Raw genomic sequence first — 59,874 nt, 5'->3', positions numbered from 1 at the left:
TGGTAACCTCTAGTGTACTTTCTGCCTCTATGAATTTGACTATTCTAGGTACCTCATATAAGTGGAATCAGAGTATTTGTCCTTTTATGTTTGATTTCTTTCTTTTTTCTTTTTCTTTCTTTTTTTTTGAGACAGAGTCTTGCTCTGTCGCCCAGGCTGGAGTATAGTGGCATAATCTTGGCTCACTGCAATCTCTGCCTCTCAGGTTCAAGCAATTCTCTGCTTCAGCCTCCTGAGTAGCTGGGATTACAGGCGCCTGCACCATGCCCTGCTAATTTCTTGTATTCTTAGTAGAGATGAGGTTTCACCATCTTGGCCAGGCTGGTCTTGAACTCCTGACCTTGTGATCCACCAGCCTCGGCCTCCCAAAGTGCTAGGATTACAGGCGTGAGCCAGCACGCCTGGCCTGGCTTCTTTCACTTAACATAATGTCTTCAAGGTTTATCTATGTTGTAGCATACGTCAGAATTTTATTTTTTTAAAGCTGAGTAATATTCTGTTGCATGTATATACTACATTTTGTTAATCCATTCTTCTATCAATGAACGTTTGGGTTATTTTCACCTTTTTATTTTGAGACAGAGTCTCACTCTGTCACTCAGGCTGGAGTGCAGTGGCACTATCTCGGCTCACTGCAACCTCCACCTCCTGAATTCAAGCGATTCTCCTGCCTCAGCCTCCCACGTAGCTGGGATTACAGGCACACACCACCACAACCTGGCTGATTTTTGTATTTTTTATAGAGATAGGGTTTCACCATGTTGTCCAGGCTGGTCTCAAACTCCTGACCTCAAGTGATCAGCCCGCCGCAGCCTCCCAAAGTCCTGGGATTATAGACCATTTTCACTTTTTGTTTTCTGTGCACAATGCTGCTATAAACACTGCTGTACAAACACCTGAGTTCCTGCTTTCAATTCTTTGGAAATTGAAATATGCCTGGAAGCAGATTGCTGGATCATGTGGTCACACAATGTTTAACTTTTTGAGGAAACTTCCACAGTGGTTGCGCCATTTTATGTTCCCACCACTGATGCACCAGGGTTCCAATTTCTCAGCATCCTTGTGAACACTTGTTATTTTCTATCTTTTAATTTTGTTTTGTTTTTAATTTTAACATAATAGTCATCCTAATGGGTATAAAGTGGTGGGTCTTACTTTTTAACCTAGTCTGACAATATCTGCTTTTTAATTAAGGTGTATGTTAGTTATCTACTACTGTGTAACAAATTACCGCAATACATAATAGCTTAAGAACCAAACATTTTTTCATCTTTCAGGTTTTGAGGGTCCAAAATCTGAAGCAACTTATCTGGGCAGATCTCTCTCCTAAGGTTGCGATCAAGATGGGGCTGCAGACTCTGAGGATTTGACTGGGGCTGAAGAACCCACTTCTGAGCTCATCCAGGAGGCTGTTTGCAGGAAGCTATAGTTTCTTACCATGTGGGCCTCTCCATGGGACTGTTCTCAGCATGGCTTTCCCCATAGCTGATACTGATACTGGGAGAAAGAGGAAGAGATAGAGAGAAAGAGACGAAAAAGGGAGAGAGAGAGAGAGAATGCAATGCTGCTCTGCCCTTAGAGAGAGAGCGAGAGAGAGAGAAAAAGAGAGAAAAAGAGAGAGAGAATGCAATGCTGCCCTGCCCTTTATGGCCTAGTCACCAATTACACATCATCCCACCTGCCTTATCCTTTGCTTAGTAAGTCACAAAGCTCAGTCCATGCTCTATGGAAGAAGCTAATATGGCGGTGGAAATACCAGAAGATGGGCCTCAATGCTGGCCATCTTGGAGGCTGGCAACCACAAGATATTTAGACCATTTACATTTAATATAATTATTGATATGTTTATGTTCAAATCTATTATCTTATTTTTTTATTTCTACCACCTGTTCTTTGTTTCATTTTCCCCCTCTTTACACATTATTTTTAATTCATTGAATATTGTTTATGATTCCTTTGTAACAACTTTGTTAGCCTGGTGGCTATAACTGTTTGTGATGTTATTTTAGAGGTTGCTTTACAGTCTATAGTATATATCTTTAACTTCTACAGCTGTCTTCAAGGGATATTATACTACTTCATGTATCAGAACCTTACAACAATATACTTCTATTTTTTCCCTCTAGGACTTTGTGATATTATTCTCATATATTTTACCTGTATATATGTTAACAACAAACATCAAAATACATTGTTAATATTTTTGCGTCAATCACTTTTACCTTTTAAAAATGTCAATAACAAAAATAATAATATTAGCCTTTATATTTATCCATGTATGTACCATATCTAGTGCTTCTCATTTTTTTGTGTAAATCCAGATTTCCATTTGGTATCGTTTTCCTTCTGCTTGAAGTATTTCCTTTAACGATTCTTATAGTGCAGGTCTGCTGGTGATGAATTATTTCAGCTTTTTTATGTCTGAAAAAGTCTTTATTTTATCCTTGTTTTTAGAAAGATAATTTCACTGCATGTGGAATTCTGTGTTGACAGTTTTTCCTTTCTTTCAATGCTTTAAAGATGTTGCTTCACTGTCTTTAAGCTTACATTGTTTTTAATGAGGAATTTGCTATATTCACGTGTCTTTTTTCTGTTGTATACAATGTGCCCTTCCCCCATCCCTGGCTAATTTCAGGATTTTTCTTTTCATCACTAGTTTTAAACAATTTGATGATACTATGGCTTGGTATAGGTTTTTTTTTTTTTCCATGTTTGTTTTAGCTTCTTAAATCTGTGGGTTTATAATTTTTATCAAATCTGGAAGGTTTTTGTTGTTATTTCTTTAAAAAAAAATATGTATATATACTTTTTCTTTTTGAGACACAATTTCACTCTGTCCCCCAGGCTGGAATGCAGTGGTGCAATCTCAGCTCATTGTAACATCTTCCTCTGGGGTTCAAGCAATTCTCATACCTCAGCCTCCCAAGCAGCTGCGATTACAGGCACAGGCCACCACGCCCAGCTAATTTTTGTGTCATTAGTAGAGACAGGGTTTCACCATGTTGGCCAAGCTGGTCTCGAATCCTGACCTCAGGTGATCTGCACGCTTCAGCTTCCCAAAGTGCTGGGATTACAGGCGTGAGCCACCTCACCTGGCTTCAAATATTTTTCTGTCCCCCACTTTCCCTTTCTTTGGGAACGCTGGTGTCCAAGTCACTCACCATCACATTTCCCTTATCCTGTTCTCTGGAAGTCACTCACTAAGCACAGCTCACATTCGATGAGGGGTTTACATGACGACATGTGTAGCAGGAGCTGTGGATCATTTGCTGGTGAAGTATGTTTTACAGTAGCCCTCACTTATGTTTGATTGCTTGAAGTTGTCCTACACTTCACTAATGCTCTGTTTATTTGTGTTTCAGTCTTTTTTTTTCCTGTGTTTCATTTTGAATACTTTTTATTGATGCATCTTCAAGTTTGCTAATCTTTTTTTTCTGTAATATACAATCCGCCATTATTCCCTTCCAATGTACTTTTCGTATCAGATATAAAAAGTTTTTCTCTTTGGAGATTCTGTTTGGATCTTAGTTATATCTTTTGTCTCTCTACTAAACTTGTTCAATCTTTTGTCTAACTCCTTAGAGATGTAAAATGTGGTTATAACAATTTTTTTTTTTTTTTTTTGAGATGGAGTCTCGCTCTGTCACCCAGGCTGGAGTGCAATGGCATGGTCTCGAGTCACTGCAACCTCTGCCTCCCAGGTTCAAGCAATTCCCCCAACTCAGCCTCCCAAGTAGCTGGGACTATATGTGTGCACACCACCACTCCTGGCTAACTTTGTTGTATTTTTAATAGAGACAGGGCTTAGCCATTTTCCCAGGTTGGTCTCAAACTCTTGAGCTCAAGCAATCTGCTGCCTGCATAGGCCTCTCAAAGCGCTGGGATTACAGGCATGAGCCACCGTGCCTGGCCCTATAATGATTTTAATGTCTTTGTCTACTATTTCTATCATTTGTGCTATTTCTGGGTGAGTTTCCATAAATGAGTTTTCTCTTCAGTATGGGTTTCATTTTCCTTTAAATTGGATCCCAAATATTATGAATTTTATTAGTGTTGGGTGCTGGATATATTTTCATTCCTAATAATATTTCTGTCTTTCTTTTTTTTTTTTTTTTTTTAGAGACAAAGTCTCACTATGTTGCCCAGGCTGGTCTCGAACTCCTGAGCTCAAGTGATCATCCGCTTTGGCTTCTCAAAGTGCTAGGATTACAGGCATGAGCCGCCATGCCCGACCTTTAAAAATATTGTTGAACTTTGTTCTGGGATGAGGTTAAATTACACAGAAACAATGTGCTCCTTTTGGTTCTTGCTTTTAATCTTTATTAGGCTGGAACAAAGCAATGGTTAGTCTAGGGTCAACTTTTCTCCCTGACTGGGGCAAGATCCTCCTTGGTACTCTAGCTAATGCTTTATGAATTTTGAGCTGTTCCAATCTGATGGAGCAGGCATTGGCCCCAGCACAGTTCCCTCTAGTGCTTTCTTTCCCTGACCTTGGGGAGTTTCCTCACCTGTACGCACTGGTAAGTACTCAATTGAATTCTTAAAGGAACTCTCTTCAGATCTTTGAAGTTCCCTTTCTGTGCAGCGCTCTGTACACGGGTATTCAATTCTATGAATGTTGGCTCCCTTGGTTTTTCCAGGACATTTCCCCAGATGTGCCGCTTCATCTCCTCAAACTCAAAGAAGCCCTTGGCTTCTGTCTGGATGTGTTCTCCCTGCCTGTAAGGCTCTATTTGTTTCACTGGTCTTTGTTACCCAATGTCTAATGTCTTCAGAGCTGTTGTTTCTTACATTTGGTCTGGTTCTATATTTGTTTCAGGTGGGAGGGTAAATCTAGTTCCTAGGGTAAATCTTTGCCATGTCCCATGTCTTTTTCTGTCTTAACTCTCATTTTGATGGAGTATTTTCTGCAGCAACTTCCTGAGGAAGAATTTATGGACATAAGCTTTTGAGATCTTTCAAGTCTGAGGTTTTTTTCTCAATTTACATTTGATTGATAATTTGGCTGGGTATAATATTCTACATTTGAAAATTATTTTCCCTCAGAATGTTTAAGAAAGTACATCCATGTGTTTTTAGCTTCTAGTTTTCTGATTGATTCCTTCCCCTTCTGAAAAAAAAAACAAAAACAAAACAAACAAACACAAAAAAACCCCAGAAAAAACCTTTCAGGATATCTTTTTCATACTTACTATTATCAAATTTTATATCAATGTACTTTTTTTTTCAAATGTCCAACATTATGTTGGGCATTTGGAGAACCTTTTCTATTTAAAAATGTCGTCTTTAGGAGACCGAGGTGGGTGGAATGCTTGAGCTCAGGAGTTTGAGACCATTCTGGGCAACATGGTGAAATGCCATCTCTACAAAAAAGTACCAAAAATTAGCCAGGCATGGCGATCCACACCTGTAGTCCCAGCTACTTGGGAGGCTGAGGTGGGAAAATTGCTTGAGCGGAGAGGGTCAAGGGTGCAGTGAGCTGTGATTGCATCACTGCACTTCAGCCTGGGCAACAGAGCAAGACCCTGTCTCTAAAATATATATATATATATATATATATATATATATATATATATATATATATATATATTCTTTAGCTCTGGGAAATTATACATATATTCTTTAGCTCTAGGAAATTATATCTAGCTGGTCCTACTGAAGGAAGTCAGATTCACTTTTCTTCTCTCTTCTCAGTCAGATACCATTCATCTCTCTGTTTTCACATTTTTAGAACTTTTTTGGCATCTCTTACTAGCTGCTGTCTCCTAGTTTGTTTAGCCTACTGAAGAAAGGTTATTCTTCTCTCCACTAAGTCAGTTACTACTAATTCATCTGTTTTGCAGCTTCTAGAATTTTGTAGATATCTCTTGTCCACTGTCATCTCCTCTCTTATTCTCTCTTCCCTCGTAGTTTGTGCCTCTTGCATTCCTTTACGATCACGTTGGTGGGATTCCAGGAGGGAGTAGAGAGAATGTGCGTGTCCATGGGGCATTTATTGGAAAGACAAGGCAGGGGCCCAGGTAATCAAACTGTGCATTGTGGAAACATGTGGTAGTCAAGAAGCCCAGAGTCCACTCCCTGCTGGCCAGAGCTTGCTGACTTCCATTGCCCAGTCAGGACTAGTTCAAAGAAGAGCAAGGAGGAGACCACAAATGTGCCAACAAAGAAGAGTATATGCCCCCTAGACTTAGCTATAGAAATTCATTTAGTTTATTCCAAATGCTTGTATTAGTACCTCCTCTGTGCAAGACCAGAGAACAGCCCAGCGTGCCCAGCTCCGGAGCTGCCATTCTTAACCACTGATTGTATTCCATACCAAGAGAGATCAGAACAGAAACTTCACCTGCTACTTTTTCCTCTTGTGAGATATCTTAGTAGCTTCTCTTCTTGAGTTGCTCAGAGCCTGTGGCCAGAGGCCTTGTGTCCTGCCTGTGTTAACAGCCGTTTGATATTAAAGACTGATGGAGGTGGAACTACTTGCTAATCTAGGTTTTCTGGTGGTGAACTTTAGATGAACAATGCCCCTTTGATCTTCGGAAGCAGGCCACAGGATCCTGCCTGCTTGGGGCTTGCTGGGCACAGGCTGTGGAGATCAGTTGGAGGCCCTAAAGAGTCCAGTTTCCCCAGCTGCAGGTTGGAGTAATTTGCATTTCAAAGGCTCTGGATAAACTGCAAAGGAGCACATTGGGGAAAGATTACTTCTAATTCCTAATGACTCAAAAAGGCTTGGTAATCGTTGGCCACCCAGCTGAAGCCTGCCCAAGAGTGAGTTTTAGACTGAAATAAGAGAAGGTAAATGCAGCCAAGCACTGGGGGAAGCACATGGGGAGGTTGAAATGATTGGAAAAGCAAGCATGGGGAACGAAAATCAGAAGCACCATGTTAATATTTTACCTGCATTTTCATCCGTTTTCTTTCATTTCCAATATAAGCTCAGGAAGGGCCTTTTGTAATTATCTGGCTGACATCAGATGAAACCATGGTGACATGGTTTCACAAATGGAGAAACTTTAAAGGCCAGATATCTTGTTTATGGCCAGATTGGTGAAGCTTGATTCAGGATTGGAAGCCAAGTGTCCAATCTCCTAGTCCTGAGTTCTTCCCCTCTACAGCTTAACTATCTGAGGACACCGCAGATATTAGAGCAGGCTGGCCAGTTTGGGTTTGGAAAGTATCACGATGAGACACAGAGGAAGAAGATTATGTGGAAGAGGTCTAGAAATATATGATTACCCTTTCCATTTCTCTTGCTTTGTGTTTATTTTGGAAGTTTTAGAGTTTTCACAACTATGATAACAATATCTATTAAAAGCTTTAGAACCGTGTATTTTTAACCTAGCAATGCATTTGTAGAAATTTATTTTCCAAAAATAATTGAGACGTGCATAGAATTTTAGCCAAAGTAATGATAATCTCAGTCCTTTTTGTTTTTTGTTTAAGCAAAAAAATTGGAAAGAAACATCTAATAGTAGGGGTGGAATTAAGTAAATGTTGATACATCCATGCAATAGACTACTGTGTAGCTATTAATATTAGAGTGACTTTATAGAATGTATTTAATAAAATAGAAAAAAGTTTTACATATAAATGAAAAAAGTAGATTACAGAAGAGAATGTAACACATAATCCTATTTTTGGATAAATAATATATACATGAATGCAAAAATAACTAGAAGTGTATATCAAAATTTAATAGTAAGTATCTCAGGTAATGGGATTATTGTCTTTTTGTACTTTTCTACATTTTTCACATTTTCTAGGTCTGAATATGTATTACTTTTTTATCAAATAAAAAAAACCTATAGCCTTCTCAGAATGACAATAAATTGCCAGATAATATAACGGGACCATTTTTTTACTCACTGCACTTGAATAAAAGTGTGGTCTTTCTACGGATCAAGTCCTAAACACTCTGTAAGAGTTATTCTTTTATCCCATCCTGCTGGGTCAGCCACTTTTCATGTGCTGGTCCTACACTTAGAATTAAAAAAAAAATTCAACTAAATTGTTTGTTTGTTTGTTTGTTTTAAATCACAGACGAATCCCTATCAGACAATAGACAAAAGAAATATGTAAAGCTTTGAAGCAGAGACAAACAAATCATTAGGGATCTTGCTTTGCAAGTTTTAAAATAAGATACATATAACTGTCCCCACTGAGTGACTTCAAAACAAAGCCTGCAGTATCAATCTTGATAACCTTCAGACGATTTTACCTTGCAGGTTTCAAACCAAACAGTCATAAAGAATTTACGAGAGGCAGTTCTGACTATGAGGTCTGAAGCCAACTGTTGCCGAAACAAAACGTGGTTGGGGAATTTGTAGGGTGAGCATATCAACCAAATGAGCACACTTCTGCAAATTCAAGAGGGTGAAATTGTCATGATACGAGGCAACAGGCAGAAATTGAAACTAAGAAGAACTGGGAATTATAATTGACGTATGAATTTTGCTTCTTTCTAAAGGCAGTTCTGTTTGAGAGGCTATGTGGTATGAAAGAGTGATGGAATGTGGGGATTGGATGTGCCCTTGGAAGCCGACCACCAATGCAGCCACCTCATTGCCCGATGGGGAAGCTGAGGTGCAGACTGGGGAGGGCCTAAGCTGAGGCCGCACTAAATTTGTGCCAGAGGCAGCTCCTAACTAATGATCCAAGGCTAAATGCCTTTCAATGATTGTTTTCTGCAAAAGAAACAAAATCCTTTCACCAAAGGCCATGCAGAGGCCACTAAGGCATTCAGACAAGAAGCAGCATGCAGAAGCAGAGAGAGACCTGTCAGAAAGCCTTGGCTTGCATCCCAGCTTTGATTCTGGCTTTTTGACTTGGGAGCAGTCACTTAACCACTCTGAACATCAGTTTCTTCATCTGTAAAGTTGGCAGATGAATTATTATTCAGATTATACATTGACTTTGCTTTTGCATCGTGGTAATACACAGATAACGTAAGATTTATCATTTTCTCTATTTCTAGGTGTACAGTTGAGTGACATTAAGTGCATTCACATCGTTATGCAACCATCACCACCATCCATCTCCAGAACTTTTTTATTTTCTCAAACAGAAACTCCATACCCATTTAAAAAACAACTTCCCATTCTCCCCTCTCCCAAGCCACTGGCAACCAACATTTTTGACTTTCTGTCTCTATGAATTTGCCTCCTCTAGGTACATCATATTAGTGGAATCATATAGTATTTGCCTTTGTGTGTGTGTGTGTGTAGCTTCTTTTACTTGTCATAATGTCTTCAAGGTTCATTCATGTTATAGCATGTGTCAGCATGTAATTAGCATGTAATTCCTTTTGAAAGGCTGAACAATATTCTATTGCATGTACGTACCATATTTTGTTTATCTATTCATCTGTTAATGGACATTTGAGTTACTTACAGCTTTTGGCTACTGTGAATAATGCTGCTATGCACATAGGTGTGTAAATATTTGTTTCAGTCCCTACTTTCCATTCTGTTGTGTGTATACACAAGAAGTAGAATTGCTAGACCATATTGTTGTGCATTGACTATTAAGAGATGCTTGCAGATAGGACCTTGGGCAGGTTATGAAAACTTTTTGAGTGTCCTTGGAATAATAACTCTGTTAGACCCTACCATAAACACCATTTACTATAAGTGATGATAAATAAGATACAGGTTTTTTTTTTTTATTTTTTATTTTTAATTTATGTTTTATTTTTTGAGACAAAGTCTGACTTTGTTGCCCAGGCTGGAGTGCAGTGACACAATCTTGGCTCACTGCAACCTCTGCCTCCTGGGTTCAAGCAATTCTTGTGCCTCAGCCTCCCCAGTAGCTGGGGTTACAGATGCACACCACCACGCCTGGCTAGCTTTTTGTATTTTTAGTAGAGACGGGGTTTTGCCTTGTTGCCCCAGGTGGTCGTGAACTCCTGAGCTCAAGCGATCCACCTGCCTCAGACTCCCCAAGTGCTAGGATTACAGGCATGAGCCACTGTGCCCGACAGCCAGATACAGATTTTTAAAAATGAGCTGGTGCTGCAGGGTTGTAAACAGGCTGGGGTAACCAAAAGCATTTGTCCTTTTGAGTAGGTCTCAGTAGGTCTCCTCTGCTTGTGCAGAATCCACTGTTCCAGAGATTTCACTTCCCTGCCCAAAGTGCCCCTCACTTCCCTCCGGCAGATTGTGCTTCTGGAAAGTTGTGTTTAGTAATATCTTAAACACTCATTATTCAAGGAACCCTGCGGTGGTTCCTTCTGTAAAAGCAAGGCTCTGTTGGTGAAGGAAATAACAAGCTCTAAATGACTCGTAATAAATTAGAGCTTTGATATAAAAAGCTCTGACCTACATGTAGGACTTCACAGTTGACAGAATTCTCTCACCTCTGCTTGTCTGTGTCATCTGGTATTTATCGGGGTGAAGCCGTGAAGGGATCCTTCTCTACAGAAGAGAACGGGTTGAGCATTGCAGTGGAAAATATCACTCTGGAGACCCACGGTCCTGCCTTCAAATTCCTTCCTTTCTACCAACTATGCAATCTTGGCTAAGTTACATCTCCTGTCTGGGCCTCGGCTTTCTTAGCAGGAGAATGGAGACAGTAGCTACCTCATGGGGCTGCTGGGAGGGGTGCCAAGAAGGCTGTTCTGCAAAATCAGGAGCAAGATGTTAATATGAAATCTCAGAAATCATATTCTACAAGTAACTGTTTTTGTGAGAGTGTCAGACCAGCAAAAATAAAGTTATTTTTCCTGCAGAAATGTTAGTAATAAAGGTCTTTTCATTACCATACATTTCTAGCTTTCAAACTACATCCCTAAAGATTACATTGAGCTCCCACTTGCAAGCTAGGGCCTGTTCTTAATAACAAGAAAGTAGAAAATTCTACAAGGAGCAAGATTTTTCAAAAGTGGAAATTGTGATCAGTATAATGTAAATTGTTCCCTAAGCAATGGCTGCCTATATAATCTACAAGATAAAAACTGGAAGTGGTTTTCTCTAGCGAGGGTGGCGGGGGGCTGTCCCTGCCCCACAGGAATCAGGATAACTGCCCTGCCATGTGTTCAGCACTTTAGAATTTTCACATTCTTCAGAATCCCCTAGCACGGTAGGTAGGCAGTGCTGGGACCATTGTCCGCATTTACAGCCTGCAAAACTGAGTTCCAAACGGGTAAAGCCACTTGGCTTAGGAGGCCCAGATGATAGGAGGATAAGAGGTGTCTTCTCTCTCCACCCCAGGCCTGCGGGTCCCAGGGCTAGGGGCGTCCCTTGGCATTCCTATCTCTCTGTCCAGGGCCACCCTGCAGGTCTCCAGTGGGGAACGCTTGCACCCTGCCCAGCTTCAGGCAATGACAGACTGAGGGCAGAGCGGGCCCTTTGGGGGGCTAAGACTGAGAGCTGGGGATGGGTGGTTCTTTCAGGGGGAGACCTAGTTTGTGAAACCATAAAGATCCTGAGTTCATAAATACATAATAACTGTCATTCTAGATGTTTCAGAGCCGATTGTGCAAGAACTGAGGAGGCAGCCACCTGCCTGCAGGCCAGAATGGAATTCCCCAGTGCAGGAAGCAGCCTGGAGAACAAAGCAACCTTATCTCTGGCGAGGCAACTGACGCTTCTTGGGCTCCTGCCCCCTCCTCTGCACATGGCCTGCTCCAGCCTCTGCGGTCCACCATCTGGGAGCTGCAGCCTGGATGGGGGTGGGGCTCCTCAATTAGCTGGTCCCCTAAACTGGAACATACTTGGAAACACCTAAACATTTGTTGAACGAAGGACAGATTCACCCTTTAAGTCTTGATGATTGCCTCTGTAAAATGGGTATAATAATAGGGCTTCATTTGGTTCAGCTGTGAGAGTTGAGTGAGAAAAATCAGCAAAGCAGCCTGGGAATGTGGAAAACATGCTGCCTGTCGGTGGCGATTCTCACTGTGACTGTCATTACAGTGGGAGCAGAGGGAACAGCTTTATCTTCCGGGTCTGCCCAAGAAGGCCTCCTGCCTTGGTGAGCCCGAGACTGGGTGTGGAAGGAAGCAAAGTACTGGATCTTCTGGAAGAGGAAACAACAGCATGGTAGACGGAGAGGACCGTGGGGGCAAAAGCAAGGAGCGGGAGCAGGATGGCGGGGGTCGGGCCAGGATGGCAGGGTAGGGGCAGAGTTGGCAGCACACTGGCTGCCAGGCCCCTTCCTTGGTCTTTATTCAGAGCCAGAGAGAACACCCCTTCATTGTGGCTTCTCCTGAGGCTCAGTTCACAACTCAGGAGAGAAAGTGTACACGCTGCACACGTCAGCTTCAAACTTCTTGCAGCCAAGAGGCCAGCTCGGATTGGAGTAGGCTTCTAATGCTTAATGTGCATATAAACCGCCTAGGCTCTTGTAAAAATGCAGATGCGGATAGCCTGGGGTGGGCCCGAGGCTCTAACAGGCTCTCAGGGACGCTCATGCTGCTGGTCCTGGTTCAGGGACCACCCTTTGAGTATTGGGGCTGCAGACTAGCAACACTCCTGGTGCCGTGGCTCCCGGGATCCACAGTTGATAGAAAACGAGTTATTGCTACATTGTTTGGCCAGGATGGCCTTCCTTCCCTATGTCTCTCTCTCTCTCTCTTGTGTGTGTGTACGTGTGTGTGTACGCATGCACGCTTTCTCTCCGTCTCCATATGCCGCTCTGCTCCTCTCTGGTTGATCTCTTTTTCTGTGATCCCGCCTCCATCCCTGTCTCTCTGGGTGTTTGTCTCTCTGGCTCACCTCCACGGCTGTCTCGCCATGGGTGTCCCCCTGACTGCAGGGTGCTCAGGCACTGAGTGCCATCTGCCTATCAGTCTGCCTGTCGGAAAACTCCTCTGGGGTCTAGCTGACGATGAGTGCTGTCACGTGGCAGGGAGGGAAGCAGAGTACTAACAACTGGTTGACAGCTGGTCACAGCTGGTGACAGCTTGGGCAGGCCTGGGCGTGGGAAAACACAATTCAGGCAGCAACAGCTGGGACGGGGACCACACTCTGAAGATGAGCCGACAGACTGCCACACAGTATGCGAGGGGCAGCACCCAAGCCCCACTCCTACCAGCCCGGCCACCATCCCTTGGAGTGAAGCAGATGCCAGGGATGGCTCTGAGGCTATCACACTCCTGACATCCATAGCCCCTGCAGGGAAAGGGCCATGGGCAGCTGCTCCCTAGCTCCTGCTCCCACAGAACGTGGATTGTATTTGGGGGGGTTCAGAAAGGGTAAGAAGGAGCGTCTGTGTGCATCCATGAGAACACTCCTGGGAAGCTGCGTGTGTGTGTATATGTGTGTGTGTGTGTGTGCCTGCAGATAGGGCGCTAAAGGAGAGGGGCATTCCATCAGAGAGCTGCCCCAGCTGGAGAGCTCGGGGGCCTGTGGCAGGGATGTCATAGATGAATACAGTGCCTGCAAACAGCACGCACCAAGAAATACAAACACGGGTTGTTATCATCATCTTTATTATTGCTGCTTTAAACACCAACATTTTCTCTTATCCATTTTGAATAGAAACAATTATAAAACGTGCTACAGATGTCCTACTTTCTTAATCCAGGGACACTGAGTATAAGTAACCCGAGAGCATGAACCGCTCCTGGAGAGGCAGGTACAGCCCTGTGTGGGGAACCCTCAGGCGTCTCACTGCAGAGAACCAGGGTTGCCAGAGCTTGGCACAAAGTAAGAGCAGGCAAGCTCTCAGTGAGGGGCCAGGGGCTTTTTAAGCGAGAAAGGATATGGCACTCGGAGGCCACAGCTTTGTTCAGAGGCTCCTTTTCTCTTGTTTAGCTACTTTTGGCTGTGTGTGTGTGTGTGTGTGTGTGTGTGTGTGTGTGTGTGTGTGTGTGATTGAGAGGGAGAAAGAGAGAGAGAATGTGCCACAGACTGGCCACTCCCCAGTAACTCAGATCCAATGCTGCCTGTCCTGGCAACCCAGCCTACCCTGTGCGTCTGTTTCACAGGTGAGGGCTGCCTTCTATGTGTCCTCTGTAGAGACCAAACTCAGCATTTCCTCATTCCCACCAAGGACCTGTGGGAACACAAATGTTGACAGGGGGCCCCGTCACCACTCTGCTTGGGCACAGCCAGTGCTGGAAAGTGAGACCAAGGAGCTATTTGGCAACTCACAAAGTGAAACAAATGTGCTGGAAAGCCTCCTATGGCTCCCCACTGCCTTTAGAGGAAAATTCAAGCAATTCTCCGAGGCCTACCAGGCCACAGCCCACCCCTCTCACATCTCTGGCTTCCAGCCTGCCTTGGCCTACCAGGCTCCCACACTTGCCTTTTTTCTTTTTTTTTTTTTTTTTTTGAGACAGAGTCTCACTCTGTCATCCAGCCTGGAGTGCAGTGGCGTATTCTGGGCTCACTGCAACTTCCACCTCCCAGGTTCAAGCGATTCTCCTGCCTCAGCCTCCTGAGTAGCTGGGATTACAGGTGCCCACCACCATGCCCAGCAAATTTTTTGTATTTTTTAAATAGAAACAGGGTTTCACCACGTTAGCCTGGCTGGTCTCAAACTCCTGACCTCAGGTGATCCACCCACCTCGGCCTCCCAAAATGCTGGGATTACGGGCGTGTTCCATTTCGCCCGGCCCACACTTGCCTTCTTTCATTTTCCCCAAACATCCCAAGTTCCTTCTGCTCACAGCCTTTGCGGTCATTGTCCCATCCACCTGGAGTGTTCTTCACGCCTGTCCCCACCCTGCCTGAGGCTCGCTCATCGTTCTGAGTCAGTGTCGCTCTCTCGAAGAGGCCTTTGCCAGCCACTCTACCCAAATAGGGCCCCTGTGCTCCTCCTGTAACAGTAAGCATCACAATTTGGATTCATTTTGTAATCTCCCCCCCACACCTCCACCTAGACTGTAAGCCCCCGGGGGCAGTCACCCCGTCTGGCTTGTTCTTATCTCGGTCCTAGCATTTTGCCCCCAATATTCAATAAATATTTGTTGACAGAATCAATGAATTACAAACATTGCGCATCTCAGAAGTCCAGGCCTCCCAGAGCATAGAGGCACTCTAACATGACAGAAAGGGAGGTGGATGTCCTTAAGGAAGGACTGGTCACGACCCAGACCCTGAGGGCTCCTGGGCTCAGCTTGCTAAGGAGGAAAAAAATAGTCTCTCTCCTCAAGAAGTCTGTGGCTCAGTGGGGGAGTGTTCCAGTTTCTATGACTGCATCAAATATTACCCCAAAACTTAGTGAGTATGTAAAGCAACCATTTGTGTGCTGATTTTGTGGACTGGAAATTCAGGCAGGTGACAGAGGTAAGAGACTCTGTTATCTGCATCCTCCTTAGCAAGCTGAGCAGAGAAGGGCTCTGCTCCATGATGTCTTAACTAGGAGGAAACTCAAGTACATGGCCTGGGATCATCTAAAGTTTGTTCTCTTACATGTCTGGTGGTTGATGCTGGCTGTTGGCTGGGGATCTCGGTTCCTCCCTATGGGATTCTGCGTGTGAGCTAGTTTGGGCTCCCTCACAGCATGGTGGCTGATTTCAAAGATAAGCATCCTAACACATCCTAGTGGACACTATATTGTCTTTTATGAACTAGCTTCAGAAATCATGAACCTAACATCCACCACACTCTATTCCACAGGCTGTCACAATGTCCCACCCATGTTCAAGGGGAGGGAAAATACATTCTCTCTTTTTTTTTTGAGGTGGAATTTTATTCTTATCGCCCAGGCTGGAGTGCAATGTCGCCATCTCAGCTCCCTGCAACCTCCACCTCCTGGGTTCAAGCAATTCTCCTGCCTCAGCCTCCCAAGTAGCTGGGATTACAGGCATGCGCTACCACGCCCGGCTCATTTTTGTATTTTTAGTACAGATGGGGTTTTACCACGTTGGCCAGGCTGGTCTCGAACTCCTGACCTCAGGCGATCCACCCTTCTCGGCCTCCCAAAGTGCTGCAATTACAGGCATGAGCCACCACGCCCGGCCAGATTCTAACTTTTGATAGGGGGTAGCAAGTTTCTGGACAACCATGTGAGACTGAAAATATTGCTTTGGCCATTTTTGCAAAATACAGTTGGCCACAAAGATGTAATAAATAATAACATAGGATGAAAAGGGACACTAATACCCTCTAAGATTTCCCATCATGGGGTGGGCTTGGTAAAAGTAATCATCACAGTAGGTATAATGCAGACAGCAAGTGAAAGCTATTTTAGGTTGACCACCTACTTACATAACAGGTGGATATTTTACATCTATTATCTCACTTAATGAGATAACATTAGTTGAGACTTTCACAGCTTACAGAGCTTTTTTGACACATCATATTTTTAATCCTCATCACAAACCTCCCAGCTCTGAAGTCTCTCCACTTTACACATGAGAAAACTGAGATTCAGAGCACTGCAAGGAAGCCTCGCCCCGGCCCCCAGAGCTGAGAAATGGTGGTGCTCTAGGCACGTAACATTCTGTGTTCTGGCCCCTAGCCCCACAGCAGATCTGACGACAGACAGATTGGGATAGGATTTCACATTCTTTAGACCAGGGGAAAGATGCTGACAATTTAATATCATTTTGCACTTTGCAGCTGGTATGAAAACAGACGCTTCGCTCTGAGAGGTTTCTGTGATTTCTTCCCCCAGACACCCTGCTGTCTCCCAAGTGGTTTCTGTGCCTGTTGATACTGCAGCCATTTTAGGTCAATCCTCAAGTCAAATCCTGATGAAGTTTCCTCCAGAGAGCCAGCCTCACTTTCTCAACAGGCGTGGTCTCCAGCACGTGCTCACTGATGATGGAGGCTTCTAGATTAGGCCAACTCTGTCCCCACCACTCTCAAAGATAAGCATCCTAAAATATCCTAGTGGACACTATATTGTCTCTGGTCAAGCAAGAGGAGTGAGGACAAGTCGTTTCACCTATTTGAGCTTCAGTTTTGCACTGCTGAACGGGAACAATAATAGGTGCCCCGCCTGCCTCCCATGTTAGCTGGAGAGTTAATAAGCAGGTGGAAGAAAAGGTTGATCTTGAATCACCACATCCTGGGCACATCATCTGATTTTGGTTGATAAAGGAACTCACCAGAAAAAGCTCACTCTCTTCTTTTAGGGTCAAGGTTATGAATATGTCTATTAAAAGCTATGTGTGTACTACATTGGGTAAAGCCAACTACTATTGATTGGGTCATAATTTGGTTATTAACAAATAAACCAAAAAAGTATAGTGGCTCAAATAAAGTGTGATTTTTCTTTTAGAGACAGGGTCTTGCTCTGTCACCCAGGCTAGAGCTCCTAAGATCAAACTATCTTCCTGCCTCAGCCTCCAGGGCGACTAGGACTATAGGTGTGCACAACCACACCCAGCTAATTTTTTTATATTTTGTAGAGACAGGGTCTTGCTATGTTGCCCAAGGTGGTCTCGAACTCCTGGCCTCAAGCAATCCTCCTGCCTCAGCCGCCCAAAGCACTGGGATTACAGGTGTGAACCATTGTGCCTGGCTTGATTTTTTGTCTCTTTCTCATTCATGCAAAGTCCAAAATGGATATGCCCATGTAAAGCACAAAATGGATATTCCTCATGACTCCCCTCCAAGCTCTAATTCAAGATGCAGGCTCTTTCTGTCTTGTGGCTCTGCATCTTTAATCATGTCCCTTCATCTACACATGGGCATCAAGCCAGTGGAAAGAGAATGAGAGTAAGATGGGGCACCTGCCTCTTAACTCCATTGGCCCAGGAATGACCCATATCATTTCCACTCATGTCCAACTGTGACAGAGATTGGATGACACACAAAGTCTACCATATCTAGTCTTTTACAGGCAAAGTTTGCCAAGCCCTGATGTATGCATATGGACATACTGCCTTTATTGGCACACTACACACTGTTCTACTCTGTGATTGCTGGTGATAGCATCATACTAGAACTTACAGACCCACATTTTCAGTGCATAATTGTAGTCAACCTATGTGCATTACATAATTTATTTATTATTATTATCATCATTTTTGAGACAGAGTCTCGCTCTGTCACCCAGGCTGGAATGCAGTGGCACGATCTTAGCTCACTGCAACCTCTGCCTTCCAGATTCAAGTCATTCTCTTCTCCTGCCTTAGCCTCCCCAGTAGCTGGGACTACAGGCACATACCACCATGTCCAGCTATTTTTTTTTTTTTTTTTGTATTTTTGGTAAAGACAGGGTTTTGCTACGTTGGCCAGGCTGGTCTCAAAATCCTGACCTCATGTGATCTGCCTGCCTCGGCCTCCCAAAGTCCTGGAATTACAGGAATAAGCCACCACACCTGGTCACGTAATTTATTCAAGCTGTCCTCTCTTCCTGAAGATAAGGTCATTTTTAGTCTTTTGTCATTAATTATACCATAAATGAAGATCCCGGTACTTATATCTTTGTCCTGTAGGATGAATTTCTAAAAATTGGATTGTTCAAAGGGTATAGGCACTTACTTTAATAGCTGTATTACAAATGAAGAGGTGGTATCAATTTATACTTCTACCATCAAGGCTGGATTCTTTCCCTGAAGCAGCTTCAACAAATATAGTATATACTGAGACTTTTAACTTTTGCTATTTTTTTTTAGGTGAAGACCACTATCTTTTTATAAACCAAATGTGTATATCTCATCTTATGAATGGAATTGAACATCTTTTCCGTGGTATTCATTGGTATTTCTTTCATATGCAACTCTTAGTTTTTTGCCCTTTGCTCTTTTTTTTTCAAACAGGATCTCACTCTGTTACCCAGGCTGCGACCACACCTCACTGCAGCCTCGACCTCTTAGGCTCAAGCAATTCTCCCACCTCAGCCTCCTGAGTAGCTGGGACTACAGGTACGTACCACCACATCTGGCTAATTTTTAAATTTTTTGTAGAGATGGGGTTTTGCCGTGTTGCTCAGCCTGGTCTCTAATTCCTGGGCTGAAGCTCTCATCCTGTCAGCCTCACAAAGGGCTGAAATTACAGATGTGAGCCACTGTGCCTGGCCTGACCCAGTTTTAACACTGAAAGTCTCGTGCTGAGAACCTCTTCAGTCTCAGGTAAACCAGGATGGTTGGCCACTGTAGCTGGGTTATTGCTCTTTTTTAAGTCAATTTGAAGAAATCCCAAAAACATTGTAGATATGAGCTTTTTGTATTTTTCCCAATGTATTTAGTTTTCTTTTTGTGTCAAATGTTTTCCATGTAGAATTTATTTTATCAATACATATTTCCATATTCCTCTCTAGAAGAAAATAACTCTTTAAAAAATAAAACAAAAAACCCCACAATATCATTATCATATCATAAATTTAACAGTAATCCCTTAGATTATAAAATATCTAATCAATTTTCAATTTTCATTGGCCCATAAAGATTTCTTTTTTAAAAAATTATAATTTGTTTAAATGAATCAAGACCCAAATAAGAACCATCATTGCAATTGTTTGACATATCTTTTCAGTCTTTTAATCTATCAAATCCCCTTCCTTTTCTTCTTTTAATTTTTAAAAAAATTTCTTCTTTTTTGTTGAAGACACCAGCGTATGTCTCCTGTGGAGCTTTCCAAACCAAATCATGCTGATTGCATCCATATAATGTCCTCTAATCTGTTTGTCCATCTCTACTTTCTGGACAATGATTGTTAAGTCTAGAGACTTGGTCAGATTCAGGTTAATTCCAACTTTCCATCCATCCACCCACCCATCCATCCATCCATCCATCCATCCATCTATTTATCCATCCATCATCTACCTATTATCTACTTACCTATCACAAGCATACTTCATACTTAGGAATGTATACTTCCATTTGGATGTACATAATACCTGATTTTCTCTCCTTTTTGCAATTTTTGATAGTCGTTACCTAGATCTTTTATTTCATCAAGGGTCGCAAAATGGTTATGTTCTATTAGTCCTTCTTTATTTATTAACCGGAATATTTCTATAGAGAGAAACATCTCATCATCAGCTACTTGGTTACCCCAGGATGCATGGGAAAGGCAGGTTAAATGTTGTCTTTTAACTCTGCATCTGCCAGTGTTCAAAACAGTGTGTATGTTAATTCGATTCCTCCAAAGTAATCCATTATTTTTGTTTCTGTGCTTTTTAATTTATTTAGAATCATTGTGAACTTGTGGATTTAAGTGCATTTGGTGTGTTTTCATTAAATCTGGTTTTATTGTTCTTTTGATGTTCAAGCTATCCCATCCTTGGCCACGGAACCTCTTCAGGTTATTTCCTAAGTACTTCAAAAATGATCTCATTAATAGCTTCCTTAATTTGGGGTATGTTTCAAATAATACATTTTCTATATGATTTCTCCCTTGTGCACTTTCTGTCCTCAAAGTGGACAGAATTTTTTTTTTTTTTTTTTGAAGAAATGGGCTCCTTTGAGAACCTTAGTTTCTTTTAGAGATAAATGATGTTTCATGACCGTAATCTAGACCACAAGGATACCCACTGCTATTGAGCTTGGGCTCAAGCAATTCTCCCACCTATTGTTTCATAGTTTCTTTTTTTTTTTTAATTTTATTATTATTATACTTTAAGTTTTAGGGTACATGTGCACAATGTGCAGGGTTGTTACATATGTATACATGTGCCATGTTGGTGTGCTGCACCCATTAACTCGTCATTTAGCATTAGGTATATCTCCTAATGCTATCCCTCCCCCCTCCCCCAACCCCACAACAGTCCCCAGAGTGTGATGTTCCCCTTCCTGTGTCCATGTGTTTATTGTTTCATAGTTTCTAAGCCTTTTTGGTAGACAGAACTAGGATATATGGGTTTCTCCTTCTTTTTCTTCTTCATCTCATTCTTCTTCTTCCTCTTCCTTCTCCTCCTCTTGTTCTAAAACACATCATGAGTTCAAACTGATAGTTCTGCTTTAAATGTAAGACTATAGGGCCTTCTATTTAATTTCATTGATCTTACACTTACGTATCTTTTTTCACTGATGCCAAAAACCTTGACTTCTATTAACTTCACTCAAATTATTTATTTGCAGTCTCCAAAAACAATGCCAACAATTACCACAAATGTACAATTACTGAAAAGAAGCTAAGATTGCTTGCAGTTTCCTTTTGTTCTCAAGGGATCTCCCACTGGGGATATGCAATCAAATTACTGTGGTTTGAAATCCCTGGAAAGAATTCCTCTCTGTGGGGTTTTGCCACCAGCAATTAGATCCACTTGTTTCATTTTTATTCCAATTTTGAGATTGCTTTAAAAAATTTTAAGCTACGTTTAATTTAGTTTAATTTATTTATGTAAAATAATTACAGGGTTCCAAAATAGAATATACTAAACATGGTATATATTCAGAGATGTCTGCTTTCTGTGTCTTCTCCATGCTTTCTCCTTCCCCTATAGGTTAAACTTTTCATTAGTTTTTTGTTATTTCTTTTTTTTTTTTGAGACGGAGTCTTACTCTGTTGCCAAGGCTGGAGCACAGTGGCACGATCTTGGCCCAGGAGTCTCCCAGGTTCAACAGATTCTCCTGTCTCAGGATCCCTCCCCCCACCTCCCTCCACCCTCCCCGCCACCCCCCACCACCAAGTAGCCAGGACTACAGGTGCGAGCCACCAGGCCCGGCTGATTTTTTGTATTTTTAGTAGAGACGGAGTTTCACCATGTTGGCCAGGCTGGTCTTGAACTCTTGACCTCAGGTGATCCGTCGGCCTCGGCTTCCCAAATTGCTGGGATTTCAGGCATGAGCCACCGTGCTCAGCCATTTTTTGTTATTTCTTTCATTTAGAAAACTACATATAAGCAAATTGGTATATATAGTCAATCTACCCTATTCTTCAATAAATAATAGTGTCACATGATTCCCTCCATTTTGCTTTTTCACTTAATAATATATTTCAGAGATGTGTCTATTTTAAGTTATAGAGATAGTTCTTATTTTGCAGCTGTGTAATACTCTGCTATGTGGATATACCACAGTTTATTCAACTGGCTCCCTATTGATGGATATAGGGATTGTTTCGAGCATTTTGGTATTAAAAATAGTGATCTGTTTCAATTTTGACACATGACTCCTCTTCCAGGGTGTGAACACTTTCTCTGCCCTCTGAGTTCAGTCAACTAAAACCTGGGGAAAGAGACCTTGCTCTTATCCTAGGACAGGTAGGACCTGCCCATTACCTTACCCAGCCGCCATTTGCAAGTGGAGAGGGATGGAATGGAAATGCTTTCCCAAACCCTCGTCCCCCAAATGTAACAAATCCCTTTGAAAGACTGTGGAGCTTGGAGCTTGGAGCCTGGGCTCTGGCCACATAATTTTATTTCATGTGGCTGCACTATAAGTTTTTGAACCATCTCTGTAGGTTGATTCTGTTTGTTGTTATGGTTGTAATTTTAAACGGCAAGCTATGTTGTGAATATAGCTTTAAACTGTATCCTCTGTTAATTTCATGAGGTCTTGAGGTGAAGAGGATTTAAACACATGTGCTTACTCTGAGTCTTAGTCCAGAACTTTGCAGGTTTCTTTATATAACTTCAACACACCTATAACCTAGCTTCAACAACATATTTTGCCAGTCTTCTCTCATCTTGTCCAGACTTTTATTTTTTTAACTTGCTGGAGTGTTCTAGAATTTTACATGCATTTTTATTTATTTTTTTTTTTTGAGATAGAGTTTTGCCCTGGTTGCCCAATCTGGAGTACAATGGTGCGATCTTGGCTCACCGCAACCTCTGCCTCCTGGGTTCAAGTGATTCTCCTGCCTCAGTCTCCTGAGTAGCTGGGATTATAGGCATGTGCCACCATGCCTAGCTAATTTTGTATTTTTAGTAGAGGTGAGGTTTCTCCATGTTGGTCAGGCTGGTCTCGAACTCCCAGCCTTAGGTGATCCACCTGCCTCGGCCTCCCAAAGTGCTGGGATTACAGGCGTGAGCCAACGCACCCGACCTTACATGAATTATTTAACACAATTTTTAAGTTTAGAATTAGGTACTTAGTTTACATGACCAAAAGTGCAAGTTTTTACCTACCTAGTTCCCTTCCCAGAGGCAACTGATGTTCTTCTCTGGTTCTTGCATGTTCCACCCAAGATATTTTATGTATATAAGCATACATTTTTTTCCTACTTTCTTTACGCAAATGGTAGTATATTATAAATACTGTTCAGAAGCTTTCTTTTTTCTACTAAATAATATATCAGATTTTTCCATATTTGTTCATAAGAGCTCCTTCATTCTTTTTTATAAGTACGCACGCCTTCATTTTAGGAACACAGTATAATTTATTTAACCACTCCCTGACTGATGAATTTTTACGTTATTTCTTTTCTTTTGCTATAACAAATAATGCTGCAGTATATAGCACTGTTCATTTCACAGCTGTGTCACTATTTTTAAAGTCCTTTTGTGCCCATCCGCTTATCCTATCTCCTTTCTTCCCACCTCAGAGTTTTCTACTACCCTGCATTTTGCTTTAATTTTTCCCTTGCTTTTATTTAGAATTTTACCACATGCATTTGTGTCCTTAAACAATACCTTGATTGGATTTCCACGAATTTGAACTTCAGGTAAATAGAATCACACTTCATGTATTTCTCTGTGATTTCATTCATTTCTTCAATGTAAAGTTTTTGAGACTTATCCAAGAACAGATGTAAGTCATTCCATTTTACTTTTTTTTTTTTTTTTTTTTGAGACAGAGTTTCGCTCATCACCCAGGCTGGAGTGCAATGGCTCGATCTCGGCTCACTGCCACCTCAGCCCCCAGGATTCAAGCTATTCTCCTGCCTCAGCCTCCCAAGTAGCTGGGATTACAGGCCATGCCTGGCTAATTTCTGTGTTTTTAGTAGAGACGGGGTTTCACTATGTTGGCCAGGCTAGTCTCGAACTCCTGACCTCAGGTGATCCTCCCATCTTGGCCTCCCAAAGTGCTGGGATTATAGGCCCACCCCCAGCCCATTTTTACTTCTACATGCTGTTCTGTTAGACCAGTATACCATACATTTTATTATCTATCGTTAGTGGACTTTTGGTTGTTTCCAGTTTTGCTATTACAAACAGTGCTGGCTGGAACACCCTTAGCTATCTCCTCATGCACAGTTAAGAGTTTTTCTAGGGTGTTCACTAAGGAGCAGGTGTGTTGGAATCCATGTCGATATTTATTAGATGATGCCAAATTATTTTCCAAAGTACTTATACCAATTCTTATTCCTATGTGTAAATATTCTGGCTGCTCCAAACTCTCCAACATTTGATGTTTTCAGACTTTTTAATTTTTGCCACCCTGGTCAGTATTGGCAATACCATTTTATTGGTATCTTTTTGTTTTATTTTAATTATAATTAAAATAAATTGTTTTATAATTGTTTTATTATAATTTTTAAAAATTATAATTTTTAAAAATTTATCTTAAGACAAACTCATTATAATTTTAAATTGCATTTTCCTAATTAGTAAGAAAATTGAACAGCTTTTTATGCATTTATTGATCATAAAAGGTGCTCTTTTGTTTGTTTGTTTGTTTTGTTTTTATTGTACTTTAAGTTCTAGGGTACATGTGCACAACGTGCAGGTTTTTTACATAGGTATACATGTGCCATGTTGGTTTGCTTCAACCATCAACTCATCATTTACATTAGGTATTTCTCCTAAAGCTATCCCTCCCCCAGCTCCCCACCCACCGACAGACCCCTGTGTGGTATTCCCCACCCTGTGTCCAAGAGTTCTCATTGTTCAAGTCCCATCTGTGAGTGAGAACATGTGGTATTTGGTTTTCTGTCCTTGCGATAGTTTGCTGAGAATGATGGTTTCCACCTTCATCCATGTCCCTATAAAGGACATGAACTCATCCTTTTTTATGGCTGCATAGTATTCCATGGTGTATATGTGCCACATTTTCTTAATCCAGTCTATCATTGATGGACCTTTGGGTTGGTTCCAAGTCTTTGCTATTGTGAGTAGTGCCGCAATAAACATACATGTGCCTGTGTCTTTACAGTAGCATGATTTGTAATCCTTTGGGTATATACCCAGTAATGGGATCGCTGGTTCAAATGGTATTTCTAGTTCTAGATCCTTGAGGAATCGCCACACTGTCTTCCACAATGGTTGAACTAATTTACAGTCCCACCAACAGTGTAAAAGTGTTCCTATTTCTCCACATCCTCTCCAGCATCTGTTGTTTCCTGACTTTTTAATGATCACCATTCTAACTGGTGTGAGATGGTATCTCATTGTGGTTTTGATTTGCATTTCTCTGATGACCAGTGATGATGAGCATTTTTTTCATGTGTGTGTTGGCTACATAAAAGTCTTCTTTTGAGAAATGTCTGTTCATATCCTTTGCCCACTTTTTGATGGGATTGTTTGTTTTTTTCTTGTAAATTTGTTTAAGTTCTTTGTCAATTCTAAATATTAGCCCTTTGTCAGATGGGTAGATTGTAAAAATTTTCTCCCATTCTGTAGGTTGCCTGTTTTTTTTGTCATGGAAGATCCTTGTTAGGTGAAGTGGCTCTTGAAGTCTTACTGAATTACTTATGGAGTTGATTTTATTATGTGGATAATAATCAATGCTTTCTCTTTATAGTATCCATCAAACAGGAGTTTTCCATTTTAAGGTAGTCAAATGTATTTAACTTTTCTTTATGACTTGTATGTTTGGTAATTTGTACATTATGAGACTTATTCAAGAAAGCTGCCTTTCTTAAGATAAAAAATATATTCTCCTATACTTCATTCTAAATCTTATAGTTTTGTCACTTTATAGCTTTAATTCATTTGGAATTAATTTTTGTGTATGGTGTGAGGTAGGGGGTCCAATGCCATATTTGCCATATAAATAACCAATTGTGTGAACACCACTTATGGAAAATTGCTTCCTTTCCCCTCTGATTTGCAATGCCTGCTCTGTCACAAATCCAGCTCCATATATGTGTGTGAGTCTGCTCCTGGCCTCCCTAGTCTGATCTTACTTGTCTTCTTGATAGTCAATCTGAGTTTCCCTGCACAAGTGCTAGATTGGCTTCATTATCATGGCTTTATGACAATGCTTGCTATTTGATAAGATCTGACAAGTCCAGTGCTTTGTTCATCATCTTCAGTATTGTCTGGGATATTGGCCTTTTGCTCTTCCATATACATTTTAGAATCAAATACTATTCTAAAATAGGGTAATTTCTATTTCCCAGGATGTTGTGAGGATTTAATCAAATGATGTATGGAAAGTGTCTACCATAATTCATAGGTACTTGGTAAAAGGCTGGGGAAATAAGCTGGTGGTGTCACCTTGGGGAAGGTATTCCACTCTCTGGGCCTGCTCTGCATCTGTGGCATGGTCTGACACTGGCTCCTTTCATATACCACAGAGTTGATGTGGGAGTATAGGTGAGAGAAGAGATGTGAGAATAGTTTTCAGACTGTAAGTTGAACTTTGTATTGGTCCCATGGGGATTATCAAGCTGTTATCAATATGATTACAAAGTCCTTGGATGAATGAGAATTGACACTGGGGCCTCACCAAATACTGTGCAAACTTGGGCAATTTTCATGGTCACATTCTTTTTAAGAAATGTTTCTAGGCCATGTGCAGTGGCTCAGGCCTGTAATCTTAGCACTTTGGGAGGCCAAGGGGGGAGGATGGCTTGAGCTCAGGAGTTCAAGGCCAGCCTAGGCAACATAGCCAGACCCCTGCCTCTACAAAAAAATCAAAATAGCTGGGTATGATGGCATACACGTGTGGTCCCACCTACTCAGGAGGCTGAGATGGGAGGATCACTTGAGCCTGGGAAGTCAATGCTGCAATGAGCTGTGATCACATCACTGCACTGCAGCCTAGGCTATAGAGTGAGACCCTGTCTCAAAAAAAAAAAATTTTTTTTTTTAGTTTTATGAGTACTGTGAAGGCCTTTACCTGCTAGAGTGCAGCGCCATCATCTTGACTCATGGCAACCTCTGCCTCCTGGGTTCAAGCGATTCTTTTGCCTCAGCCTCCTGAGTAGCTAGGCTTACAGGTGCCTACCACCATACCCAGCAAATTTTTGTATTTTTAGTAGAAACGGGGTTTCACCATGTTGGCCAGGCTGACCTCAAGTGATTTGCCCACCTCAGTCTCCCAAAGTGCTGGGATTACAGGCCTGAGCCACTGTGCTCAGCCTACCTGCACATGTTTCTTATTCCAGTGACACACATGTGCTTAGCTCACTGAGATGGTTGCCAGTAGTTGCTTCCTGGTTCCTGAACTATAAGGATAGGAATTTTGATACAAAAATCAAATATTGTGGTACAGTTGACTTTGCTCCCCAACTTCCAGCTGCCCTTGAGATGCTTCCAAGCTCACCCAGCAGCCTATGGTCCCAACACTTATCACTGAGCACCTCTCCCTCGCCTGGACTGCCTGTTCCTCTGGGCAGCTGGTGGACCTTTGCTCCTGGTCCGCAGAGCTCTTGGAAGACATCACTGTGCTCACTTCTCTCACAGGACCCCACCCAGTCCTGAGACAACCCTGGGATGCAACTGGGGGCTGGAGAGGCAGAACAATGTTTTGTTAGTTAGAAGGACTTGGATTCCAGACCCGGCTCTTGCTCTTCTGGGCTCTGTGACTAGGGGCATATGATTTCTACTGTCTGTAATTTCCCTCATGAAAAATGGGGATGGTACTACTTAATCTTCTGCAAGAATGCCTGTCAGGCACCTGGCGTGGGGCCTAGTGTGCACTAGGTCATCATTTTGGCCAAACACACTCAGTAAATGGTGACTGAGTAACTGAGACAGGGCAAAGTGTGAGGCATGTTTGGGTGGTGAAGCTAAGTAATGGTTCATTTTGGGGGTGGTGTGGATATGTGGATATGTGTACCTGGGGCATTCATAGTTGGAAGTGATGCTGGGAGTGACTATTAAGGTCAAATTTTGGGAACTTTGAATGTTAGACTTACGAAGCTGGACTTTATTCTGGCTGTGTTTGATTCAGCTTAACTCTCTTTACTAAAACATTTTCACTTGCTTCCCAGCCCAGACTGTGGGCACTTTGATAACGATGCCTGTGGCCAGGTTCAATGACCTGGGGAATGACCTTCAATTCTATCTCCCACTCCTGGCACTCCAGGTTCCCCTTGGGATTTTACGCCTGTTGCTTTATGCCTGAATTATTCTTCACATGGACTCCTCATTGCTTACTCTGCCTGGGTTTTTATTTTCGTCACCGTTGAATGGTTCTTTTAGTTTTTATCCACAAAAGCCTATGGGCATACTGTGCTCTTTGCAAATTCACTGTCTCCCTGGACCTGCCCTTCCAGCACTGGCGTCTCCTTGCTGCCTGGGAGGAGAGGTGGAGAGTTGTCATCAGGGAGCCAGTGAAGAATTCTCCAGCAGGTAAATGATTCAGTCAGACCAGGCGATCACCTTGGGTGAATCAGAGAAGTGAATTGTCTCTCCAGGCTCCTAGGAAGAAATGAAGCAGCTGTAGTGACTGGTATGGGGAAGTGGGAGGTGGCTATGTGGAAGGTTCATTGTGTTAAACATGCAGTGTGTGTAGGGAGAAATACCCTAGCCATCAAGCACGGTTTGACCTGCCTGATCCTCCTGGTGGCTAGAATCTTACCTGCTCTTGTCTAGGGGTCTACCTGACCCATATCATAACATCTGGAGATAGAGATAGATCCACTTTTGTGGTGTCTGAAGCTTATGCAGTTTGGGAGATCCTCTTTAAAAAAAGAATATAGAATTACAAATTTAATAAATGCGTACAAAAGTGAGCATTTATCCTGAATGAGAAAAGAAATCACGTCAAATTATAAATCTTTAAAAAATCTGAAAAGCACAACAAACACTTCAAAATCCAGAAAAATAATATACTTTTATTAATTAATTATCCTACAACTGTTATAATACCCTTTTCTTATATTCTTTTGCTGCATCCCATGTGATTTTGTAGTATTTTCTATGGGAAAATAGACAATTGTTTTCTTTTTCTTTTTCTTTTTTAGACAGAGTCTTACTCTGTTGCCCAGGCTGGAATACAATGGCACGATCTCAGCTCACTGCAACCTCAGCCTCCCAGGTTCAAGTGATTCTCCTGCTTCAGCCTCCCAAATAACTGAGACTGCAGGTGCACGCCACCACGCCCAGCTAATTTTTCGTATAGAGACAGGGTTTTGCCATGTTGGCCAGGATGGTCTCGAACTCCTGGCCTCAAGTGATCTATCTGCCTTGGCCTTCCAAAGTGCTGGGATTACAGGTGTGAGCCACCGCACCTGGCCGGATAATTGTTTTCTATAACATAATTGATCAAACTTTGGGCTTTATTTTTCTAGGTTTAGAATACTTTTTTTTTTTTTTTTTTTGAGACAGAGTTTCACTTTTGTTGCCCAGGCTGGAGTGCAGTGGCATGATCTAGGCTCACTGCAACCTCCGCCTCCGGGGTTCAAGCGATTCTCCTGCCTCACCCTCCCGAGTAGCTGGATTACAGGCACCCACCACCACTCCCAGCTAATTTTTTGTGTTTTTAGTAGAGACGGAGTTTCACCACGTTGGCCAGGCTGGTCTCAAACTCCTGACTTCGGGTTGTCCCCCTGCCTCGGCCTCCCAAAGTGCCGGGATTACAGGCATGAGCCACCGTGCCCAGCCAAAAAGTTTCTTTAAGCTTTAGAACTCAATTAGGAAAGTTATGTAAATCTTTAGGATTGTGGTCAAACCTGAGAAAATTTCTAATTTCTTTTCTCTACTATTATAGATATATTGATTATTGGTGTTACTACCCCAGATTTGTGTCCTATAAACAGGGGAATTCTGACGAATTTTATTTCATGCAACTTCTATCAAAAATGAAAAAAGGATATGGTGTGTTTGTAATTGTATATGCTGTATTATTTAGAATATTCTATTTTTTTTGTTGTTGTTGTTTTGTTTTTGTTTTTTTCCTGCGACAAAGTCTCACTCTATCGCCCAGGCTGGAATGCAGTGGCGCCATCTCAGCTCACTGCCTCTGCCCCCTGGGTTCAAGTGATTCTCCTGCCTCAGCCTCCTGAGTAGCTGTGATTACAGACATGAGCCACCGCGCTGAGCTAGAATATTCTTGATGGGAAAAATTTGACTAGGCATCAGTGAGAACCTGATTACAATCTTATACATGTGCTGACTGGGAGATGTTCCCATAGGCTAGCTTCTGGCTCTGTGTATTTCAAACTTTGCTTCTGCTCCACTACCCACATACTTCTGATGTTGAACACATGTGTACACTGTAATACAGCCACACCATGTGGGGAGTTGGCACTGTGGCCGATAGGGAGAGTTCCACCAGCCCGCCTCCACCAGGATGGCTTTTAATAACCCAGTGTATCCAGAGGGGACTCTAAATCACATAGTATATTTCAGTAAACCCAAATGTAACCTCAACTGGAAAAAAGAGGTAGTCTAACACAAGGAAAATGTGATGGAGGGGAAGTTGAGGTGGAAGAAAGGGGACAGTCTTGCCTGATTGGGATTAAGTTATCTTTCTTTTGAAAATGTTATCAAGGCCCATGACTATGCCAGAAATTCCCTGGAGGTTCCCAGGGCCCTAGAAGAGGCATGACAAGTGAGAGACCCTAAATGTAAGCTTCACGGTATGTACGTCTTCACTTAAAGGAGTTCTTTAACTCAGAACTTTATAAAAATGACAGAATGACTGAGTTATGCTCTTGAATGGGATCAGTTTAGAATCTGATCCTGTTAATACTTTATAATTCCAGCTGGATTTTGCTGGAAACCTTTACAAAGGTAAGGCTCCTGAAAGGAACTACTCCTCAGAAAGTCTATGGCTAATTTGATTCCCACTGTGTCCTCAGCACAGAACCTGCCACATCATGAGCATTTACTGGATGTCTGTTGAAGGAATATATTTGTCCCTGAGAGGAAGTTTCTGGTTTCCTGTGGGTGCCTGGCCTGCATCCCCTCTTCCGGGTATTCCATGCTTATCTTGTCCTGGGCCTGCTTGATCTAGGAGGATGTCACTATATTAATCCATTCCCATGCTGCTATAAGGACTTACCCGAGGCTGGGTAATTTATAAAGGAAGGAGGGTTAATGGACTCACAGTTCCACATGGCTGGGGAGGCCTCACAATCATGGTGGAAGGTGAATGAGGAACAAAGTCACATCTTACACGGTGGCAAGCAAGAGAGCATATGCAGATGAACTCCCCTTTATAAAACCCTCAGATCTCATGATACTTATTCACTATCAAGAGAACAGCATGGGAAAAGCCTGCCTCCATGATTAAATTGGCTCCTGCTAGAACCCTCCCATGACACGTGGGGATTAAGGAAGCTACAATTCAAGATGAGATTAGGGTGGGGACGTAGCCAAACCATATCAGTTGCTTTTGACATAAGAAGGACCTCTTTTCTAACCTATTTTTTACAGGTAACTTTAAATCTATAACTTCCTTCCTTTTGCTGAGAAGGCTCTGTTTTCACTACTACATCGGGAGCCAGTTTTGCTACTATATCAGGAGTTTGTTTTTAATTAACAGAAAATGACTTTTCTTTCCCTTTTCTGTGCCATTTCTCTTTTTAATCCTAGTTCCCTCCAATCTGAGGGCTGAGTGATCCTGTTTCCCTCCCATTTGAGGGCTGAGTATCCACCTGGTTTTCTCTTGGTCCTGCTCATATTCTGATGATGGGGGTCATTTTGCTAAATCCTAGCTCCTGATGGCTGAATAAGTCACTTCCAGATTGACATCCAAATGACACATATGTGATGAGATAAAACTTTGAAATAGTAATCTTGGAGCTTTCCTTTTTTGCCATCTCCCACACTACCTGGCCTTCTTCTTTTAGACATAGGCATCCAAACGTCTCCAGATGAGGGTTAGCAGTAACACAAAGAGAACGAAACCATATCTGCTTCTTGTGTTATTACTTCCAAACTAGGGTCTTGCAAATCGTCTTTCCAGACAATAGAAGGAGAGATGACACCTAGATGAAGGGCACTGGGCAGGAGGGAAGAAAGAGGAGTGGGCAGAACAACACAGGCATTAGCTGGGAGACCCCACAGTACAGGTGACACAAGGTCTTGGTGACAGACTGCCCTGTCTGAATGTGTGAGGAACTAGCGCCTCGACCATGAGAAAACCACACACACTTCTCAACTTTGGTTTAAAATGTGGACTATAACAAACACATGCAAAAGAACACAGTGTATCAATGTAGAGCAAAATAAATACATTTGCAGTGCGCACCTGTGTGCCCATCACCCAGGCAAGAGCTAGAACATCGGGATGGCCCTAGCAGCCCCCTGGGTGCTCTCTCCCTGGTTACACCCCCTTCCCTAACGCCTAAAAGTAACCATATCCATGGTTACTTTTTATGGTAAACAGTTCCTTGTTTCTTTATAGTTCTACCACCTGTGTGTGTGTGTGTGTGTGTGTGTGTGTATACACAATGTAGCTTTGTTTTGCCTGACTAAACATTGTATTAAAGCAATCATACTATCTATGCACTTCAAGTCTTTTTTTTTCACTCAGTATGCTTTTAAAATTCATCTGTTCTATTGCATTTCACAGGGTTTCATTAATTTTCATTGTTACATGGAAGTGCATTGTATGAATGTATGACATCTTTAATCCATTCCATTGTTTATGGATATTTTTGTTGTTCTCGGTTTTTTAATCACAAACAGTGTACCTATGAACATTCTTACACTGGGTCTTGTGTATATATGCAAGATTTTTTTAATTTTTAAATTAAATTTATTTTAAGTTCAGCTTTTTATTGACCACATTATGAAAGAGGTTTAGTCAAAAACCCAAAGCCCATGTCATCATCAGATCCTCGGATTCTTCTTTCTTTGCTTCCACTTTCTTCCTCAGCTGGAGCAGCACCAGCTACTGGAGCAGGTCCACCAGCTCCTACATTGCAGATGAGGCTCCCAATGTTGACGCTGGCCAGGGCCTTTGCCAACAAGCTAGGCCAAAACAGTTCAACATTTACACCGCCTGCTTTAATGAGGGCATCGATCTTATCCTCCGTGACGGTCACTTCATCGTTGTGCAGAATGAGGTCCGAGGAGATGCAGGTAAGCCGGGAGATGGAGGCCATGGTGGGGGCGAGTGTGGGGCTGGTGCTGCTGAACACGGTGCTAGTCGCCGGATGAAGTGAGGACCTCACCCTAACACGGCTTTAGCTTCCTCGGAAGGACTGAGCACCTTGATGGCAGCTGAGGAAAGGCAAGAATTTTTTTTAGAGTATACATCCAGGAATGGATTTGCAGGGTCTTACATAAGATATGTGTTTTCAGCTGTCGTTGGTAATGCCAAATTGTTTTCCAAAGTGTTGTATGTGTTTACGTTCCCACCAGCAATGTGTGAGTGTTTTTCTTGCCACATGCCCTCTCTAATACTTGTTCTTGTCAGACTTTTTTTTTTTCCAGTTTAATGGGAAAATATTAAATTGGAATGGTCGCAAAATCTTGATGATGAATGAGATTGAAAATCTCTACATTTGTGTTTTTCCTTCTATGTAATATCTGTTATGGTCTTTGCCTATTTTTTTTTTAACTAGGTGATATGGTTAGGCATTGTGTCCTCACCCAATCTCATTTTGAATGATAATCCCCATAATCCCCACATGTCAAGGGAGAGACCAAGTGAAGGTAATTGAATCATGGTGGCAGTTTCCCCCATGCTGCTCTCATGATAGTAAGTTTTCAGAAGAGCTGATATTTTTATAAAGGGCTTCCCCCTTCACTTGGCACTTCTCCTTCCTTCCACCTTGCGAAGAAGGTGCCTTGCTTCCCCTTCGCCTTCCGTCATGATTGTAAGTTTCCTGAGGCCTCCCCAGCCATGCTGAACTGTGAGTCAATTAAACCTCTTTCTTTTATAAATTACCCAGTCTTGGGCAGTTCCTTATAGCAGTATGAAAATGGACTAATACACTAGGTTGTCTATCTCATTGATATGAAGTTCTCTTTTTCTAATATTTTGGATAAAAGCCCTTTGTTGGTTATATATACTGCAATTTTCTCTCATTTCTTGGCTTATATTTTCCTTTTTATTTTTATTTTTTGATACAATCTCACTCTGTTGCCCAGGCTGGAGTGTAGTGGCATGATCATGGCTCACTGCAGCCTCAACCTCCTCGGGCTCATGTGATTCTCCCACCTCAGCCTCCGGGTAGTTGGGAACTATAGCCACCAGGACCAGCTAATTTTTTTGTATTTTTTGTGGAGACATGGTTTCACCATGCCACCCAGGCAGGGGATTTTCCTATTAATGATGCCTTTTGAACTGAAGTGTTTTAATACTTTCATATTGATCATTTTTTCATTACAGATAATGCTTTTTTAATCTCATTGAGAAATCTTTCCCTACCCAGAAGCTATAAAGACATTCACCCATTTCATTTTTATTTATGTAAACTTCTTAACACATTAATTCTTTATCTTAGCACAATTTTATTCCTCTGCCCTTTGGCTTTCGTTGTTCCTGTTGTGAGGTCAGGTGCCAATTTCATTTTCTCTCTTGTGAAGTCATCTCTTTTCTTTTTGGTTCACCTACTACAACATTTTGGCTGTATGTATGTATGTATGAATATTTTCAAACACTAAAAAAAGTTAAAAGAACAGAACAGTGAACATGATGACACTTATCCCAAGGTTTAGCCATTGTTAACAATTTTTCCTGACTGTATCTTAAGATCTCTTTTTCTTTGATGTTCTCTAGTTTAATTATCATGTATTTTGTTATTTATTTCATTTAGTTTTCCTGCTTGGGATTCACTGGGCTTCTGGAATCTTCTGGATTGATATCTTTCATCAATTCTGGAAAACCAATATGAGTTTTCTTTTTATTTATTCTTTTTTTTTTTTTTTTTTTTTCAGATGGAGTCTCTCTCTGTGGCCCAGGCTGGAGTGCAGTGGCATGATCTCAGCTCACTTCAACCCCTGCCTCCTGGGTTCAAGTGATTCTCTTGCCTCAGCCTCCCGAGTAGTTAGGATTACAGGCATCCGCCACCACACCTGGCTAATTTTTGCATTTTCAGTAGAGACGGGGTTTTGCCATGTTGGCCAGGATGGTCTCCATTGAACTCCTGACCTTGTGTGCTCCGTCCACTCTGGGCTCCCAAAGTGTTAGGATTAAAGGTGTGAGCCACCGCACCTGGCCCCAATATCAGTTTTCTACTACTGCATAACAAACTGCCCCCAAACTTAGTGGCTGAAAACAATAGCACCATCTATTTTGTCATCCAAACAAGTCTGCAGTTTGGATAGGTGTCTGAGGGGACAGCGTGCCTCAGAGGCACAGAGGCAGCTCAGGAAAGAATAGCTAGGATGGCTCAGGGCCAGCAAACAGATGTTGATGTTGAGTGGTTTTCTCTGCCTGTTTTCTAAGAATAGCAGTTCAGAAGTTCAAAGATTTCTTTGTATTTTGTACTCTCGCTGTCTCTTTTAGTCCAAACTGATGAAATTCCTTTAAAACTTTGTGGACTTCTTATGAATCAGTTTATAAATTCACTCCTTTAGACAAAAGCCATGCCCACAGATTTCATAGAGATCATCTCTACTTTGAGCTCCTTGTGAAATTTTCAGAAGCCCAGTTGTTTAACAGAGAAGGCCAGTGAGGCACAGTATGAAGACCCTTAAAAGGGCCTTTGGTGTGTTTGAAAGGGTCTATGGTGCACCACCTTAAATCTAACTGAGGTTTTAACAAAGGTTTTAGAGTTAAATCCTTGGCTTCATCTTTACACCATATTCTTGTGACGGTGCTCTGAATTTGCTGTTTGCCTGAAAGCCATTCTTAATTAGAGAATCATTTATATCATTTATAATAGAGAGGCTGGAATGAGAAACATTTTTATTTCCAAACATAGTAAGTCCTGCCCCCCGATTTTTTTTAAACTAGAATTTATTTTTTTAGAGCAGTTTTGGATTCAGAGCAAAATTAAATGGAAAATACAGAGAGTTCCCACATACTCCTCCCTGACCACATATACACAACCTTCCCACCATCAACATCCCAATCAGTGTGGTGCATTTGCTACAGTTAATGAGCCAGCATTGACACATTATCAACCAAAGTTCGTGTTTTACATTAGGGTTCACTCTTTGTGTTATACATTCTCTGGGTTTTAAGTGTAGAATAGCATCCATTCATTATTATAGTACCAGAGAATAGTTTCACTGCCCGAAGACTCCCCTGTAGTCCACCTATTCATCTCTTCCTCCTCCCAAACCCCTGGCAACCATTCATCTTTTTACTGTCTCCACAGTTTTGCCTTTTGCAGAATGACATATAGTTGGAATCATACAGTATGTAGCCTTTTCAAGTTTGCTTCTTTCAATTAGCAATATGCATTTAAGATTCCATCATATCTTTTCATGGCTTGATGGCTCATTTCTTTTTATTGTTGAATAATAGCTATTTTATCTATGTACTGGTTTATTTATCCATTTACCTTTTAAAGGACATCTCAGTTGCTTTCAAGTTTTGGCAATTATGAATAAAGCTGCTATAAACATGCGTGTGCAGGTTTTTGCATGGATGTTTTAATTCACTTGAGTAGCCTTTTTTATATTTTAAAGTTATTCATTACTTTATCTCTCTGCTCTCTCATTTTTTATAGACTACTTGGAGAAACCAGGCAGCAGCACTCTGCCTGGAAATTTTCTTAGCTAGATAATCAGTTGATTAGGTAAATAGGTACATTTTATTTTATTTTTTTATTCATACCATTTTACTTAGTTCTAATTTTTTTTTTAATGTAAATTGTCAGTTTATAATTGTATATACTTATGGGGTACAGAGTAGTGTTATGATTTATGAGTACAATGTGCAGAATTAAACCAAACTCATGGTATATTTTCTATTTATATGTTATTACAGGTGATAATGTTGTTAAACTTTATGTTACTGGACCCAAGAGTCTTTTTTCTAGATTCCAATAAGCCTCTCTTGCATTTCTTTTAAGTCCTCACCAGCAGCCTCTGCAAGCCCTTTTGGCTTCCACTCACCATCTGGTCCCAAAGCCAATGTTACATTTTTAGGTTGTATGTGTGTGAGTGTGTGTGTGTGTGTGTTTTAATATGGCGACATCACACTCCTGGTATCACAACTTATTCCAGTTATCTACTGCTTCATAAAAAACTACCTAAACTTAGTGGCCTAAAACAACAATGATTTGTTTTGCTCATGAATTTGCGATTTGGGTGAGGTCCAGTGAGGATGCGTCTCTGCTGCTCCTGTGGCGTCAGTTAGGGCATTTTCTCACTCCTGTCCTAACGGAACTCCAGTCTGAGCATGTTTTAGTCCTTCTCACCCACTTTTTCACATCTTTTAGCCTTTCTTTCTTTGTTTCTGTGCTGCACTCTAGATCATTTCTTGATATTCCAATTTACCTATTTTCCCTCTTGGATTTAATCTTCATTTAAACCCACCCATTCAGGGTGTGTGTGTGTGTGTGTGTGTGTGTGTGTGTGTGTGTGTGTGTGTATATGTATGTGTGTATGTGTGTGTTTTGAGACAGAGTCTCAGCTCACCGCAACCTCCGCCTCCTGGGTTCAAGCAATTCTCTTGCCTCAACCTCCCTGGTAGCTGGGACTATGCCTGGCTGATTTCTTTTCTTTTTCTTTTTTTTGAGACAGAGTCACTCTGTCGCCCAGGCTGGAGTGCAGTGGCACCATACTGGCTCACTGCAACCTCCGCCTCCCAGGTTCAAGAGATTCGCATGCCTCAGCCTCCAGAGTAGCTGGGATTGCAAGTGTGAGCCACCATGCCCAGCTAATTTTTGTAATTTTAGTAGAGAGGGGGTTTCAGCATGTTGGCCAGGCTGGTCTCGAACTCCTAACCTCAAGTGGTCTGCCCTCCTTGGCCTCCCAAAGCGCTGGGATTACAGGTGTGAGCCACCATGCCCAGCCCACATATTCAGTTTTTAACTTCAATTTTAACTTGCTTCTTTCAATAATGTGTTTGACTTTTTTTTTTAATCATTAGCCCTGCTAAAGCGAGACCTCAAAAAATTAGTTTAAAAAGTCTGAGGTGTTCCTCTCCATGGGACTCTTTAGTAAAAGGCAAAAGATTTATATGATCTGAAGAGAAACTAGAGCATTGTTTGACTTTTATTACAGTATAATTTGCAAACAATAAAATGCATATATTTTAAGTGAACAATTTGGTCAGTTTTGACAAATACATACACATCTGTAACCATTATCCCAATTAAAATAGAGAGTACAGTTGACCCTTGAACCGCATGGGGGTCAGAGGTGTCAACCCTCCAATGAGGTTGAAAATCCATATATAACTTTTGTCTTCCCCAAAACTTAAATACTAACAGCCTACTGTTGACCAGAAGCTTTGACAAATAATATAAACAACACAAATTTTGCATGTTATATGTATTATATACTGTATTATAACATTAAAGTAAGCAGACAAAAGAAAATGTTATTAAGAAAACCATAAGGAAGAGAAAATATATTTACTATCATTCAGCGGAAGTGGATCATCACAAAAGCCTTCATCCTCATTGTCTTCATGTTGAGTAGGCTGAAGGGGAAGAGGAAGGGCTGAACTTGCTGTCTCAGGGGTGGCAGAGGCAGAAGAAAATCTGTTTATAAGTGGACCCACACAATTCAAGTGTCAACTGTATATCCATATATGAGATGAAGTATCCATCTATATTCCATCTACTCCATATATGTATATGCAATGGACATACACGTTTCTATCAATTTACTTATATAGAGTACATCCTATTTTATATGGACTATAAAACGTACAGAGTATATCCATCATTTATTTCTTTTGCAGTCAATACCAGCCAGCACTTTCTCCCCAGGTCACCACTGATCTGGTTTCTATCATTATATATTAGCTTTACCTGCCCTAGAACTTCTTCACACACACGATATCACTCAGTATGCACTCTTCTGTGTCAGGTTTCTTTTCTTCTCAGCAGAATAATTTTGAGATTTATTCATGTTGTTGCGAGTATCAGTAGTTCTTTTGATTGTATGAACATAACACAATTTGTTTATTCACTTAGTATTAATAAACATTATGGGCTTTTCCCACAGATTTTAATTATTATGAATAAAGCTACTATGAATATTGCACACAAATATTTTCTGGGGACATGTGTTTTTATTCTTTCTGGGTAATTAGGTAATTACCTAGGAGTGGAATTGATGAGTGATAAGGAAAGTTTATGTTTAATTGTATAAAGCCAAACTATTTTCCAAAGCGTTTGTCCCGTTTTATACTCTCACCAGCAATATATAGAAATTTTGTTGCTTCACATCTTTGCCAATGCTTGGTATTGTAAGTCTTTTTTAAAAACCTTTTACCCATTCCACTTGTTCTGTAGTAGTATTTCATTATAGTTTTAATTTGCATTTCCCCATGACTAAAGATGTTGAACATCTTTTTATGTGTTCATTGGCCACTCATGTAATTTCTCTTTAAAGCGTCTGTTAAATCTTTTGCCAGTTTTAAAATTGGGTTGCTTGTCCTCTTATTGAGTTGTAAACTTCTTTATATAGTCTAAATATAAGTCCTTCATTAACTATATCCACTGCAAATATTTTCTCTCTGTCCTTTCATTTAAAAAAATGCTTTTTTTAATTGTTTGTTTTTATTTTTATTAAAGTTATACATACAAGCACATAGATTTAAGAATCAAACAATTCTATAATTGTGTTATTTTTAAAAAGATAAGAAAAGCAGACACTACTCTCAGAGTGCTTGGAGGCACCTCTTTTAGCTTTTCTTTTTTTTTTTTTTTTAAGTTTACCTCTTCGACTGTAGATGACATGCTTTTTGGTGAACTTTGGTTTAGTATTACCCTCTGACTTCCCACCATGGAGGACGAGGGTTTAGCTCTTTCCTGTGCACACACATATTCTTTTCTTCCCCCCATCTTTCCAATATAGTTATGCCATAATTTTGTCTAGCTCAATATTCAACTTACATTATTGAGATTATGTGGAAACTGCACAATTGAGCCATGTAGTAACCTTTCAATACTTTTCCTTTCTCATATAATATTGTTTAATTGTCCCATTGGCTTAGTTTTCATGTGTTTATCACCAATTCAACTCCAGACTCGTTGCTGATTGTCTAAATCTCTCTCAAGTTGTTCATCCTTATGAAGCAGCCCTTCCCCAGAACATCTGACTTGCTACAATCTGGACTGGTTGCTCTCCATGTCATCCTGGGGATTCCCGTCATCTGTGTTAGAGCTCCTGATGTCTTCCTTTTTCAGCACTGGCTCCATGTTGGCAGCGAACATCCTCCAGGAACTAATTGCCCATGCAACTACAACAGACTCCTAAAACCTCTACCTCCTTCAGCCATGCTGGCTCCTTCCAATTCATCCTCCTCATGGCAGCTAGAGGATCTTCTTAATTGTGATGCCCCACAGCTCGTGAAGCCTCAAACACCAAAAACATGCTTTTAAAAACATTCTGTTGGGCTGGGCTCGGTAGCTCACGCCGGTAATCCCAGCACTTTGGGAGGCCAAGGTAGGTGAATCACCTGAGGTCAGGAGTTCGAGGCCAGCCCAGCCAACACGGTAAAACCCTGTCTCTACTAAAAATACAAAAATTAGCTGGGCTTGGGGGCAGGAACCTGTAATCTCAGCCACTCTGGACGCTGAGGCAGGAGAATCACTTGAACCCAGGAGGCGGAGGTTGCAGTGAGCCAAGATTGCCCCATGCACTCCAGCCTAGGCAACAAAGTGAAACTCTGTCTCAAAAAAAAAAAAAAAAAAAAATCTGTCACTATCACCTCACCCTGCTCTGTTTTTCCCTGTAGCCCTTCATCACTTGACACATTAAAATGTATTTATTTGTCCATTCTGCTTTCTCTACTAGAATGTAAATTTCACAAATACAGAAACTTTGTTTCTTTACTCAGTGCTGAATCTCCAGCACCTGGAACATTATGTGGTATCTAAAAAACATTGCATAACTATTTTTTTTTCCTGCAGTGAGAACTTTGGACTCCATTTATTACAAGAATAATAGATTGGAGGAATCTGGACCCAACTAATACAAAAAAGGTCCCATTGGAATTATGGCATAACCATTTTTTAAAAAGAATCGATAAAGTCCAATCCTGCCTTTCTCAATGGAGTACTAGAGGCTAAACTGAAATTTTATTTTGGGTATATGTATATTTATTTTGTCGATTTATATCTAAAGTAAAATGTTAGAATACCTGCCTAGTAAAAAAGGTTTGAAAGACTCACCTGGGCAGAAGCAACACTGGATTGTTACAGGGTTAAGGAAAATGCTTCAGGAAAATCATGCCCCTTTAGAGAGAACTTAAAAGATACAGTCTTCAATCACTTTTTTCTAGCTCGTAGCGCTTTTAAAGAAAGAAATGGAGACTGTTTCCTCACCGAGAGTTATACAATGAATGAAGAGCTATTATCTGTGCATGCGCAGTTTGACAATTGCAGCCTTGAATAATGATGTTCATTGAGAGAAGTTTCTGAGGGTCAGAGAGAGGCTGCCATAATAAAATATATTTATAGAATTCTCTTGTCTTGGCTTAGAATAATTTGATAGCCAAATAAAAGTCTTAGCACTAATCTTTTGATCAGAATTCTATGCTTCTTTCTTTTTTTTGGAAACTATTGGACAAAGTGCCAAGTATTCTAATATGTAACCTCTTAATGTACAAATTCAGAATTGTCATGAATTACATGGGAAGACACCATGCTTGCTTTTCTAATGGTTTCACAGGGTAAATTTTGGCTGACCTAAGCCTGGTTTCACCAACTCAATGAGACCTCGATCACTGACCTACCCAACGAGGAAATCCAACTACATGCCTATCCAGTTCAGGTTTCTGTCTTTGGTGGTATCTGAGGGTTTAACTTGGTACTCAACCACTTGGTTTAGTTTACAGATTGAATTATGTACAGATTTGCTAATAGTATATGTATATACTGTGAAATAGTTCTGATGTTAAGTACTGATCCTATCTTTACTGGGTAAAGTCCTTATCCAAAACTAGAATCACTGCCTGGCAAAGTTGATGTTTGTATGAATGGCGTCCCCTGGAGTCTATAATGTGAATGGTGCCCAATCAAGTTGTGCAACTTGGCAGCCCTGGGGCTTATCTCTTCCTCTCTTTGGACAATATTTTTTCATCATTTTCAGTCCAATAGCTTCCCAGTGTCAGTGCTGACAAGCTCCCTGTGGAGTGCTCTCAGTCTCTCCATTTGCAAATGCTCTAAGATCAATCTCTGAAGAGTAGTTGTGTTCTACCCAAACAATAGAGTATAGCAGCTCTTTTTTTCCATTGCTTTGACTGTGGATAGTCTAAGTACCCCAAAATCTGCAAGGATTGTGAAACATTATACAATTGGGTATTTGTGACTCTAAGTGAGAGAAAGAATCTTCTAGATTGCATCCTATCTGGAAAATGCCTCTCTAATTTTTTGTTGCCATTAACTTACTGTTCATTCCCAATATTTTACCATGAAAGTGGGACTTCTGGCCACTGGCCATAGTGTTGCAATTTAGCAGGCTAATTGATAAACCAGCCATGTCTCTCTTACTATTGTACCCTCAGCACCTAGTGTGCAATGCTTGGCACAAACTCAGTTAATGTTTTCTTAACAAAATTAAAATTGAAATTTTGTAAGCTAGGTAGTTAAATAGATTGTGATTTATTTGTATTGGTTTTGCAGTAGAAACAATAGATTGATGCACATTTAATCCAAATGCTGATCTGAATTGATTAAAACAACTAAACAAACACAACCTATGAGTTTGTATTTCATAGAAATCCATAGGGAATTTGTTGTAGGAAATCTTTATCTTAAAGCTTTTCTTTCTGACCAACAAGGGTGTTAGCTACAAGAAGAGCTCCTGAGTTATGGGAATTGATTTCTTAGAAAAATTTCAGAATAGAAGAGGCAATAATGTTCTTTGGAAGTTTGAGATGTAATCTTTTTTTTTTTTTTTTTTTTTTGAGACAGAGTCTCACTCTGTCACCCAGGCTGGAGTGCAGTGGCGTGATCTTGGCTCACTGAAACCTCCACCTCCCAGGTTCAAGCAATTCTCCTGTCTCAGCCTCCCGTATAGCTAGGATTACAGGCGTGCACCATCACACCAGGCTAATTTTTGTATTTTTAGTAGAGATGGGGTTTCAATATGTTAGCCAGGTTGGTCTCAAACTCCTGGCCTCAAGTGATCTGCCTGCCTTAGCCTCCCAAAGTGCTGGGATTACAGATGTGAGTGACTGAGCTCAACCTGAGATATAATCTTAAATTGAATCAGGGTAAAATTTTTTATTAATAACTAATAGACTCACTTATTAATAATTAACTTTATGAGCACTTTTCAGTTAAACATGTGTAATTGTATAAAGTGTATCATTTGAGCCTCACATAAATCTCAAAACTGCGTGATTTTTTTTTAAATTCCTATTTTGAAGATGAGTAAAATTGAGGCTCAAAAAGACACAACTGATTGATTCATATTTACCCAGCTAGCAAGCATTTCAATTCTAAAACAATATTTTTTTCCACCACACTGCTTTATGCATTTTTATGTCGTGAATGAAAATGGAATGATTCATATTGACAGCTTGTTAATTAATGTTTCAGGTGTTGTACCAGGTGTTTGAGACCCAGGGGTACAAAGTAGAATAAGACATCCCTGCAGCATCCATGGGGGATACTGATGGTAGAGAGGCAGTTACCACCATATGAAAGTGCCTGGTGGGAGCAAGCATTGCTGCTGCATGAACACACTGTCATGGAACCCTGCGAGCCTCTCAAGGATGGGGCCATATCACATCTTCTTCTAATAGCCTTAGACTCTTAGACACATAGTGTGTGCTCAGAAAATACTTATTGGATGGAGAGAAGGCGTGTTGATATAAGAAAGAATGAATAAGGTGACTCCTGGATCCCAGTGTGGATAGGAGTTTCCCAAGACATTCCAGGCAGAGGAAATAGTGAGGTCACTGTGCTTTTAGAGGTCACCTGGTTTATAGAGCAGCCACATTGGCTAAGGACATGTCTGTGCTGAAACAATGGGAGGTGGTTTCTTTGTACATCATTCTTCAGTTCCAGCATGTGGTCTCCAGTACTGTTCATTTCACTGTGACGGTGCTGTTAGCTGGGACAGTGAAGAGTTCCACTTTTATAACATAAAAACACTAGAGGTTATTTCTCTCTCTCTCTCCTTTTTTCCCCCCATTACCTTAAGATTGCATTACCTTTCTGTTCAGATCAAGTGCCGCTCTTGAGAGAACAATCTCTGTTTCTGAGCGATTCGTTGAGAACATCGAGTGCCAGACCACACGCTAATTAAAGCTTGTCACATACCATAATGGCACCTCAGTAATACTCCAATTAACAGTTACTTTAATTACACCACTTACATGAAATTAATGAAGAGTCTAGCTGATGAGAAATAAGAACCTGTACATGAGAGCAACACAGAACGTTCATCAAGTTTCTGATGAAACAGCCTTTGAGAAATCTGTTCCCTCCCATTGCCTAGCTTAAAAAAATATTTTCAGGGAGGCAGGAAAGTGGCTTTTTGTAAAATGAGCTGCCAACAGATGAAGAAAGAGTACTCATTCTTGCTGCTGGAAGGGCTAATCACCCAGGCTTTCATGTCTTAGAGACTGAGTTCAAATCCTACACTTGCCCTTTCTAACTGTGCTCTCAGTGAATGAGGAATAGAAGAGAACTTCCTCAACCTGACAAAGGGCATCTAGAAAATACCACCAGCTCACATTGTACTTGATGGTGAGAGACTGGGTATTTTTCCCCTGCAACCATCACTAAGACAGGGAAACCCCCTCTCAAACTTCTATTCAGCATTGTACATTGTACATTGTAGTTTATAGCTAGTGCAGTGAGGCAAGAAAAGAAAAAAACATTGAGATAGAAAAGAAAGAGCAAAACTTTCTTAATTTGCAGACAACATGATAATTTATTAGCAAAGCCAATGAAACCTACAAAACAACTACTAGAATTCATAAGTGAGTTTTGCAAGGTTGTAGGATACAAGATCAATATGTAAAAATCAATTATATTTCTATATACTTTAGGCAACTTTTTAGTCTCCCTGGGTCAGTTTTCTTATCTACGAAATGGCAGCAAATGTATGTTCTTTATAGAGTTGCTTTGAGGGTTAAGAAGATATAGGTTCCTAGGACAAGGTTCAATAAATGTTGGTTTATTCTCATTTTTTTAGAGCATACCAGATGACACCTTCAGTGGTCCTAACATGGTCTTACCTTCCATCTAAGCATGAAAGAATAAATGGTGCTCTAGAGGAGTGTCACTTCAGCCTGGGGTAACACCCAGGGAACCCCTATAGCTGGAAACCATGCAGATGGGCAAGTGTTAAGGGAAGTTCCAAGCCCAGAGACCAAGCTTTCCAAATCTGATCTGTCTCTCTCACCCATTACCCCCACCACTACTCATTCCCATTTCCTTGGCTCAAGCCTGGGTTTTTATAGCCACCTCCTAAACAGTCTTCCTATAATCTTGCTCCTCTTAAATCCAATCTAACCACTGTTGCCAGAGCGGTCTCTTTGTAAGTTAAATCTGATCACCTCTTTGTTCCATGTAAACCCTCTGGTGGCTTTTTATTGCAGTCAGAGTTAAGACCAAGCTTCTTAGCCTGGCTTGTGCACAAAACACTGGGCACTACTTGGACTGAACTACTTCTACTTCTCCCAAAACACCAAGCGTTTTCTAGCTTCCCTACTTTCCTCAATCTGATCCTGCTTCCAGAATTTCTACAACTTTACTCTCCACGCCTGCCAGCCCCACCGAACCATCACCTGGCAATCTACTATGCATCCTTCCAGCCCAACTTAAGCTCATTTTCCCTCTGAAGTCTCTCTGGACTGCTCTGGACCCGACAAATGTGGATGTCCTCCATGCTTCCAAAGAAAGTTTACATCTTTTTTTTTTTTTTTTTGAGACGGAGTCTCGCTCTTTCATCCAGGCCGGACTGCAGTGGCGCTATCTCGGCTCCCTGCAAGCTCCGCCTCCCGGGTTCACGCCATTCTCCTGCCTCAGCCTCCCGAGTAGCTGGGACTACAGGCGCCCGCTACCACGCCCGGCTAATTTTTTGTATTTTTAGTGGAGACGAGGTTTCACCGTGTTAGCCAGGATGGTCTCGATCTCCTGACCTCGTGATCCGCCCGCCTCGCCTCCCAAAGTGCTGGGATTACAGGCGTGAGCCACCGCGCCCGGCCGAAAGTTTACATCTTTATTATGACACTTATTACATACTATTGTAATCTTTATTTACTTGCCTTTGAGCTCCTTGAGGGCACAGCCATGCCCTATTTGTCTCTGTGCCTCTTGGAATCCTTCTCTGCTTCCTGACATGTTCCTTTGGCCCCACGTAGACCTGACAAACCCCACCTGCTCCTTTCTGCCATGATGGTTATCATTCCTTCCATTTCATCCTATCTCAAAGATCTCTGCTGAAATCTGACACTCTTCTAGACACTTCCCAGGATTTTCTCTCCACTGGGCTCACGGTGGCCATTTTGCCATCTGGGTAGTCCAAAATGGCTTCCTGGTTTTCGTCTTTGCTCTGCCTTCTTCTCATATAGATAGGTAGAGAGGGTGTGAGAAATGAAGAAAAACTACAAAATATCATGCTGGAAAGTAAGGCACTATCATAAATATGAACATGTGGATCAGTGAAACAGAAGGGTTAGACTAACACTAGCTCTAGAGTACATAAGAACTTAATGTATGCTACAGTAGTCATCACAAGGGGAAGGACCATTCAGTAGATTATGCAGGGAGAATTTGGAAGCTGATAAAAACCTGAGCTTGAAATTCTCATTTCACATCATTCTCCAAAATAAATTTAAGTGAACTAAATAATTAAAAATAAAAACATGAAAACATAAGAAATCTAGAAGGACATATAAATAACTTTATGCTTGGAATGGAGAGAACCACCTAAAGTTAAAGCAGTGGAAGAAAACACAAAGAGAAAAATCAATAGATGTGAATACACAAAATAGGCATTTTAAATGATCAATATTAAAAGGTTAAAAAGAAAAAAAAGGAAAAAACCTGTAACCAGTTTAACAAAAAGTCAATACATGGTATATAAAGAGTTTACACAAGTGCACAAGAAAAACACTAAGACCCTGATTTTAAAAAACTAACCAGGACAATGTACTTCATTAAACAATGTACTTGAGGGCAAACAAATAGCTAAAAAGTACTTTAAAGTATTAAATCCCCAAGAAATCAAATACCAAGTAAAACTATGACATGATTTTCAACATTCAGTTTTTTTTGTTTTTTTTTTTTTTTTTTAAGATGAAGTCTTGCTCTGTTGCTCAGGCTGGAGTGCAGTGGCACGATCTTGGCTCACTACAACTTCCACCTCCTAGTTCAAGCGATTCTTATTCTGCAGCCTCCCAAGTAGCTGAGATTACAGGTGCACGCCACCATACCTGTCTAATTTTTATATTTATAGTAGAGATGGGATTTCACCATGTTCACAAGGCTGATCTTGAACTCCTGACCTCAAGTAATCTGCCCACCTTGGCCTCCCAAATTGCTGGGATTACAGATGTGAGCCACTGCACCCGGCCTCAAATTTTCAAAGAAATTAAAAGGTGATAATATTTGTTACTGGTGAGGATGCTGTAAGATAGACTTTCTCATATACAATTTTTGTTTGTAGCTGGAAATGTAACTTTATGGAAGATTTGTTGGTGGAAATGTAACTTTATAGAAAGGAATTTGGTAGTAAGTATTGAGAGCCTTAAAAATTATTGCCAAAAAGTAGGTTAAAATTACTTGGGACATTGCTGGCTGGTGTGATTTAATGTAAGTGTGGTTTAATTTTTTATATTTATCCTTTATTTTGGAAATTATCAAAAATAACATATGTTAAATTTATAACAAGCAAAATGTTTTGTTTTGTTAGAAACCTTACAAAAACTCACCCAATCATCTCATGTAAAGAAATCTATCTAAGGGAAATAAGAATAGACATGAATAGACCAATGACAAGTAGTAAGATTGAATCAGTAATAAAAAGTCTTCCAACAAGGAAAAGCACAGTACTGAATGTATTCATAGCCAAATTCTACCACATGTACAAAAAAGAAATAATACCAATACTCCCAAAACTATTCCAAAAAATTGAAGAGGAGGGAATTTCCCCTAATATCAAAACCAGACAAGGACACAACAAAGAAAGGAAACCACAGGCCAATATCCCTGTTGAACATAGACACAAAAATCCTCAACAAAATACTAGCAAACCAAATCCAGCATTACATCAAAAAGATCATACACCATAAATAAGCGGGATTTATACCAGAGATGCAAGGGTGGTTCAACGTATGCAAAACATGATATATCACATCAACAAAATGATGGACAAAAATCATATGATTGCCGGGCGCAGTGGCTCACGCTTGTAATCCTAGCACTTTGGGAGGCCAAGGTGGCTGGATTGCCTGAATTCAGGAGTTCGAGAACAGCCTGGGCAACACAGAGAAACCCCATCCCTACTAAATTACAAAAAATTAGTTGGGTGTGGCAGCGTGCGCCTGTAGTCCTGGCTACTCGGGAGGCTGAGGCAGGAGAATTGCTTGAATCCGGGAGGCAGAAGTTGCAGTGAGCCGAGATTGTGCCACTGCACTCCACCCTGGGCAACAGAGTGAGACTCCGTCTCAAAAAAACAAACAAACAAAAAATTGTATGATTATCTCAATAGATGCAGAAAAACATTTGATAAAATTCAACATTTTTTCAAAATGAAAGCTCTTAATGAACTTGGCATAGAAGGAACATACCTTAAAATAATAAAGGCCATATATAACAAACTCATAGCTAACATCATAGTGAATGGGGAAAAGCTGAAAATCTTTCCTCTAAGAAGTGGAACAAGACAAAGATGGCCACTTGTACGGCTCCTATTCAACATAGTACTGAAAGTCCTAACCAGAGCAATCAAGCAATTGAAAAATATAAAAGGCATCCAAATTGAAAAAAATGACGTCAAATTGTCCCTCTTTGTTAATGATACGATATCTAGAAAAATCTAAAAGCTCCACCAAAAAAAATCTTAGATTTGATAAATTAATTCAGTGAAGTTGTAGGATACAAAATCAATGTTTGAAAATCAGTAGCATTTCTATACAACAATAATGATCTAACTGAGAGAGAAATAAAGAAGGCAGTCCCATTTACAATAGCTAAAAACAAATACCCAGGAACAAATTTAACCAAGGAGGTGAAAGATTTCTATAAGGAAAACTACAAAATACTGATAAAAGAAATTGAAGATGACAGAAACAAATAGAAAAACATCATGAATCAAAAGAATTAATATTGTTAAAATGACTATCTTGCCCAAAGCAATCTACAGAGTCAATGAAATCACTATCAAAATACCAATGTCAAGACTGGGCATGGTCGCTCACACCTGTAATCCCAGCACTTTGGGAGGCCGAGTTGGGTAGATCACCTGAGTTCAGAAGTTCGAGGCCAGCCTGGTCAACATGGTGAAACCCTGTCTCTACTAAAAATACAAAAATTAGCCAGACATGGTGGCGGGTGCCTGTAGTCCCAGCTACTCAGGAGGCTGAGGCAGGAGAATCACTTGAACCCAGGAGACAGAGATTGCAGTGAGCTGAGATCGTGCCACTGCACTCCAGCCTGGGAGACAGAGCGAGACTCTGTCTGAAAACAAACAAACAAACAACAACAACAAAAAATTTCATTCTTCACAGAGTTAGAGAAAACAGTTCTGAAATTGATTTGGAACCAAAAAAGAGCCCGAATAGCCTAAGCAATCCCGAGTAAAAAGAACAAAGTTGGAGGCATCACATTACCTGACTTCAAAATATGTTATATGGCTGTAGTAACCAAAACAGCATGGTATTGGTATAAAAATAGACACATAGACCACTGGAATAGAATAAAGAACCCGGAAATAAAGCCACATGTTTACAGGCAACTGATCTTCAACAAAGCCAACAAGAACTTACACTGGGGAAAGGACACTCTCTTCAATAAATGGTGCTGAGAAAATTTGATAGCCAAATGCAAAAGAATGAAACTGAACCCCCATCTCTCAGCATATACAAAAATCAACTCAAAATGTACTGAAGACTTAAAACTACAAAAATACTGGAAGAAAACCTAGGAAAAACTATTCTGGACATTAGGCAAAGAACTTATGACTAAGACCTCAAAAGCACAAGCAACAAAAACAAAAATGACCAAATTGCACTATATTAAACTAAAAAGCTTCTGCCAGCAAAAGAAATAACCAACAGAGTGAAGAGACAACCTGTTGAATGGGAGAAAATATTTGCAAACTATTCATCTGACAAGAGACTAATATCCAGAATATACAAGGAACCAAGCAACTCAACAGAAAAAAAAAAATCCCATTTAAAAATGGGCAAAGGACAGGATTAGACATTTCTCAAAAGAAGACATATAAAAATGGCCAACAATTATGTGAAAAAATGCTCAACATCACTAATCATCAGAGAAATGCACTATCGGAGATATCACCTTAACCCAGTCAGAATGGCTATTATTTAAAAGACAAAAAACAAAAAACAACAACAAAAAAAAACAGATGTTGGCAAGGATGCAGAGAAAAGGGAACTATTGAACACCGTTGGCAGGAACGTAAACTAGTGTGGCCACTATGGAAAACAGTATGGAGATTTCTCAAAAAACTAAAAATGGAATTACCATTCAATTCAGCAATCCCACTATTATCTATCCCCAACCCCCAAAAAAAGAATTAATGTATCAAAGGGATGCCTGCACTTACATGTTTATTACAGCATTATTCCCAAGAGCAAAGATATGGACTCAACCTCAAGTGTCCATCAACAGATGAATGGATAAAGAACACATTTTATATATATATTATATATATTTTTTATCTTTTATATAATATATAATATATACTTCTCTTTTATATATTATATATTTTATATTTTTAAAATTCTCTTTTATGGGCAAATAATATTCCATTGTGTGTGTGTGTGTATATATATATATTTCACTTAAGATAATGACCTCCAGTTCCATCCATGTTGCTGCAACTGACATGATTTTATTCTCTTTTATGGCCAAATAATGTTTATAATATTACAATATTTATAAGACTAAATGTTTATAAATTAAATTTATATAAATTTATTTATATAAACAAAATCACGTGCAGCAACATGGATGGAACTGGAGGTCATTATGTTCAGCGAAATAAGCCAGGCACAAAAAGACAAGTATTGCATGCTCTCGCATGAGGAAACTAAGAAATCTGATCACATGAAGTAGGGTGCAGAGATAGATAACAGAGACTGGGAAGGGTGAGTGTGGAGGAGAGGGGAAGACGAAAAGACATAGGTTAGAGGGTACAAACACACCGTCAGATAGGAGGAATAAATTCACTGTTTGATAGGAGAGTGGGGTGATAGAGTTTACAAAATGTATTGTACTCAGGTGATGGGCACCCCGAATACTCTGGCTTGATCACTACCCACTACATACGTGTAACAAAATTACTATGCGTTATATACATGTAACCCCTCGGGGCTCTGGCAGCTTGGACTCTACCCCTCTCCTTGTACCCCATACATTTTTACAAATAAAAATTATAAAAAAGAAAAGATGATGACCAAAAAAATGATCCACACAATGCTATTTACGACAGCCAAAAATGTGCAAAATAAATGAGATGATATCCACTTAGTGGAGTACTACATGCAATTAAAACTGTATTTAGGAGGAGCTTATGACGACATGGGAACATACGTAAACGGTTGTTTGTTATCAGCTTGCTGTTAGTTTGGTGAGGCCACCATAACAAATTACCACAAACTAGATGCCTTAAACAACTGAAATTAACTGCCCTCAGCTCTGAAAGCTAAAAGTCTGAAATCAAGGTGTTGGTAGGTTTTGTTCCTTCTTGGGCCTCTGAGGGAGAACCTCCCCTAGGCCTCTCTCCTAGCTGCAGGTAACTGCTGGCCATTCTTTGTGTTTCTTGGCTTGAAGCAGCATAATTTCAGTCTTCACATGGCGTTCTCCCTGGGTTTGTGTCTGTATCCAAATTCCCCCTTTTTATAAGGACACCTAACACATTGGAATTGGGCTCATCCCAGTGACTTCATCCTATCTCAGTCATCTGCAAAAATCCTGTTTCCAAATAAGATCACATTCACAAATACTAGGGGTGAGGACTTCAACCTCTTATCAGGGGACGCAGTTCAATCCATAACATATAGTGATGTTTTACATACAAAAAAAGGAAATTAAGATGTAAAACCATATATGTGATATCAAAGCCATGTTTTGAGACAATGCATAGAAAATGACTGGCTCACCCTGTAATCCCAGCACTTAGGGAGGCTGAGGCAGGTGGATCACCTGAGGTCAGGAGTTTGAGACCAGCCTGGCCAAAATGGCTAAACCCCATCTCTGCAAAACTACAAAAATTAGCTGGGCATGGTGGCACATGCCGGTAATCCCAGCTACTCGGGAGGCTGAGGCAGAAGAATCGCTTGAACCCAGGAGGCAGAGGTTGCAGTGAGCTGAGATCATGCCACTGCACTCCAGCCTGGGTGACAGAGTGAGACTCTGTCCCTCTCCCACTACCCAAAAGGACTGGAAACAATACACCAAAATGTTAACAAAGGCCATTTTGGGAAGTCCACTTATGAGTGATTGTTTTCCCCCCAATCTTGCTCATATTTTGGATGCTGAGACCTAGTAATAGTTCTCCTCTGAGGGCAAGGCTTGCCTGCACCCGCCCGCCCCCCCAAGCCCCCCCACATACACAAGAGGCTCAGGCTTCTGTACTGAGCTATAAACACAGCACCATATCCTCCATCAGCTCCAAGCTCACTTCTAGGATCAGCTCCATGGTCTGGGGCTGGAACTCTGCAAACCCCACTTCTGTGTCACCAGCTGGCTCTCTATTAGGCTCTGCCAGTGGCAGGGGTGGGGAGCCTGAGAGGCTGAAAGGACTTGCTCTCCCTTGTCACGTAGCTGTTCTTCTTCACCTTGGCAGCCACAGCTCCTGTGATAGATAGCAGCAGCTGGATCCAGTATTTGGTTTTCTAACCTCTCGCAGAAGCAGCCCCAATTTGCCTTCCTCTTTCCCCAGCAGCCAAGCAGATCCCCTCCTCAGAGGTCTGGGTCCCAGCTCCATAGAAGCCCTCCTCTAGCTCAGAGACCCCAGCACCAGCCAAACAGTGGCCCACCTCAGAAGACTGGACCCGTCCTTTAAACCCGAAACTCTTCCTCTCTTCCCGCAGCCTCAGGGGTGGTAGATGCTTCCTGTATGATTACCCTTGTGACACTTTAGAGTTCATTTTTACCTTTTAGTCATCTGGTTAACAACTTTATACTTAGCAATTCTTTATATGAAATTCTCTGTGCTCAGGTAATTGGTGTGGTTTGTCTCTTGATTGGACCCTGACTGAAGCAGCTTGTCGCAACCCAGCCGGAAAGCCCCCACCCAGCTGCTAGGAAGGTCCTGGGAGGATTCCTCAAAGGCAGAGACCAACCCCAACCCCCTTTCCATAGCTTCAGGAGTTTGGGGCTAAACTTGATTTTCTTCTAAGGGAAATGAGTATCCTCTCTTCTTGCCCTCAAACCTCCTCTCTCTGACTCCCTCATCCTCCATCCCTCCTTCTTCCCATCTTCTCTCCACCTCCCCCTCTTTGTCCTCCCCCTTGCCACCATTCCTGTTCTACTCATCCAACCAAGAGAAAGGACAAAACATTCTGTAAGCCAGCTGTAGTGGCTCACATCTGTAATCCCAGCACTTTGGGAGGCTGAGGCAGGCAGATCACTAGGTCAGGAGTTCAAGACCAGCCTGGCCAACATGGTGAAACCCTGTCTCTACTAAAAATACAAAAATTAGCTGGGCGTGGTGGCATGCACCTGTAATCCCAGCTACTCAGGAGGCTGAGGCAGGAGAATTGCTTGAACCCAGGAGGCGGAGGCCGCAGTGAGCTGAGATTGTGCCATTGCACTCTAGCCTGGGCGACAGAGTGAGACTCAGTCTCAAAAAAAAAAAAAAAATTCTTTAAAAGCTTAGCAACTTTAACTTTGCAAGGAGTGCCACTCTAGGATTTTTCTGCTTCTAACAGGAGGTAATGAAAACAAAAGGGAAGGTGCTATTTCTGCCCTCAGGAAACTGGGCCACAACCACCCCAGTAGAGCCTTCCAACCTCGTCTGGGACAAGTGTCAATGGGAGGAACCAACAGAAGTAGATCAAGGGGGCCAGGCGCAGTGGCTCACACCTGTAATCCCAGCACTTTGGGAGGCCAAGGCAGGTGGATCACCTGAGGTCAGGAGTTCAAGACCAGCCTGGCCAACATGGCAAAACCCCATCTCTACTAAAAATACAAAAATTAGCCAGGCATGGTGGCGTGTGCCTGTAGTCCCAGCTACTTGGGAGGCTGAGGCAGGAGAATCACTTGAACCTGGGAGGCGGAGGTTGCAGTGAGCCGAGATCACACCACTGCGCTCTTTTTCTCAAAAGAAAAAAAAAGAAGCGGACTGAGGTCTATGGCCTTAGCATGAATTGTGCTGTAGGTGACTCAAGTAATTGTTTGTTTGTTTGTTTTTGAGACAGAGTCTTGCTCTGTCACCCAGGCTGAAGTGTAGTGGCATAATCTGGGCTCACTGCAACCTCCGCCTCCTGGGTTCAAGCAATTCTCTGCCTCAGCCACCCAAGTAGCTGGGATTACAGGCACCCACCACCACGCCTGGCTAATTTTTTGTATTTTTAGTAGAGACGGGGTTTCACCATCTTGGCCAGGCTGATCTTGAACTCCTGACCTCACGATCCACCGGCCTTGGCCTCCCAAAGTGCTGAGATTACAGGTGTGAGAGCCACCATGCCCGGCCTGGCTTCTTTCACTTAACATAATGTCTTCAAGGTTTATCTATGTTGTAACATACATCAGAATTTTATTTTTTTAAAGCTGGGTAATATTTTGTGGCATGTATATACTACATTTTGTTAATCAATGAACATTTGGGTTGTTTTCACTTTTTTTTTTTTTTTTTGAGACAGATTCTCACTCTGTCACTCAGGCTGGAGTGCAGTGGTGCGATCTCGGCTCACTGCAACCTCTGCCTCCTGGGTTCAAGCGATTCTCCTGCCTCAGCCTCCCCAGTGGCTGGGATTACAGGTGCCTACCACACGCTTGGCTAATTTTTGTATTCTTAGTAGAGATGGGGTTTTGTCATGTTGGCCAGGCTGGTCTTGAACCCCTGACTCGTGATCCGCCCGCCTCAGCCTCTCACAGCACTGGGATTAGAGGCATGAGCCACCGTGCCCGGCTGTTTTTTCTCTTCGTGAGGTTAAATCAAGGCTCCTCAGCTTGGGCTTCAAGCTCTGGCAGCCATCTTCACTACAGAAACCCCGGTGACCCTCACGAAAAGGCATTGCTGTGGCTTGCCTGAGGTCCTCTCGAGGCTCCCAGGGTACAGCGCTCAGGCCTTCGGCTGCCTGGACTCTACCCCTCTCCAGTCTCTCACTCTGTGTCTCCTCTTCCCCTCCAGGACTCCGCCTGTGGAGATGCTCTCCCTTTAACACCCACCCACACTCTCTGGCTGCTGACTCTTACTCTATCTTCAACGTCCCTGCTGTGCTCCCACAATGCACTGGGACCCTGTGTGGCCTCCATCCTTGGCCTTTCCACTCTTGTTGCTAAATCTTCCCTCTCTGGCCCATTGTCAGGAGAAGGCCACCAGACTGGCCCATTCTTAGGACGAGGACTATATGCCACGCACTTCTGTATCTGCCTGACCCAGGACGGGGCCTGACCCAGCACGGGGCCTAGCCCAGCAGACCAGGGTTTGATCATGGATAGACTTTGCAATAGGTTAGTCAGAGCTGATTGCATGGCACACCGTCTTCTCTGAGGAGCATCAATACTCCTGGGGAGGCGGGACTCTCCAGGTGGCACCATGATACCTAAGGTGGTGGCTCAGGTGCGGACCCTCTGCCTCTGGGGCTCAATGGCCAGGCTGAATCCTCCACCCTGCAGCAGGTGAGGTCTGCCCCTCCACTGTGAGATGGTGCCAAGGCTCCCAGACATGCTGTTTTGTAGCACAGCTCCTCAGTCTCCAGCCAAAGCATCTTCCAGCAAGACAGTCACGTGATCACCGGCCAGGCTGTGCTGGGAGCAGGCTGTGCGCAGATCCCGCCTGCTTCTCCTGCCTGCGCTGGCTGACTGCCTCGGCACCATTTTCTCTCGCATGTGCTTTGCTTGGGTCAAAACAACAGACAGACAATGTTTTCTTGCTGTGAGCACTTGTCCCTGCCTCTGTTTCTCCCCTCAGCCTCCCTGAGCCTCTGGTTTCCTAGAAGAAGGGGGAACTTCTCTAGGGTAAAGTCAAGTTGGCTTTAGCATTGCCCTGGGCCTGCTCCTCCTAACATCATACCTGACAACATCTTGATGATCCTCAAAGCCAGGCTCAGCGCTGCTTTCTCTCCTGGAAACTCACTCTCAGTGGGTCGGTCACTCCCAGCGGGATTAGGGCCTCTATCCTGCGTGTTCGTGTGCTCCGTGTAGTTTGTGCAAACCTTTCTGGAGCCCTGACCTCACTGTCCTGCAGTTATTGGTTGCCTGTCGGCCTCCGACTGGACTGCGAGTGTCTTTCATGCCTGTCTGCAGCCCTCCAGCACTGGGCACTCACCTCCGTGCAAGAGGCCCCAGGAGTGCCAGTAAGTAGCATGTGGGGTCTGGAGAGGCACAGCTGCAGGCCAGCCTCCTGGAGGCCAGCTCTGAGCCAGAGATGAATATTCAGGGAACTCACTGGGGAGTGAGGAGCATGGGGCTGGGCACGAGAGACGTTGAGCTGTGATGCAGTCACAGCAAAGGCCTCAATCTGTCTCTTAGGAGCTGCCCCTGACCCAGGCAAGGGGCTGGGTCCTGACCAGGCGTTGGATGAGGGCTGCTCTGAAAGGGAATGTGAAGCTGGCAGCTGCTATGTTGGGGCATCCACAACCAGCTATGAGCCTGCAACACTCCTGGAGCCAGGGCCTGAGTGCTGCAGGCCTGAGGGGGTCTGGGGGCCACACCAGCTCATAGCACCCACTTCAGAGCCCCTCATCTTCACCCAGTCTGGGTTTTTCACTGTGTGGACCACAGACCCCTAAATCATACAACCTCCCTGCTGCGGCCCAGAAATCTTCAGTAGTGACTTGGGCGATTGTAACGTACTCTAAAGTTTAAAGTAACTCTTCTGGGTTTATTGCCATCCTCCCTCCCAGCTATATGTTCATAAGAGGAGAAACTGAGATGGAGAAGGGGGAGTGGCTTCTCTGAAGTTGCACAACAGATTGGTGGAAGAACCAGACCGAGGCATCCCATAATATGAGCAAGTGTGCTGGGAGGAGGCCTCAGAGGGCACAATGAGAGGGGAGAGCTGGGGGCCCCTGTCAGCCAAGCGCCAACATCATGTCATCCAGGCAGCACCTCCTGATGAGCCTGCTCCCTGGTCCTGGCCCTGCACAGAGACACTCATGAGAAAAGCTGTCATCCTCTCCCCTGGAAGGAAGGGGCACATCTGTCCAGGTGCGCCCCTCCAGGAATGCATGAGACCCCTGTAAGCACTGCTGGAGCTGTTTCAGGCCAGGAGGGCCCAAGTACCACTGGCACTGCCCTCTGCAGTTTGCAGGGTCTTCTCATTATCAAGAGTGAGGGAAATGAGGCTTCATTCCAAAGTGCACACAATGGTGACTCCTTATCCCAAGTAACTTATGTCTATCAACTCATTTAATCCTCCCGGCAATCCAGTGAGGTAAGCACTCCCATCACCAGCTTTGTTCAGAGGAGCAAACAGAGGCACAGAGAGGGTAGGGAACCATGGGGCTCAGCTGGTAAGAAGTGGGTCCTGAATTGTGCCACCTGGCACGAGCTGTTTCACATACTTTTCTTCGAGTTTTCCAGTAGGTGTTATTGTGCCCATTTTACAGGAGGAGACTGAGGCTCAGATAGAATCAGCAATGACTTGAGACACTTAGAAATGAGGAGATAGATACATATGTGCATAGATATTTTGCGTCCTATGAAATGCATTTTGTAGAGGAATGGAAGGGAGGGTCAAGGAGACTCAAAGAGGGATCGTGGGAAGCATCAAGGGGGAGGTGACCCGGAGCTGCCTCCTTTAAGATCAGAGGATTTTGCCTGGTAGATGAGGTGAGGATGGCACCTGTAAATACCAGAAAAAGCATGGTGTGTTCAAAGACCAGAAAGCAGCGTGGAGCGAAGCAGGAGGAGGTGGACTTGGACTTCATCCTTGAGCACCAGAAATCCTGTGAGGTTTTGGAGCAAGGAGGACCTGCCCATTCTGATCTGAGGGATGAGGGAGTGGCCGAAGCTGGGTGGGGTGGGGCGGAGGGGGGGTGGCCCTCCCTCTGCGTCTCCACCCACTGTGGGTCTGCATGTGACTCTTCTCAGGAAGACGGAGGCTGCTTCCTGCAGATTTAATTCAATGTCAGCTGCAAAGCTCTATTAGCTAAATTGGCCATCAACCTGCGTGTCTGTTCCACATAATGGGGTTTTGTACAAAATGAGTTTTTCACTGTGTTAAAAAGTGTCATGTTTGAATCAAAACTTATTCCAACCTTCGGGCTCATGAAAGCCTCAAATGAGCATTGATCAATGTGTTCCCAGGTGTTTCCATGGAAACAGGAGAAGGAAGGCAGTGCACCAAGGTGATACTCCGGGTGCTCATTGGTGTGACCGCCCCCCATCCATCAGTTCCACCTGAGGGCAGAGACCTGGAGGCGGGTGAAGAGGGGGCCAGACCCCATGTGGGGACCAAGCGGAGGGAGAGACAGAGATGCCTTGGCCTGCCTGGCACTTGAGCCTCAAGGTCTGAGTTGAGCACACTTGTTGCAGCAGCTAAACCTCTATGTATTTCATAATTTATTTTTGTATTTTTGCTGGGCTTTCCACAAACTGCTCATGCACTCAGCTCAAACGCCCCCCATAAACCAGCCCCTCACCATGAATCATTCCTGCCCCTTGCAGCCTTGGCTGGCCCTGGAGCATGCTGTGGGCAAAGCCGTGAGAGTTGGGGTCAGGCCATAAGGTGGGTGCCTCACAGAAGACCTTGGAGAATCACCTTCCCTCTCTGGCCACGGGTTCCTTGTCTCTACAATAAGAATTAGTATAAAGCTGCTCTACTGGGGACCAGGAGATCTGACTTCTAGTTCCCTCTCTGTCACTGACATGGGGGCAGATGACTTAGCCTCTCGGAGGGGTACTTTCTCTATCCATAAATTGGGAGTGGTATCTTGGGTCCCTCCAGCCCTGCCCACTGTGGATAATGTTATAGGAGTAGGCTTCTGGCAGGCACCGGCCAGCCCCATGGGCAGCCCAGATGGCAGAGTGTCTTCTGCCGAAAAGGGGGACCTGCGGCCGGTGCTTCTGCTGGGGCCTCCGTGGCCCTGCTGGCATCTGCGGGCCTTTTCTCCCCTCATAGATGCTTCAGACTGACATGGACCCTGCCACAGGCCCAGCCCTTCCTCGGTCACGTGCCTCACCGCACCTCAGCTTACAGCAGCTCTGCAAGGCTGTCGGAATAAGAGGATCATGATTCTCACTCATATCACGCGTGCGGCCCCAGGTAGGGAGGCTGAGCCATCGGCCAAGGTTCCACCGCTATTACATGGCATGGCTGGCACTAGAACCAGGGCTCCTGCCTCTCTGCCTGTGCTCCCTCTGCTTACCCAACCCACAGCGGCTGTCTGGTCCCGCATTCCTGGCTGAGCCCAGGCGTGGGCCCTTCAGAGCTGGCTGTGCAGGCTGCTGCGAGGGCTGGCCACCAGCCACACGTCCGCCCAATTTACCCGCACAACCATATGGCCGGGGGCCTGTTTTGCTAGGGGACGGTAGGGCCAGTGAATAGCCCGCTCTGTGCCATGGACCAGGGCCTGATTCAATTTAGACCTGTCTGTCCAGGGACCTGCCTGGGGGAATAAAGACTGCT

At 42.4% G+C, this 59,874-nt stretch overlaps 2 pseudogenes, besides 2 other annotated features; both read right to left on the bottom strand.

Annotated features, from left to right (window-relative positions):
- Window positions 6,408-6,932: an enhancer, noted in NCBI's record as "NANOG hESC enhancer chr2:16036078-16036602 (GRCh37/hg19 assembly coordinates)". NCBI's record gives its function as "activates a minimal SCP1, AML or CMV promoter by ChIP-STARR-seq in primed H9 embryonic stem cells {active_cell/tissue: H9 hESC(primed)}" and the evidence as "EXISTENCE:reporter gene assay evidence [ECO:0000049][PMID:30033119]".
- Window positions 11,908-12,529: an enhancer, noted in NCBI's record as "H3K27ac-H3K4me1 hESC enhancer chr2:16030481-16031102 (GRCh37/hg19 assembly coordinates)". NCBI's record gives its function as "activates a minimal SCP1, AML or CMV promoter by ChIP-STARR-seq in naive H9 embryonic stem cells {active_cell/tissue: H9 hESC(naive)}" and the evidence as "EXISTENCE:reporter gene assay evidence [ECO:0000049][PMID:30033119]".
- RPLP1P5 (ribosomal protein lateral stalk subunit P1 pseudogene 5) lies at window positions 32,607-33,077 on the bottom strand (annotated as a pseudogene).
- Window positions 37,836-37,952, bottom strand: RNU5E-7P (RNA, U5E small nuclear 7, pseudogene; annotated as a pseudogene).

Source organism: Homo sapiens, chromosome 2, assembly GCF_000001405.40.
Source record: "Homo sapiens chromosome 2, GRCh38.p14 Primary Assembly".
Taxonomy (NCBI): domain Eukaryota; kingdom Metazoa; phylum Chordata; class Mammalia; order Primates; family Hominidae; genus Homo; species Homo sapiens.
The sequence above is the reverse complement of the archived record's forward strand: the minus strand, read 5'-3'. Positions and strand labels throughout refer to the sequence as shown.